The 72,089-nt window shown below is 44.4% G+C and overlaps 1 protein-coding gene across 1 annotated transcript; it reads right to left on the reverse strand.

The window, feature by feature from the left end:
• Positions 1-2,544: 2,544 nt before the first annotated feature.
• On the reverse strand, positions 2,545-26,629 carry PTPN1 (protein tyrosine phosphatase non-receptor type 1). The gene is made up of 9 exons (XM_053453491.1): positions 26,475-26,629; positions 8,185-8,275; positions 7,655-7,755; positions 6,306-6,404; positions 5,737-5,874; positions 5,386-5,595; positions 4,384-4,545; positions 3,646-3,878; positions 2,545-3,074 (listed from the first exon to the last, which is right to left on the reverse strand). The coding sequence occupies exons 1-9, from the start codon at positions 26,535-26,537 to the stop codon at positions 2,873-2,875; spliced, it is 1,299 nt and encodes a 432-aa protein (XP_053309466.1). The 5' UTR covers positions 26,538-26,629; the 3' UTR covers positions 2,545-2,872.
• Between the last annotated feature and the right edge of the window lie 45,460 nt (positions 26,630-72,089).

The following is a 72,089-nucleotide window of genomic DNA, read 5'->3' on the forward strand; positions in this document are numbered from 1 at the left end:
GAACTTCAAGAAGAAAACAAAGAGTTAGAAAATTACGTTTATGATAATGTTTGAAGCTTTCTCTTACCGTGGCGTTCCGTTGGTGAAAACGGTCTACCGATTTACATTATTTCCAGATTTGGAAGCCAAGCCAACGAAACATGGCGCTCCAGGACTGGCGTGACCTTTCGTTTGGCTCGGCATGGAACGATTAGATCCCATAAGGATGTTCTTCGTCTCATGGGGTGTAGCCATGCGGAACAGCCAAGAGAACCTTAAGACCGATACATTGATTGGTTGGAGCCTCGGATAACAAGTCTACAAATGGGAGGGCATTAAAACATTCTTAAAAGTCATATCCAAGGGGTTTATACAACAAGCCGGCTAGAACTTTTCATATCTACAGAAAATTGGGTTTCTGCTCGGCCAGATCAACATTCACAGAACATGTGAGTTTGCCCAAGCTGGGGCTACGCTGATTTTAATAAAAGTGTAATTGCTCTCGGGGTAAACACAATAGACATTTTTCCTTGGGTTAAAGTTTAAGAATCATCATTCTGGAGCAAGGTTATGATCTCCAGTTCTAAGAAGTTCATGAAACTGCAAATGTGGTTGATGTGGAGACCGAGTTCTGGACCTTGGCCAGCGCCAAAGCTTGGTTAGATCATCAAGTCTTGGGAAGGCGCTAGAAGTGCAGAACTTCCAATATATTGCTACAAGCAAATTATAGACAGACAAACGAGGCTTGGAGAACACAAAACCAGAAGATCAAGCCATTGGTATTTTTATTCCAAGAATTCAAGTCATATATACAAAGGGTGATGCACAATTAGCACCAATGCGGAAAAAAAAAAGACTACATGTTCCAGGGATGGTCAAAGGCTATTATTTTGGGTCATCGGCATTGAAGAGGATTGTATAGAACAAAAAAAAGTACATCCAAAAGTCATCTGCAGCCATGGCTATATTTACATTGCACACGGAAATGTTTACGCTCATGTCAAGCCCACCTAAAAGGTACCCTCGCACTATAGCGGAATGCGGTTTCTACCCCCCCATTGATTCAATACTATGGCACTCACATCAGAAGATTTAAGGTGAAACGTCACTGGGGACAAAAATTCCCGGATAAAACGTCTGCTCTTTAACAGCTGGAATGGAATCGGGTAGAATGAAAAACTCAAAGCCAATCCATGGCTTAAAAAACCCCATTTGTAGGATTAAACTTTGAATTATACTCACCTTGTTTTCATTTTCTTTTAGAGATTTAGGCTCTTGTGCTTAGCGCTTCTTTTGTACCATAACTGAACTGATCTCTTCCATAGGTTGTTCATTTTTTTATTTTTAACTCTTGTCTCGTAACTGGAGCGGGACTCTGGAAGTAAAGTCTGTCCAGGCAGAGGGAGCGATGCTTAGCCGCACCCACTTCCCCATCTCAATACAGTTTGGGCCAGCTCCACCCACATGTGGTCACAAAGCCCCTCCCCCCAGGAGAGCACCATGTGGCCTGCGCTGGGAGTCTCCTAGGCACGGCGATTATACAATGAGCTCCGAGGCACGTTGGTTGAAAAAATAATAATTAAAAAAATTCTAATCAGGCAGCGGTTTTTAATATCTATTTTTAATACTATACATTTCAATCTACCCGCCCCAGAACTCATTGAAGTTGCCATATGAAGAGATTCTGACCCCTGAATCCAGTGCCGGCCCCAAAACGAGTTAAAGAAATGCATATGTACATAAAATAAGCAGCCAATGGGGTGGGAAAGAGAGAGCTGAACACCACAGGCATTCAGAGACCCAATCACAATCATCGGATCAATATGCGTGTGGGTGTGGCTAACTGCCACGCCCACTTTCCCTTTAATAACTATTTTTTTCAAGGTGGTTAAAGGAGAAGCTGCAGCACCCACGGCTGGAGGAGACAAACTGATAGCTGCCGCTGGTGGGGCACTGAAGGGTTAAAATGCTGATACAGATGTATTTGCTGCACCAGGACAGAAAGTCCAGTCTATACAATTTAAGAATGTGCAAAGAAAGTAAAAGATTTATATTAAAAAAAAAAATCCCCCCAAATTATATATATAAAGCGCAACCTGAGAAAAAAATGGAAAAAAAATGTATTTTCCTAATTTTGTTTTTAAGAAAATGCATGGGAATAACATAGATGTAACAGTTCTACAGAGATTAAATATCACACAGGCACAGCCTACACCCAAGTCTCTGAAACTCCAAACTTACCAACCCCCCCTCAAAAGTTTCCTTCTAAATACACAATTACAAATTCCCTTTCCTTAGCACCCCCCATCGAAGGAAAAAAAAAAACAATAAAAACCTCAACAAGGACAACAGAAAAAAAATACATTCCTTTTGATATGTTCTCGAGAAGAGAGAGAGAAAAGCGACGGTCGATACAGGAACCACGGATTTCGTTAGAGGGGAGGAAAAAAAAAATAGTCCAAGCGTATAATGCCTGTGACTAAGCTTGGTTTCTTTATTAAAATATAGCAACGTAAATAAAGTTACGATCTCATGTCTTTAAAAAAAATTTAAAAAACAACAATGTGTTGTAATACCACTATTTTATTTGGAAAAAAAAAAAAATATTTGGCATTTTCTCTGCTTGCTCCTGAATTGTTTTAGGCCCTGAGATTTGATTTTCTTCTTGGGACTCCGAGGTGGCTTTAAACCCAAGTTTCACGTTCACTCTCTTAGTAGCCCTAGCAAAGTTCCAACCTTTAAAGCTTAGATCTGCCAAACCGAAGCTCAGCTCGGCTTCTTTTTTTCCTTTAAATTTTGTTCCAATTACGACTGGCTTTTTTTTTTTTTTTCTCATGAACTTTAATTAAACAAATCGGTCACAAAACCGTGGAAACTCTTAGCTGCGTGTCCATTAATGATACCAGACCCTGTAGCACAGGTACGCCCCGGCCGTCAGGACAGTGAACAGGCAGAGGTTTACTACAAAGGACTTCCATTCCGGACTCTGGTCGTTCTCCTCCGCTTTGTCGGGATTCGTCTTGGCTTCTGTGTCGGGCGAGGAGGAGGTTTGATCTCCGGTGGCTCTTTTTCTAATTTCAGTGTCTTGACGGGGGCTGAAATTAAAGAACGGTGGAAGGTAAGCCAAGCGAGAAACTCTTCTGCTCTCCTGTATTAATTATCCTGAAGAAGCCGGCGTGCTGGAGGGCCAGGAGAAGACCATGGCTATTCTGACATCTAGTGTTCGCTTTGGGGTACTGCACTTATTACTAGAAAAACACTTTTATTCCGGTTTTTCGGCATGCAAAGTGGATTGTTAAGGAGGTTTCCCGCCGTATCCAAGGCTTTCTAAAGTAGCATGAAGCATGTTCTGGATTTCTACTTCCTAGATTAAGGAGAACTGGAGATCTTAGTGGCCAATCTGGGTAAAGCCACACAGAGGCAGCCCTGGTTGTAGCGGGGCATCAAGGAACTCAAATATCTTGAGCTTTCTGGTGTTTTCTTCCAAAAATCTCAATCAACCAGCCCTCCAAGATGCAGGAGGTAGAAGCACAGAAGAAGCTACAGCAGCGGGATCAGAAAAGTGCCCATAAAACGACAACTAAACAAGATATTCTCCCTAATAAGAGTATTGCATCGTCTGGATCCGAATAGCAGAACCAGCGCATGCTCAGAGAATGTAAATACCTTTCATGCGGCCGTGGGGGTGGGGCTGGAATTCGGCCGGCGGGTAGGCTCTCTTCCACCTCGCAAACCGCTCTCCTGATCACTTCTTCTACCACCTGCTTTGGGAAGAATTCGTTCTGCTCGTGCATTTTCCCGTTGTGCGTTTCGGTGGTCCGTTTTGGAGGCCGGGGGGGAGGCGGTGTGTGTTCAGGAGGTGGATCCAGGTCTTCATTAGACAGCTCCTTCCACTGCTCCTGAAGCACGGGGAGAAAAAAACAAAACGAGTGTTAAAAGAACATCATGGAGTTTCCAGGGGCAATCGGCTAGAGGACATCTCATAATCCCGAGACAGCAGAATTGCTAATAATTCACAGTTAATTTCCTTACATTCCTACTTATTAATTATTATTTGCCAGATCAGAAATTATTTTGCATTACCAACCGGGCGCGATGATCGTAAAAGGGTGGCGGAGTAATGAGACTCCCTCGAAATCATTCTAACAAAATGTTTATGTCAACGAAAATGGATCTTTGGGAGCCCAGGGGACGGGGTCATCTTGTTATAAAGCCTCAGGTCACGACGTATATTGCATACATATATTACGTACATATCTTACAGACAGCCGTATTTATCCTGGCTTTGCGGGTACAAAGGGTTAAGTTGTCCAGTTTGATAAAGTCCGCCATAACTTTTTACAGTAAGATCACCCAGGAACGCCCGCAGTTATTCCCGGGTATTTCTCTGCTGGATGCACCAACCTGCACCGAAGAGTCCCCCATTATGAACTTTGCCCCTTCGATGACAGCCAGGTAGGAGAAGCGGAGCTGGTCGGCTGTCTGTATGAGGCCCATTCGGTATTTCCGCATTTCCAAGAGCACTTGCTTGATGTCCACCGAGGAAGGATCTTTCCGTTTATCCATCTATGTACCAAAGAAAATGAACGTGATAAGACCACCATGACGTGTGCACTGGCCCTTTACCGTGTTAACCGTGTCCACGTGTGACCCGCCTCTCCGCTGATTGCCGGACCGCCTTTAATCTCAGGGTAGGGTGTGGCTTTTAGCTCCGCCCACTGCTCATCACAGCCCTGCCTTTAATAGACCTCTATTTATTCTCTCCTTAATGGCAACCCCTACCCTGTGCACAGCAACCCATCCCCCCCAATGCCCCCCCCATCTACCATAAAACGACCTGGAGGGGGCGCTCCGGGTTTCCCTGGACTAACAGCATCTCGCAAAACCGTGAAGTCTAAGGAATATGAGTGGACAGAATAAGAGCCCTCAATGCCTTATTACCCCCCCCACCTGTAAACACCGCAAAATACTTCAGCAATTCGATGAGCAACATTTATTCAAACTAAGCCAAATCTGCAAATTGCAGTAGAATATAATATAATTTCTTTTAATTAGAATGGTCATATATATATATATATATATATATATATATATATATATATATATATATATACACACAATAATATAATATATATATATTATATATTACAAAAAAAAGAAGAATGCAAATTAAGGATCACGGTAAACACCTCAGCAAAAAAAAAAATGCCCATCACACAGACCTGAACAAATATGATGTGATCTTTTGGTATGACCCAAATAAATCATGACGGTATACCCAATACCCCTCTGTACTTCCATAGCATTTTAGGGACTTTATAATCATGCCGATTCTACCGAAAACAACCCCCCCCCACAAAAATGTAACACACTGGTTGTCGGGATATAGACGGGATGCATACTTACCAGGAGCAAGCAGGTATCGACCAGACAGAAGGTGCCGGATCGGCCGATGCCAGCGCTGCAGTGCACCACGATGGGCCCGTGCTCTGGGTTCAGCGAGCCCGACTCTCGCACTTTAAACAGGAAGTTTAGGAATGACGCCGGCGACTCCGGGACCCCAAAATCGGGCCAAGTGGTGTAATGAAAGTGCAATATTTCCCTTGTTTCTTGCGTCTGCAAAACAATTTGGTTTAGGTTAATTTATCACAAGCAGACCGAATAATAATAATAAAAAAAAAAACAGAAAAAAAGACGGGAAAAAATGTTATATGCCCTGAAACGAGGATCGATAAAATATGCAGCCAACCTACTTACACTGAGATTCTCCAGCTCCAGCTGCCGGATTGTGTAATACGATTTGATGTCTTCTGATATCACAGTTAACTTTAAGTCTGTATCCTCGAAGACCTTGGAGTTTTCATCTTTCTTTGGCCAGTATTGCGCACACTTGATCTGTGGAAATAGAATATTTTTTTTTTTATTGTGCAGCAGTTTCAATGAACGAGAAGAGATGACCGGCCAGGGTATTTAATGAACATAATATCACCCATTTAAGAAATGCTCATCTAGCGAACCCCTCGATTAATATTAAAGTAACCACCGGGAATATCTATTTATCAAACGGAACTGCAGCTTTAATTAAGGTTTTTCTTAATGAACCCACAAAAACACAATTCATTAGAATCTGCTTCTCAGATGGCGCCTTTAACATGGGTGTGAACTATATGAAGAGCGATTAAGTCCGGCGACATATCTGTACGGCATCCACCTGAGAGACACATTTGGGGCCCTGAAAAGTTATGCGACGTCCATAAGAAGAATCGATCCTCTGAAAGCGAACAGATTCAACGAGCGGGGATTACAGGTCCCCGGCGAACACTTACTGATCCCTTTTCGATGACTCTGTTGAGCATGACGACCCCTCTGCTCTTCTGTTCCCAAACCATTTCCCAGAAATGACCGCAGGTATTCGGCAGGGGTCCCTGTAAAGTAAAAAATACACAATATAGCATTTATCAGCTAAAAATGACAGCAACACATCGAGATACCCCAGTTATAGTACGGGATACGGACCCGAATTGGGGATCAGCTTATTATTTTTAATCACATTTTCTAACAGACAGCCGTTACGGACTCTTCAGCTGAAGTACTCAAAGCGATGGAGGGAGGCGACCCGCCGGGTGCCCGCTATGCCCAACGAAAGCCGATCCTCACACCAGGCTGGAATATTCTAAAAAGAGCCTTAAAATGTTCCGATCGTCGACAGCGGCTTTATTTTTGTTGATTCGGACACTTATTTTTGTACTTTCACGCTAAAATATAGGGTGGCAACCGGTGGAGCCAACTTAACCACGTGTGATCTACACAAAGCCGAGCCGGGTCAGATCAAAGGGCCAACGGAAGTCGCGGCTCATAAAGGCCAACTCCCGGGCAGCGAAGGCGAAGGCATCGCGATTAACGCCTCTCGCATTCATCCTTCTTTTAAAGGCACGCTGCTTTAAAAACGAAGACCTCTGCAGTCGCGTCTCGGAAAACAATCTTTCGAGCCGCCCGGGTTTCAAGCGGTTCAGACAATACTGCTTATTAAACACCGTTTAGTAGACTTGTGCATCGGGAAGCCGAAAACGAGGAGGGACCCCAAACAAAAACGAAGCAGAGAGCTCCGAACTTCGTCCATTTGCTCAAGTCTACTACATAGCCAAGTATGAATAAAATCTGAACAAGAAAAAAAAAAAAAACATCTTGGATCTCCTCGTCAGCTGTTACATTCTGACTCCTTCACATCATGAGTAACTGAATGAGGAGGAATAATCATGTAGCCGTTGCTGCTGCTCTTATAGTATATACAGAAGGTGGGTCTCTGGTACATAAATGTTAAGTGGGTGACGCTCGACATTCTATACACAACACTCCACAGCCTATTCCTGAACGAGCTCTGCGGACGTCGGCCGGATCAGGGGACACAGCCGGCTCTTGCATGTTAACTGGTGGAACCCTACACCTTCACGGAGCTAAAGATGGCAAAGCGAGCGTCAACAGGAGAGGATCTCATCGACATTCTTTGTGTTACTCTTAGAAGTAGCCGTTGGCATCGAGAAGAACGTCGTGGGTTTATTAGAGAACTTGAAAGACCTCTCACGGTTCCCTGAGGAAAACAAGGTCCTTTTAACTACTTAACGGCGCGTTCCTCTCCTCCGGCTCGGCTGTCCGCGCGGGCCTGATCTCCACTAACCTGTGTGAGGATGTAGCTTCTCTGAGCCTCTTCTATCTTGATCAGGCTGGCGTTGATATAGTCATTGTCGTCTCTGTGCAGTTTTATTCGGCTGTGGTCAACTAGACAGGGAAGACTCTGGTCAGTTACAAGTCGATAACGCCAAGATGCTGAGAATGTGACAAAGAAAGCCCTCGCCCAACGATAATCCCTGCCGGACGGGCCTGTTACCTGGCCAATGACCTGGCCTGCACTCCTTCGCCACCACGGAAAATGGGGGACATAACAATAAGCACTATTAAAGATCAAATATAGGGTTTTTTCTTATTTTACTGTGAGGGTGGTGGATAAGTGGAACAGCCTCCCAGCAGTGAGGGGAGTTAAACACGCATGGGATAGACATATGGCTCGGGAATCTAAGACGAGAAGTCTTAACAGCCGGACAGCTTGCAGTCTACATGAGCCAAACGGGTCTGACCCGCCGCCAGATTCTATTTCTTGTAAATAATAATAATAATAAATAATAATAATAATAATAATAAAATACTTACAGGGACTGACGTCTCGGTAGCGGTTGCGGTTTTTGTTATCAGGCAGTCTTGCCACTTTGCATGGAAAGTCGCTGGCTTCATGTCGGATTTCCTGCAAGAGGGAGAAAGGAAGCATTTCAAGTCTCCGGCACCGTCCGGGACGAAGGACAGACCATATAACGCGAGCCAGCCGGCCACCTCCCCCCCCATCCGCCTCGCTCGCTACTTCAAGTGTTTGACTTGGCAACCGTGACTTTATGTTACTGGATCTGCCAGATCGGCTTCGGAAACAATATCAAGAAAAAAAAACTGAAAAAAAAAAAGTTATTTTGAGGAACAAGTCTGTATTTTTTTTTTCCTAGGAGGAAAAAGTTTAAAACTCTCCGGGGTAATATGGATTTTACCAAGTAAGACATTGTAGGAAAGCAGTAATGTATTTCAGGCACATGATTAAAACACACATTTTACTGGATTCTGATGCACAAAAAAAAAAAAAAAAAAAAAGGGGGGGAAACCGAAACATTAAAGATGAGGTCGTGGTATTAGTTGGTGATGATGTAACGAAACGCAAACTTCCTGTGTTAATCCTCGCAGACAGAACTATCTTCCCAATTCCTCTTTTTTACTCTAAATCTGCATTTTTATTATAATTTTTTTTGTAACGTTGCCGCCTGTGTTTTCACCCAACCCTGACCAATCCCTGGGGGATGAAATTTGTGCAGAAATTGGTAATTTAGATGTTGGAGACCTCCAAAGCGGGGGGGTTTGACAGCATAAGACAAGAGGGGGGGGGCGGTCCTACAGGCTCTCTCGCACCTCAGCCACGCAGTCCTGTTTTCCGTTGCCTGCATTTTTTCACAGAATCTGATCCGTTTCTACCATTCGGGCCAATATTTATACAGAAAAAGCAAGTTGTCAGAGCTGAAGAGTTCATCCACAGCAGCTTCGGGGCAAAGGAGTTTTGGGGAAACGCAGCGAGGGCTTTCCTCTTGGGGGGGGGGGCTTCATGGTCATTAATGCAAATTGTTACTGCTATGGAATAGTTTCTGAGATTAACGTGTTGGAGACGCTGAATTATAATTATATACACGGTCCGGGAAAACATCACTAAGGTCTACGATTCAGAGAGAAAGCGCTAGGTGCCCAACCCAGTGCCATGAAGGCTCATCAATGATCTGGTGGACGAATACAAACGCCCTGCACAACACAAGGCAAAATATCCAAGCGCCTATTTTCTACATAACGGCTCCTTTCAGCCGTCCGTTCAAACCTTCATACACTAAACGTTCTGATACGCAGCGCTGTACCGAACGGGCTGTGAGACAGGAGCCGGCAGGCGAGTCGCAACCTGCACTGGAAACAATGTCTGGAAGGAGAGGAATGTAAGGGATGCAATCACAACAACAACAGGTACGAGAGCGCGAGCGAGAGAGTGAGAGTGAGTATGGTGGAAGACGGATCTCAAAGCAGAAGACACCAAGATTAACCCATAAATATCTATACAACCCCAGAGCGATTTAGTAGGTATGAGAGGGATTGGAAGTGTCTGTCACGCATGTATTTTGATCTGTACACACAGAAGCAGGCATTCCGTGAAGCACAATGTATTCCGCCGTTTTCCAGAGCAGCATTTTAGGGGCGCAACCTAAGCCCAGCCAACATTTTTGTTTATGGGGCAGCGGTGTTTGGGACTAGGTGTGCCTAGAAAATACATCCGATCCCATGTATAGCTGCTGAAAGTCAGCCTGGCACAATGTATAGATCAAACCGGCAGGTGGAATATGCCCGACAGGGTACTGTCAGATTCTGAGCGCTTCTTAGCATAGTTTTGGTATAGGCCAGCGCATTCTCTCTTTCTGTAACGTTCCTTGTGACTACAGTCGTGAGTTCTAGTCCAAGAGAGTTCTAGGTATTCAACGGGCCGCTCTGCATCACCAAACCGACTCCAAGACCCAACTCAGAAGCTCAACATGAGAAAGACTCACTGAAACCAACTTGGACTTCTGATCTAGAATAACGAGGCAGCGGGAAATTGGGAAACTATTCGCATCGGCAATTAGCAACCCCAGGTCAGGCAGGACCGCTGCCAGGACACAGATGCAGCATTTTATCGAGATCCTTTCCCGCGAATGGTCTGCAGGAGAGCAAACCCGCCGTGATATGGCACTTAGAAGACAGCTGGACGCTGTAAAGTAAGAACCTCGATTTGCGTGGCAGAGCTTTCCAGGAAACAGAAATAGAATAAATTCCTCGGCAGCGGTGACCGCGTCCACACAGGTTTATTTATAATACAAACATTAACTTTAGCCCTCGCAAACTCGCCCCTTTCACGGTAAAGATTAGCGGGACCTGCTATATAACAGCGTGTTCTCACAGAGCATAACAGAGAACATTCTGCTAGTTAAATTACAAATTAACCTCACGCTGGTGAATCCATTACTGGGGTTTAACCTGAAATCTACGCACATTCGCGGGGTTATGGAACACAGGACACTATTTCTTGAACAGTTTGAAGGACTATGGACAATACGCTGCTATACTTTGCAACTTGGAGACTCACAGAACCTCGTAGGCCGTCTCTGATAACTGGGAGGACTGAGTTAGGCTCCACCCACCTGATTCTTTCCCCACCAATCAGGGGATAGTACTGCCCATAAGTAGAGGGGGGGCTAAACAGTCGAAGCAGATGATTTTTTACTGTGGCAGCTTACAAAAAGATGCAAAATCCAATAAACTTTCCAGACCTTGGAGGTAATATAATATAAAATATAAAATAAAATATATAATATATTATAATATAATATATAATATTATTCGACAGACAGAAAAAGGGGGAAAATAGTGGTCCTCAGCTCCATGGACCATGACCAAGGAGGCAAAAAGCAGGATCGCAAAGGGAAAAATAAAATATAAAATAAAGATTAAAATAAATAAAGAGATATTACATCGCACACTTTTAAAAAGGAAAAAAAAAGTAATAAACAATAATGATATTAATGGTGGTTTCCCTTCGAGTCATCTCAGTGAGCAGTTACTGGAAATTGGCACTAAACCACAATAAGAATATTTCTCAGTATTATATAAAGAAGGCGAAGAACGATTATTTTACAATTCCAGGAAAGAAGATCTAGCGCCTAGATTAGCATCTATAAAAAGGACGCTCTTATCACAGCCTGTTCTTACAGATGCACTTTGTGAAGTCAGCACAACAAAACATGATCTATACATATATATATATATATATATATATTTATCGGTCTATATCTATCTATCTATCTATATATATCAAGGATGGCTGAAGAGGACCTTGCGATACAGCAAACAATTCTAAGGACACTTATAAGACCTTGTAAAAAGACAAGTCTTAAGGTCCGGAAATCTTTAATATTCATACAAAAGAGGAAATATACGGGATTTCTTAGAAAAATAGCGGGAAAGAGAAAGGAAAAAAAATACACTGATATTTAAAAGGAAAGCTGGATTCTCATTGGCTTGGTATTGTATCCAATAGGATAAAAATAAAATAAAAATTCTTATGGTCGCCGACCAGGGTACACATATTAATAAAATAATGGAGGAAAACCACAACGTATTCTTGTAATTTTGAGCTATTTAAATTGTTTCTCTCCTTGATTGGGGTGGGATAATTATGCCTATTCTAAAGTACATGAAGCTGAAAGGGACAGCCCAAGGTTGCCTATTCCAACAGAAAAAGTGCATATTGAAGTACTTTTAGGAGAAGCTGCAGCTCCAGAGACGCAGTGGAACGTCCCTCTCTGTGGTTCTGTTGTGTGTGCACCACTGATTGGTTCCTTTAAGCAGCCAATCGGTAGAAGGAAAGGGAACCCAAAAGAAATAAATGGGATCACTTAGAGCATAGGAAACCCTGGCAACTCACATTCAGAACTCGAGGATAATCTACATATTCTCTTTAATCGCTCAAAACATTAAAGACGAACCAAAGCCTTCCGTGTAGAGGATGCCGGGGACGCCTTCTAATAAAGACCGGCTGCATCTAACGGGTAAGAATTAAGCGTTTAGTGCCAGCGGCGACCGTTATTACAGAAAAGTCTTGCAAATGGCAATTTAATTTGGAAGAGAATTTCCATGGAAATCGTGCGTATTCGCTTTTAGCAAGAGAATATTACGCATCAGACACAACCCACTGAAAGGAAAGGAGAAATGGTGGTGTGTGTCTGCGTTGGTGTGTGTGTCTGCGTTGGTGTGTGTGTGTCTGCGTTGGTGTGTGTGTCAGTGTCTGCGTTGGTGTGTGTGTCAGTGTCTGCGTTGGTGTGTCAGTGTCTGCGTTGGTGTGTGTCTGTGTTGGTGTGTGTGTCGGTGTGTCTGTGTGTCTGTGTATGTTTACTTCACATTCTTTAGCGTGTAGCGCACACACTCTCCGGCTACAGGGAACATCATACGAGCTCAAACCAGCTTTTCTCATATCGGACGATCCCCGGCGTTTGTGAGTTTTTGGCTTAAAGGTGAATTCAAAGCACCTTGCAGCAGGAGCGAGCCTGCCAACCCCCGCCAACCGCTGCCAACCACCGCCAACCAACGCGTTCACAAAAGAAGCAGTGGTAATGGACTTTATTTGCGTCAGCGTCATGTATGTGTGGATTAACGGTACGACAGATACAACAGGCTGAGCGTTGCCGACAGGGCAGGGCCCTCATCGAGCGGGAACACCTACTAGCCACGGTCGGGCGATCTTAAGGTTAATCATTTAAAGGGACAGAGATCGTCCCACGCTGCGCAGACCCCACGGCCGTTCCTTCACGCGAAGCTACGGCTTCCCTTTAGTGCACGTTAAGAGCGAGAAGGAGGGGGCATTTAAATAAATTGCTTCCATTGCAAGTGGAATTATACGGTTAAAAGACAAAGGGGGGGTAAAAAGGGGCAGAGAACGCCGGTATTTAAACGAGAGCGCGGCATTTGTTTCAGAGAAAAGGTAAAGCAAACAGGTGCGGCCTTTATGGACTAAACGGGTCTCTGCGTGTAAAGACGCAACAAGAGAGACCTTTAAAAGAAACGGAACGAGCAGCTAGCGAGAACGTATTTAACCCCACGCGGGACATGAAAAGGAAAACTTTCCCTTTAATTAGCGAGCGGGGGTGGAATTCACGGCGTTAAAGAAATCGTACATTACGGTAGCGGGACTGAGAACCGCTGTACGGTGACCGGCCGAGCAGAGAACGTTCCAGTAACATTAAAAATAGAGATTTAACGACAAATGCGTAGTAAAGAAGTTTTATCTGCTAAAGGTATTTAAGAGGTTAAAGCTAAACCCAGCATTAGAAGCACCGGTCCCAGCGCAGATCGATTGCCCAAATTCACCCCAGAAACCGGTCTTCTGAAACTAGTATTGAAGTTATAAAGTATATACCGTATTGGCCCGAATATAGGCCGCACTTTTTTCCCCCCACTTTAAGTCTTTAAAGTGGGGGTGCGGCCTATATTCGGGGTCTAGCGCCCGACGCTCGGGACATGCAGTCCCGGGCGCCGGGCAGGCAGCGGGGTTAGGATACAGATCCCCCGCAGCGGTGCAGGGGACCTGCATCCTACTCCCCGATACGCTCAGACAGCCACCCCTGCCGGCACTTCCCACGGGGGGGGGGGGAGTACCGGCACGGGAGGTTGTCTAAGCGCATCGCACGGACGTTCACCGGCAGCGGCGATGCACCGTTGCCGGTGAACATCCGCACGATGCATTTTAAGCCCCCCGACTTACCAGAGCAGACTCCCGGGTGTCTTGCAGGGCCGGCGGAAGACATCTACGCAATACAACTTCCGGTGCCGGCACTTCCGCTGAGTGCCGGCACCGGGAGTTGTATACACGATGTGCATAGATGTCCCCCTCTGGCCCCTTAAGACACCCGGGAGTCTACTCTGGTAAGTTGGGGGGGGGGGAGGACAGAGTGGCAGCATATCGAGGGGGAGGACAGAGTGGCAGCATATCGAGGGGGGGAGAGGACAGAGTGGCAGCATATCTCGGGGGGGGGCAGAGTGGCAGCATATCTCGGGGGGGGGCAGAGTGGCAGCATATCTCGGGGGAGGAGAGGACAGAGTGGCAGCATATCTCGGGGGGGGCAGAGTTGCAGCATATCTCGGGGAGGGAGGACAGTGGCAGCATATCTCGGCGGGGGGGGACAGAGTGGCAGCATATCTCGGGGGAGAAGAGGACAGAGTGGCAGCATATCTCGGGGGGGGCAGAGTTGCAGCATATCTCGGGGAGGGAGGACAGTGGCAGCATATCTCGGGGAGGGAGGACAGTGGCAGCATATCTCGGGGAGGGAGGACAGTGGCAGCATATCTCGGGCGGGGGGAGGACAGAGTGGCAGCATATCTCGGCGGGGGGGGACAGAGTGGCAGCATGTTTTTTTGGTGCTTTTTTAAAGAAAAAAACTTTTTCTCTAAAAAAGCACCAAACTTTTAGGGTGCGGCCTATATACGGGGGCGGCCTATATCCGAGCCAATACGGTACATACAGACACTGTTTATAAATATAGAAAAATAATAAACAATAATATTTCACACACGTTTTATTATTATTATTTATTTAAATTTTGAAGAATGATGCTCATTGAAGGACTTCCCGGAGGTAGAAGCTGCAGCCCTGCAGCCACCCTGCCAGAGACGTGTAGAGCTTGGTTTGACATGTTTGTTTCTTTTGCTGAAAGCTTTAGGACCCCCAGTGCCCCCCCCCCCGACACCCCAAAGCTGCACCCATAAGTATGAAGTCAGCTTGGCCCAGGTCTGAAAGCCACAACGGTCTCCCTTAAAGACATACAAAGCCCCGCTCTGAATAATCCAGCCAAGAAGAGGGAATAACCGCCATGCAGCCAGCGCTTTGCGACTCGTACAAACGATCGGTTACATCAAAGGGTTAATTTCCAAATTCAGGAGCTGAAATTTTAAAAAGGAGAATATATACTCCCCAGCGCTGTACGCAGCAATATATGATATGTAATATGTCAAGTCATGTGACATTTTGGGTGAGTTTCCTGGCTCACCACACTGAGCAGATGCTTTATGGCAATGCTAATGAAGTCCGTTCCTCCATAGACTTTCGTTAGTCAGAGAGTCCGGCTGCTCAGGTTTCGGGTTGGATCCTGCCGGCAATCTTAGGGCCGGGGTCACATAAAAGTAACAGGATTTGGGACAATATGATGGATCAGCGAGCATGCGCCACCAGGAACCTCGTGTGTGGACCCCCGGACTCGTCGCTAGACATTTTATCACTCGCCACCGGGAATGCAGATTTACAGGGGTCTGACTCAGTTCCTTGCCCGGGTAGGAGACATTAGGCGGCCCTCGGGGGGTCTGTTTATAGCCATTGCCCTAGCTGGGCAGACAGCCGCGATTTGGGGCCGGCGAGGTCACATTTATATCCTGAGGAAACGGGTGGAGGGACGCGGTCCTGCGGAGGAAGGGAGATGCGTCTGGGAAACCGGGACTAGGGCTGGGAACTCGGGGAAGAGCACAGACATCTGATGAAGTGTACTTTATCAGGTCTTACAGAGCGTGTGTGATACATATACATATTACATACACATATTACATACACATTACATACATGTTACATATCACCGACCGCAGGGCTAGGGCCTGTTACAGAAGCCGGGAACACACAAAGCCCATAAGACATGAACCCAAAGCAGCACCATCTTTAATGATAAAGGAGGTCCGGAGCAAGATCCCCCCAGGGGGTCCGCTACATACAGCCCGGCTGTGACTCTCCATCGAGCATGCTGCGCATGCACAAGACAACGTCCCACGGGTAGAAGAGGGCCCGGGGGCTAAGTACTTGGCACTGCGGCGGTCGCGATGGGTCCTTAAGGAAAGTCCGATGCCTCGGCCAGCAGCCCCTTTTTCCCCGGTGCGAATGACCGCCCAGGGTGACTGCTGGTCACGATTATCGGTAACGCATGCCGGGAAAATACAGATGTAAGCTTGACCTCAGATGGCTCCGCGTGGCACAGAAGGGGTTAAGGATATCCCACATATGCACTCAGACCTGCACGTGACTTCTATTTGCCCAGCCAGCCTTATGACACGGAGGGACTGTATAGGAAACTCGGGAAAGCGAGCAATTACAAGTTACAAGTAAGTAGGGCTGCAACTAACGATTATTTTAATAATCGATTAATCGGCCGATTATTTTTTCGATTAATCGATTAATCGGATAAAAAAAACAATATGCAAATTTTTCGTTTATTTAAAAGAATTTAATGAACTGGATGTTAAAAAACAACTTAAAATTTACATTAACATTCTTATTTTGTTATGATGTAATAAAAAACAATATTTTCAAAGTACAAGAACCCAAACACAATATTTATGAAACAAAATAACCCCAAACATTCTGAAAAGAGGTGGACTATTACTGTTCAAGAAACTTTGCCCCAGCACTTTGCACTTTGCACCCAGCACTTTGCACCCAGCACTTTGCACCCAGCCCTGGCACTTTGCACCCAGCACTTTGCCCCCAGCACTTTGCCCCAGCCCTGGCACTTTGCATCCAGCACTTTGCACCCAGCATTCAGCACTTTGCACCAGCACTTTGCACCCAGCCCTGGCACTTTGCACCCAGCACTTTGTACCCAGCACTCAGCACCCAGCACTTTGCCCCAGCCCTGGCACTTTGCATCCAGCACTTTGCACCCAGCACTTTGCACCCAGCACTTTGCACTTTGCACCCAGCACTCAGCACTTTGCGCCCAGCACTTTGCCCCAGCCCTGGCACTTTGCACCCAGCACTTTGCACCCAGCACTGGCACTTTGCACCCAGCACTTTGCACTGTGCCCCTGCACCCAGTCTCCAACTCTGCCCTGCACCCAGCCCTGCCCCCACATTCTGCCCTGCCCCCACACTCACACTCTGCCCTGCACCCACTCTGCCCTGCACCCACTCTGCCCTGCACCCACACTCACACCCTGCCCTGCATCCCCACCCCCACTCTGCCCTGCACCCAGTCTCCCACTCTGCTCTGCACCCACACTCACACCCTGCATCCCCACCCCCACTCTGCCCTGCACCCAGTCTCCTGCCCTGCACCCCCCACCCCCACTCTGCCCTGCACCCCCACCCCCACTCTGCCCTGCACCCCCACCCCCACTCTGCCCTGCACCCACACTCACACCCTGCCCTGCATCCCCTGAAACCCCACTCCCACCCCGCCGTGGACCCCCACCCCCGCGAATCGCTCTGTGCGAATGGAGCCACTCGCACAGAGCGAACCGGAACGCGTCACATCCGTCACGTAGCTAGAAGAAGGCGGAGACTGCAGAGCGTGTAGCAGAAGCGGGGAACGCTCGCGGAGGTAAGTAAAAGGAGCCGAGTGCTCCAACAACGAATTGATCACTCGATTAATCGATAACGGAAATCGTTATCGATGATTTCCGTTATCGATTATTATCGATTTTATCGATTCGTTGTTTCAGCTCTACAAGTAAGTAGAGAGTAATTCACCGGTCTGGGCTTCTTACTACACACCGGCTCGTAATCCCCCCCCCCCCCCCGACTTCCCACAGATTGTGTTACGAGCCACACGGCTTCCCAAACACTCAATACACGGAGAGCGACACGCGGTTTATTACTTGATCACGACGGGCCAAGGTGGGCCGGTGTCCCCCGGGCAGGGGCCGAGCAGAGACAGATTTAATCGTATTGATTTATCAAAGCGTCGCACAGGGCGGACGTCTTGCAGGAGAGACTCGGCGGGATTTCATCAGGCAGTTACAGGGACAGGCGAGTGGGGGATCGCTGTGACCTTCTCGCGCACCATAGGAGACTAAATGTTTCCTCTCACCTGCGGACAGCTGGAAAGCGTTATGTCTCCAGGAATAACCCTGTCCTGGGGTAGCTTCCAGCTGCCTTACAAAGAAAGCACGTTGGGGCGAAACAAACAGCTGTGCTTCATTAACACTTTGAGCACCAGGTGGCCGGCACACCGCCTGCCAACGCATCGGCCACCAATCGGCTATCATATTGTTACAGCGTGAAAGCAGAACCCTTTAGTTCCCTCATCGCTCCCTGCTGTAAAGTCTCAGACCTTAATCAGTTGCATGTTTAATCCCCTCGCTCTACCACTTCTGCTGGGATGCTGCTTCACATATCTACTACTTTCTCAGTAAAGTAAACCGTCCTTACATTCCATCTAAGCCTCCGACGCTCTAGTTTTAGATCACGGCCCCTCGTCCTAACCTTTCATCCTTCTTGTTAGCGTCCCTCTTCTCCCCTTCCAGTTAAGATTATTTAGCCCCCCCCCAGTGTTACGAGGCGGGGGCGAAGCTTTTCCACGAACAGCCTGCAGGCCCCAGGAGCGACCCCGCCGTGACGCCGCGCTGGAAGCACAGGCGGCGAGGGGGCACTGCCAGATTCCGAAAAGGGCAAGCGGATTCTTAGAAACGGCTTTCGGGGAAACGGCAGCAGCTCGGATTCGCGCTAAAATTATCAAGGGCACTAAAAAGCGAGGTGTTAGCGGGATCACAGGAGAGCAGGGAGCTATTAACACGGACGAGCAAACACAAAGCCAGGAGCGGCCGAGGGCAGCCAGTCACTTGGTTACCCGGCCATTTAAATTTATTTATTATTATTATTAGTCATCACATGCATTCTAGCTGGGTCCAATGCACTAAGCTCTTTTCATATAGCCTTTGGTAAACAATAGAATGGCTCAGTCGCGATCACCCAGAGGGACTTTCTGACTAATGCAAGTCAATGGAGGAAAGGACTTCGTTAGGTGAAACAGGACTTTGTAGGACTTGCCCCAGTGTGGTGTTTGAGCGGGCAAAGTCCCCCAAAATACCCCACAGCTGCCGGCCTGCAGCGGCGACCCACCGGACGCCAATCAAAATGAAATGCTAAATGGCGTTAAAGTACAGAGAATCGTATTTACCGCTCACCCAAACGCGGCAATCGCTCGGGACTTCCCCTCGGAGGAGGAAGTAGACGTCTTGTGCAAGCATCCCAAAAAACGGAAGCGACGAATACATTTACTGCAGGGACCCCCGAACTCTGCTTCACAACCTAACGGGGTCCGAGACGAACCCACTACAGGGGCAGCCGTACTATCTCCAATATATATACACACACACACACTGTTATATTGGGGAATCCAGAGCTGTACACTGGAGGCCCACATGAGATCCCACACCAGGGCATTTCCTGAGAGAGTAGTAGATACATGGAGTGGACCACCACCAAAGTGGTAGAGGGTAATACAGTGAGGGGATTAAACATGCATGGGATAGGCATACGGCTCCTGAATCTAAGACGGGACCAACGACTGATTAAGGTTTGAGTCTTTACAGGAAAACGGGCGACTAGACGGGTGGAGCGGTTCTTCTCCGGCCCGTTTCTGTATTAAGTAACCGGGAACTTATTTCCAGTGAGAGTTTTCTGTATTGTACTGTTTGCTTGGTGGGTTAAGGACGTTTTTATTGTACATGTTACAGGGTAGCTCCGCTGTCGGTTAGAGCAGCGCCGGGGCTCGGGAAATGGACCGCGTCCAAGCGGCCAGCGCCAGAGCCGAGCGGCGGATTCCGCACACGTTTGGTTTTAGCAAGTTCAATTCTCCTCGGGGAGAAAAAAAATAAATAAATCAGGCAGCGAGATCGGGGTAATTTGATCTTCACTCGGTTGGAGAACGCGGCGCGGCGGCCAGAAGGGAAACCAAGAGCTGCTTCTGAGAAACGGGTTATTTGCCTTAAAAAAAAAAAAACACAGCAGTGCATGATGTGACATCTTCGAGTGTTAAATCAGGGGCCGGGAGGGCCGGCTCTCAGACAGGGCCCGGGGCGTCACTTAAGAAATGCAGGTACCTACCAACACGGCGGTCGGGGGCCCAAACTCTACCGGGGTTGGGCCAGCCCCGCGACTACCTTCCGCGCAGGCACAGAGGAACACAGTCACAGCTTTGCCTCTGGTTTCCTCCCGGCCGGGGGATGAGGCAAGGTGATGCCCGCCGCCGGGACAGGTTAATGCGTACGGGCAGCGCAGGAGCGCACGTCCTCCGTCTTACGGCCCTTTAAACAGGACGCCTCTTGATGGTTTATTACGGACGGCCTGCGCTTCCGGCGGTTTGTTTCGGGAGTCGCTGTGCCACCGAAAAGCTTCCTACGGGGTAACGGCGCAGGAGATATATATTCCGAGGACGCCAAGAAAACGCGCAGATACTGAAAGAGGAGAGGAGCAGACAACAAAAAGTTAAAGGTCCGGTTGCTATGTTGTTAACCCACGGGATGCCAGCCGAGTGCATAACAACGCGTCCCATTTGTCAGCAAACGCCATGCTGCGTCCCACCGCCATCTTCTGCTGGTATCCTACCCCCTCTCCGCGGCCCTTTGCACCCCCTCTCTGCGGCCCTTTACCCCCTCCCCGCGGCCCTTGACTTCTGTAACCGGCTCTTAAAAAAGAATCAATCTGCCGTTTCCTTCTCTATTCCCCGGAACGTCCTTCGCTGACTCGCAAAGTACTCGGAAGGCTCCGTACCAACGAGACCTCGACCCCGCGAGCGCTCCAGCTGCACCAAGTTTGGAGAATAAAAACTCTACATAATACATAGAATCTACTGGGGTGGAAAAAGAAAAATGACCACCAAACGCGATCAGTGAAAGGAACCTCCCCGGGAAATCGTTCCCAAGCCGATGACCCCCCCACTTTTTTTTTTTGGAGCAAAGTTCAGATTCTTTTCTCAAGTACGATGAGAAGCCCCCTCCCCAGAGAACAGATGGTTCCTTCCTGCAAACACATTATTATTTAAATAGCGCCATCATATTCCGTAGTGCTGTACAATCCCGCAGAATCCCACCGGTTTTTTTTTTTTACCCACCCCAGCTCCTAGGCCTGTAGATGTAATCATCCCTAAAACAGCTCTAGCCGTCTTGCCCATGTCAGTCCGGCTCGTTTAGGGGGTTCCTGGGCGTCTGAGACCCCCATTCCCACCACTGATCGCCTGCCTCAAGCAGCCAGCCAAGGGAATGAAGCTGCAGCTTCACCTAAAGCAAGTCACTTTTTTTTTTTAAAGGGTTAAAGAATGCTTTTTAAAGCATTAGAAATCCGTATTCGCCGTCGGCCAGGCTGCCGGGACACAGAAGTAACCCTTTAATTCCGGCTACTTTATTACGTAACCGCGGCTTCTTCGGAATTTTTTTTTTCATTTAGCGGCTCTCAGGCATTTTCGCCTCCGGCAGAGAGACGGAGTTATTATTCGCAACATTTCTGAGGACGGAACGCACTTCGGTGCCCCGGGACACCTGACAGAGCCGACACGAGATCGTGAATTTCCACCCCGACGCAGACGAAGCCCCCGCGTTCCATTTAAAACACGCAGAACTTTAGAACGCTGCGGGAACACGCGACGAGATCATTTATAAACGAATCAAACATAGAAATAAATCTAATTATCCCTCCGTGACCCACACGGGCCTTAAAATCCAAAGTTAGAGATATTTTAGGGTTTTTTCTCCCCGTGGTACAGGAAACGACGAGCGGCGGCCGCCCACCGGATAAACGCCGCGCATCTTCTTCTCTGGCGTATTGTATACCCCGTCAGTAATTGCTTCCTCTTCAGAGTGCAGAAGTGAAACCGAATGTGGGAAGTGGTACAAAAACGGAATAAAATACATAAAAAAGAAGCCCTGCGATGGCTGCACAACACAAAAGGATTAAAAAAATACATTATTAGATAAGGGGAAGCAAAAAAAATGAAGAATATTTATAAAAAGTACAAGAAAAGACACGGCGGTCAATGAAAACAGCCCAGACTCACAAGACACAGAGGGGGCGAAAGCGGGTGCTGGCTGTGCATTCTGGGAGTTGTAGTCCAACCATGGCAGAGGTTATTCTAGCCAACCTGACGCATAGAAATTGCACCCCTTTAAATAGAACGTCAGTGCGGTAAACAGGGCACTGCGGTTTTCATTTCAATTTGGGGCTTATTTACTAAAGTGTGCGTTTCGGTGGGATCAGGTGACAACAAACACTACAGCAACTTTGCCCCCTATCAGACTGGCTACTAACCTCTACATACATTAGCCCGGCCGAGCATTTAACTATAAGAGAGTCACAGGGTTTGGCCCTTCCCCATGTATAGTTAATGCAGGAAGAGGGGATACACAAAACCGTATACCATTGGTAATAGAGGGATTTGTATGGCACTACCCTATTCCATAGCCATGTACAACGAAAGCATAAAACAGTAGAGGAACAGACCTTTAATGCGTCCCTGTAATATGAAATGGATTAACCCATTGTACAGTGCTGCAGAATATGACGGCGCTATATATTAAACAATAATAATAATGCCTTGGAATAAAGAATAAAACATGGACTGCGATGAATCGCTCTATGTATTTATATTACAGGGCTGGAGGGCCCCTTTAACAGCATGCGCGATGCTTAGGGCCGCTGCAGAGCATCTCAAAGGCTTATCTCCATAAGCAATCAGGCCGATGCTACATATTAGGGTGAGCCAGACCACAAGGTTACCCGACACATTCCGCTAGCGACGGCAAAAGGGTTAAAAAAAGCTTTTCCGCTGCAAAATGTGAATTCCGGACTGAATAATTATTGAGTTCCGCCTTCGGAGAAACGGCCAGATCTCGTTAATCCATATATTCCGCGCAGGAAAAGCGTAAGCAGGTCTTAAACGGCACAGGGGCCGCACGAGCTTCTCCCCTCTTAAATAGCTTCCCGTGGTGCGGACGGTTTGAAGACGAGGCGATTGCTCGCAGCGGCACCAGCCGGTTAAACACTTTGGGTTCGTTTTCATGGCGTTAGAGTCCAGGAATGATTGTTTGATGTGTATATTAAAAGGCAAATGACTGGAACTGCCCCCCGACGCTGTACCATACAGAAGAGATTCCAGATGAGGATTACTGGGTGCATAAAAGCCTTGGGGGCTCGTCAAATAAATAGATTTGGACCGACCACTTCCCCCCGGCAATCAGCCGGACACGTTACTGGAACACGGCGACGGGATGACGTTCCCAGAATCCTAATGAACCAAAAGCCGTCATCTCCCACCAACAGAACCCTTCGGCCGGAGACGGACCGCCGTTAGAGCACCAAACACACGGGCTACCCGCGAGAATAAGTGGTTTCCGGATCATACCCCGGAACCGGTTCAAACGGCAGCCATGCAGAGCGCTCCCAGAGCGCCAGCTCTTCATCCAAGAACACAAAGCATAGATCCCTGCGCTGTATCCGGCTCCAGACACGAGCGCCGATCATTCGATGCCAAGAGACTGGCGAGAAAACACTCAAGGGAGCGCTCTCTGCATCCACATGGGGGGGGGGTTCAGAGACCCCACTCTTATATACACCGGCCGGGGGTACGTGTGATACAGAGCAGGAGATGCAAACAGCTGGGAGGGGAAACCTATAGAGCAGGGGTGTCCAAGCTGTGGCCCTCCAGCTGCTGCAGGACTACATCTCCCATCCTCCTCAGCCAGCCCCTTAGCTGAAAGAGCATTGTGGGAGATGTAGTCCTGCAGCAGCTGGGGGGCCGCAGCTTGGACACTCCTGCTATAGAGTATTGTGATAAATCCCTCTGTGCTTTTGCATGCCAAAGAAACATTAACCAAATAGAGACACTCAAGTATCTGAAGCGTTATCCCGATTATGACAGCCCATCCGTCCCACTCACGAGCCGCTTTTTGGGACAGAGGTAGAGCTCAGGTGGGTGCGGCCCCCAAACTGCATACGGCGCACGCACAGCAGAGTAGTCCGAGCGAGGCACAAGTTGGGAGGCAGGGCACGGTGGCAATTTTATCTATAGATTGCTTATGTAAATTCTACCTGCCTGGCACCGCAGGAGCTCCACACGCGGCGCGATGCAAGCCCCCCCCCAACGCAGCGCTCTGGATTCCCCCCGTCGGAAAGCAAAGCAAGCTGCCGGGAATTTACAGCAAAAGAATCGATTTCCCAGAGGACTACCTCGTAAGCCGGGAGGCAGATCAATGCCAGAAGCCCGACTTCCAATCCCCAGCACGATAGCCGCACGTTGTAAACGCATTCGGTACGGAAGCGCTCGCCGGTGCGGAAAAAGAAAGTTACTTCTAAGGGGTAAAAGATGCCGATTATTCCATTCGCGGGACGGCGGCCGCTCTCCAAGCTTTGGGATTTCACGCTTAATTCAGAAAACAAGAGCCCATGTAAGGTGCAAAGAACTGCCGACCGTGTATTCTGGCGGATCTGGTGGGCATTGAAGGAACAGTGAGAACTGTTTTCTTTACCGAGAGGGTAGTAGATAAGTGGAACAGACTCCCAGCAGAGGTATTAGAGATTAATACAGTGAATGAATGTAAAACATGCATGGGATACAGCTCCTAAATCTAAGATGAGAACCAACAGACTAGACGGGGGCCGAAAGGATCTGATCGGCATATTCTCTATCATTGCTGAAGAGGGGATCCTTCAACCAAAGAAGGTGGTAACTGTTCACCTGTATCTTTAATAAATACAAAAAAAACAAACAAACAATGGGAAGACGTCATCACTGCAGTGAAAATGTATAAATATAAATATTATTCTGACACAGAGAACGAGGGGGGGCGAAGACACGTGAACAGCGAGGAGCTTCGAGGAAACCCCAGAAGACGTTCAGACCCCGGAGAGCGCGATGAATGGAGACCTACGACCAGCGGATGATAAAATGCCAGAACAACAACACGGGGGGCCCTGGCGCGTCACACGGGGGGCCCTGGCGCGTCACACGGGGGGCCCTGGCGCGTCACACGGGGGGCCCTGGCGCGTCACAGAATAATAGACACTAGCCGCGTCCACAAAGTTTGCTCTCGTGGTGTAAAAGTCCATTCTATTTTGACTTTTTGTTCGATCTGTTGGCCCGGTCTTGGTGGCGTCTCATAACACCCCGGACCACGTCCTCACACCCTATGTCCCACTGCGTCTCGCCAACCTCCGGCACCGGGGGACTGTCAGCCGCACACCAAGGTACGCAGTAAGTAAAGGTGCTTTTACGTTGACGCGGGGGCCATGGTTGGGTACCGGCTTCCAGGACTCCGACCAGCTAGAGGACCTCTGAGGTTCTTCTAACGCCCAACTCCATGCATAAAATACCCAGAGGCTTCATTGCACATACATGTAGCACGGTGACAAACATCTGCCTACACAGTAAAATAACGCACTATATAGACTGCCAATAACCGGCACGTCTCTGACGCCACCGCTTAACACTTCCGACACCTCCGGGTTGATTGTAAGCTCACGAGAACAGGTCCCACCTCAACCGATTGTAACACTGCTGCTCCCTGTATATAATGCGAATGCGTATTGATATATGTGAGCTGCATATTATTTTATGCACGGTACAGGTCTGATGGGTGCCATGGAGTAGTTCTATATAAAGCGACTCCGGATTCATATAAAAACGTGACCGCTCTAGAACAGAGACACAGGAAGCGCGTCTTTTTGGCACATACCAGCTGTGAAACATACATGTGCTATCGCAGGCCTGTGCGCATACAACACGTCCAAACACAGACGGAACGTATAGATCGCACACGGCTTTAAACACCTCGGCAGCGAAATAATCGGAAAGTATTAAAGCTTTCTCCGAACACACAGAAAACAGGACCGGCTCCTCCGGCAGCGCTTAACGTGTTCCCGGTGCCGCTCGCACATAATGCCCGTACCGAGAACAAGACTTCTCACCGCCGGCACACAGCTAATAACAGCTAATAACGCATAGATAATACATTCCTTCCCATAACCGCCCGTCCTCAACGCTTATTTATTACTTCCAGGAACATTTTATATAATGGATACATTATAAATGGAGACATTAACACAGCGGCATCCTAAAAACAGACAGACTGAATAAGAATATGCAACAACATCACTAAATATAATATATATATATATATATATATATATATAAATAAAACAACACACACTATATGCATAACACACACATATATATGTGTGTGTGTGTTATGCATATAGTGTGTGTTTATGTATGTAAATAATGTAGAGAGACTACACACACACACTATATACATAAATATAAACACATTATATACGAGATATATATATATACATACACACATACAGACACAGCATTACTTACTGACAGCTGCCCCCATTACAGTGACAGCCCGGTGACCGAGCTCTGTGCAGCGAGACCGGCAGCTTTTACAGGGTTAGACCGTTATGGAAGCAGACAATTCATTACGAGATGTGCCCTGAGATGCAGTCCAGGAGGGCCCTCATTTGCCATGTGACAGGAGCTCTGGGTGAATGAACACAGCGCGGGGTCCCAGTGCTCCCGGCGGGGCCCGCTTACCTGATAGATGGAGCCCCAGCTGTTGTTCCTGTCCGCCTCCTGAAACTCCTTCTCGATATCCATGGCTGTCCAGCTTTCTCTCCGGGTCTCCGGCCTCTTCCAGCAACTCTACCCCCTCCCGCTGCCTGACACAACTGCACGCAGCCGGAAGCGCGCACTCCCACCTCCTTCCCTCAGCTGGGAGGTCAGCGTCATTTCCTCTCCGCCTCGGAGCCAATCAGAAACTAGCAGCCAGGGGAGGCGCACACACGGAAGTGGCTTCTTCACATTCTGCTTGATGTTGGCAGCTGAGCTGGAGTTTCACCTAACTGTACAGCACATTATATATACATTTACATATACATATACATATATATATATATATATATATATATATATACATATATATACATACATGCACTACATACCGTATATTCAGTATATATATATATATACTGAATATACGGTATGTAGTGCATGTATGTATATATATATATATATATATATATAAATATATACACACATGTATATACGTCCTTTTACTGTAATTCATAGCATCTAATGTTTTATTTTGTGACTCCAAGGTTATGGTTTCATGTTTTATATAAATACAGGTTTAGCACTGGTGCTAAAAGGTTATATATACTGTATATATATATATATATATATATATATATAATATTTATTGAAGTATATAGCGCCATCATATTCTGCAGCGCATCACATTTTCATTTACACAAGCAAAAAGTCTCTCTCCTTTGAGCTGAATTGACTCTTCGATTTATTGTTCATTTTACAATCACCGCTCTTTATAATAACATAATAATAGATTACTGAAAAGGTTTGCATTTCCACATACAAACACCCAGCCAGCTAAGTAGATAAATGGAACAGCCTTCCAGCAGAAGTGGTAGAGGGTAATACAGTGAGGATATTAAACATGCATGGGATAGACATCCGGCTCCTGAATCTAAGACGAGACCAACGACTGATTAAGGTCTGAGTCTTTACAGCAAGAAAAAAACGGGCGACTAGATGGGGGCCGAATGGGGCCGAACTGCCGGCAGATTCAATATTTCTAGATGACCCAAACAATGTGATATTTAGCTTTTTAAGGTTCCCGTGGCACTGAAAGTGTTGTTTTTGGTTCAGTCGCTTTGGTTTTCTTGCGATAAAAGCAAATTCTGGCCTTTTTTGTTCTCTCTAATGCAGTAAGAAGTCAGCGGTTTGTACAAAGGAAATCAACTCAAGGAAACCGACAGCTCTTATTTCTGCTATAAGAGAGTCACCGTGTTTCCTCCCCGGCAATATTCCACCATCAGGGTGGCAGTTTGTGATTGCAGAAGCTGCTGTGGCCTTGCTCCATAGTCGTCGGCTGTCCTGAAATAATTGGGACTGCCTTGCTTGTGTCCTTGATAAAAAGCCACGTGGGCTCCAGAAGCTGAAGGTGAATTCCGTACATAGGTTTGATAAGATAAGACCCAAAGATTGTTAGCTGAGTACATTTAGCTCCAACAAAATGTCCCTGTGTAAAGCCTTAGAGGCCAGGTCTAGGACCACAAACACAGACATCGGGTCCTTCAGGGCCAGCTTTGTAGGTTGAGCAGCTACAGAGACCTTTATCCCTCCCATCACTCCTGTGTTCCAATGGCCCTTTATCACTCCCATCACTCCTGTGTTCCAGTGGCCCTTTATCACTCCCATCACTCCTGGGTTCCAGTGGCCCTTTATCACTCCCATCACTCCTGTGTTCCAATGGCCCTTTATCACTCCCATCACTCCTGTGTTCCAATGGCCCTTTATCCCTCCCATCACTCCTGTGTTCCAATGGCCCTTCATCCCTCCCATCACTCCTGTGTTCCAATGGCCCTTCATCACTCCCATCACTCCTGTGTTCCAATGGCCCTTTATCACTCCCATCACTCCTGTGTTCCAATGGCCCTTCATCCCTCCCATCACTCCTGTGTTCCAATGGCCCTTTATCACTCCCATCACTCCTGTGTTCCCACGGCCCTTTATCACTCCCATCACTCCTGCGTTCCAATGGCCCTTTATCACTCCCATCACTCCCATCTGTGTTCCAATGGCACGTTGTGTTCACTGAGGCCAATGATGGTTAGAAAACCCTTTTTGCAATTATGTTACAGCCAGAAATGTCCTTGTTTTCCATGAAAACAGCTCAGTGACCCCAAACCTTTGAACGGTAGGTTGTGTCTTAACGTGCTTTCATTAAAATAATTATACAAACAGTATTAACTCATTTAAATCCAGATTTATAGAGCTAATAATGAAGAAACAAAATATTGAGAAATGCACGAATATTGCGTGAAAAAAGGTTAAATAATTTTCTATTTTCTGCAGAAAAGTTTGGCAGTGAATGGGTTACTCATATTAGACCAGTTTGCTCTGCTTTCCTCTGTTTTTAATGCACACAGGAAGCCTTCTCACAGATAATATCCCGACACCCACGCAGAAGCATCTGCTTTCAGCCATAGGATCTCACAGTGTTTGCAAACAAAGCCATCTATTCACTAAAAGTTGGCCCAAGAAAGGTCCCTAGATGATCATCTTCACCTTACGATATTCACTCAAAGTGTTTGAAGGTCCTGCCCAGCGCATGCAAACCGAGGGCTCACCCTGGGGGGGGGGGGCTCCTACAGTCTCGGAGCCCACTGGTTTTCATAAAAAAATCTGCAGTTTCCACGAGTTATTAATCATGTAGAAAACCCCGATTCCATAAATCGCCCTTCCGAGACAATTAATCATGCATGGGATCGGCACACGGCTCCTGAATCTGAGATGAGACCAATCTGAGACGGACCTTGTGTGATGTAGGTAGGTGCTGACATGCCCCATACGCAGGAAGTCTCCATTGTTGGAGGGGAAGCGGGCGAGGAGTGGGGCATGCCGCTCCCACGACCCAAAGTTTCCCCAGTGGTGACCCAAAGAAGAGGCCCTTCCGGTTTCTTCTTTTTTTCCCTTTCTTTCTCTGTTCTCAAGAACAGAAGGACTCGTAAAATAGTTTATCTCAGGGCCAGACCTATGGGTCGGCGATGACGAGGCCACCCTGGCGCTGTGTTTTTTTGTTCTACTGTAACAGGCCGCCGGGCATATCCAGGCATTTGCTTGGTGTGCCAGATGGCCAGTCCGGCCCTGATTCATCTACAATATCATATCAGGGTGAACAGTGAAAAATGTTAGGTGACCTCCTAAATTCTACACCTACGCGCCACATTCTTCAACCTGCCCCTTCTCCAAGTTCTCAGGAAACCGCATCTCAAATCCTGTGACTGACATCCTTAAAAACAGCGCAGTTCCTCATTCTGTGGATCCCAAAAGACGCGCAACGGGGGGGGGGAACCGGTTCTATCGACTTTCTTATGTAAAAAGCGACGGACATTCGTTTGTCTTGTATCAGGATGACGCAGCCGTCCGGAGGAAGGATGGCAGGAAGGACAGAGACGTGGTCTGTGCTCCAGAGGGTGTTGATTGTACAAAGCATGTCAGTTATACCAAAAACCTGGAGTCAACCCTGAAAACTTACAGAGAAGAAACATGGAGCCTGAAGAGGAACTCGTGTCAACACCAGGGGTCAAAAATCTCAGAGAAGATGTTACATTGACGGCACCTGTGTTTGTTTACTCAACACCCCAAATTCCCGTTAGCATTTCTATGAATGGAGTCATTGTTTGGCGTGCGGTGGTGACGGGAATAGCGTGATCTGCTTCTCCACCAAAGGTTTGGTAAATAAGCACGGTGTCGACCAAAATCCAGTTCGCTCCAGCTCTGGTTAGTATTCAAGGCCAACATGTCATTTTGCGTTAGACCTTTACACGATCTTATCATATAACTGATATATTTTAAGAAAGCAAGGCCGTAAACTCACAGCCAGTCCTGGAAAAGATGTTTTTATTTTAGACAATTAATAGAAGAAGACCTTGGCTATAACCTCCGTTGGCTTCAAGATTGACCATCCTACGTTGAGATGCATTTTTCGCGTGTCGGTTCCTACCACCGTCTGAATTCCTCATCATCCATAAACACTTCATCTAAATGTCTAACTCTTGGTTAAGATTCTTAACCACATTAGAATCCAGAAAGGTTCTAGGTTTTTGAAGACGTTAAATATTTAGAGGGCCCTCATCTGTACGTCAAGTGCTAAAAAAATAATGAAATGTAAAGAAAGAAAACCAATAATTATGGCTCGAAGCTTGTTAAAAGGGACAGCCTAGTATACCAGCCAGTCTCGCCAATACAGGTGGGGTCTTATTATACCTTCTAGAACTCTCGACAAGTCAGCGCTGGAGCTATCTCCTTGGCTGGAGGGCAGGGAAAGAGGCCATTTGGGGGAGATTCCGCAGAATCCCACCATGCATTTACAAGAAGGACCACACAAAAGTTTAAAGGGACCCAAGTATTTATGATGGCTACGGTGTATAACTTGAAGATAATGTGTCTCCCCTCTACTAAATCATATGACGGCTCCTATAGACCAATGGTGGCCCTAGGTAGCTGCTCAACGTGCCTACATGGTAGCACCATCTCTGTTTGAATCCATTGTGGAAGAATCTTCTCCTACATGGTATGGGGGCATATGGTGGCTCAAGGTTTTAGGACTCTCATAAAATGATGCCCAGGGGCATCACTCGTCTTTTTCATCGCAATCCAATCTCTTGTCTATCGTCGATTAGAATTCCACTGGAGCCATTGGGATGGAACCCAATTGGGATTTGATCTTTGGTGATCAAATCAAAGCTAAATCTTATTTATTTACCTATTTCCTTATTGATTCTGCTTTTAAAAATGTCTGTATTTGTTAACGGTAAAAGCTGCTGAACTCTGAAGGGAATTTGAGGTTTAACAGATTTTTATTGGAAAAAGGAAAAGAAACCGTACATTTTATAGCAAATGAAAAAGACGCAAAATGCAGAAAATATTAAGAATTGAAAAGTGGTTCATTTAATTGAGTATTTCCCATGCGAGTTTGGCTTTGTGGTCTCAAACATATGCAGTCCTCTGGGAAAATGTTTCTTTTTTTGTCTTAATTACATTTTCCATGTCTTCTTTGGAATTTTTTTTTATTCTGTATTTGCATTCTGCCTGCTACAGTCTACCAATACATTGTCAAAAATGTCTTAGTATGCTGAATTGGATATACCGAGGCATTTTGGACGATGTTCTGCTTTCAGCTTTGGGAAGATCCTTTTCTAGTCCAGCATGACTGCGCCCAACGCACAACGCAAGCTCCGTAAAGACATGGTTGGATGAGTTTGGGGTGGAAGAACTTGACCGGCTGCACAGAGCCCTGACCTCAACCCCATCAAACACCTTTGGGATGAACTGGAATGGAGATTGTGAGCCGGGCTTCTCGTCCGACATCAGTGCCTGACCTCACAAACGCTCTACTGGATGAATGGGAAAAAATCCCACAGAAACTCCCCAAAATCTTGTGGAAAGCCTTCCCAGAAGAGCGGAAGCCGTTATAGCTGCAAAGGGGGGCCAACTACATACTAATGTCTCTGTATTAAGAATGCGATGTCATCAAAGTCTCTGTTGGTGTAATGGTCCGGTGTCCCAATACTTTTGTCCATTTTGTGTTTCTTTTCACAAAAGTGTGACCTTAGTGCTATTTGAGGACAAAAAGATGGAAAGCGGAGATTGTGCCAAGCGTGTGTGTGGCCACTAGATGTCAGTAAAAGATCATGTGAGGGGAAATGTCATACTAGCGCTAACCCTGAGCCTTACGTGTAACATACAATGACAACGGTCATTCTTATAATGCCCCTTGGCCAGCTGATCACCTACACAAAGCCACACCACGGAACAGAAGAATGTAGTCCTGTACTTCTGGACTCTCTCATCTATTTCACCCCCTATCCGTTGGGTTCTGGAATGTCATTTACCCCGGAAGCTAGGAATGAGTTGCAACCAGGGCCAGATTCAAGTTGTAAGAGCCCTTAGGGACTGATAGTGATGACGTCTTACCATGATCTGGTTATTCATGTTTTTTGAATGACTTGGTAGCTGGGGTAACAATTAGCCCGATAATATCGTGTGACCGAGGGCTTTTTCAATTCCACCCCTAGTTCAGAGGTTGGATCCAGACCAACAAGAGCGTTGACCTATTTAAGCAATCAATATCTCCCGTGCCAGGAAATTACTTTAATATTTAACCTCACTTAAAAAAAAAGAGAAGGACGGGAAGCTTAAAACTATGTATGGCTCAAGGTTTTTTTGCGACGAGCCTGTTACACGGTGGAGAACATGGCCAACAGAACGATTTAAGTTCTAAGCCAAGCCAACGTCTAAAAAAAGAAACCCGTGAGCAAATCGAGTCGATGCTCCGTTTCCTCGTGCTTATTATTCTTGGACATCGTCAACCTAGAAGTAGCCCAACCGGGCCAGGATAAACCTGGAACCATATTTATCCTCGTTTGTTGTGTCTGTCTGGGTCCGGTCATGTCCTCCCCTTTCTCTCTTCTCCTTTTGGCTTCACCTACATGTTTTTGGTTGTCTTTATTTTCTTTCACCCCCCCCCACCGTTAACCTGTGTCCCAGTGCCAGTACACTATGTTCTGAGTGTAGCCTGTGACGTCTGACGGAATCTGGCCTGGGTTCAAGGAATGTTCCTCAGAACCAGCCATGAATGAATGGACGGCCGCCGCAACGCACTGTAACCAGTAGGGGGCAGTAGGCGCCAGATCTTGGAAAAAGCCGTGTTTACATTTTTCTTCGCGCACTGAATAGTAGACGGGAGGGACCGGATTTCGCAACTCACTGCCATCAATGGGAGCTGAACTTACATGTTTGTGACCTGATTCTTAGCCCCCAGTTTCTTCTTCTCCATCCTCCTTACCAGAGGAGGGCTGCCATGCTCTGACCGGGGTGGGGGCATGTAAAGCCAAGGCCCCCCCACCACTATAACATCTACACACACACAATCATATACAAACACACACTTACACACATACTAAGACACACGTCCTCTTACACACACTTTCACTTAGCTTTGGAGCTGCTACTATCGGGTCACATGTTGCAGTAACCCCAATAAGCCCTGCATTTGCCAACAGACCAGCCATAATTGGGCCTCGGGCTGGCCGTGTTTGGAGAATTAGGACCGGTATGGGGTATATAGTTATGATGTTGGACAATAGCCCTGCCGCAGCTTTAGAAATATTTATAAAGACTATGCGTGTCCTTTTGCATACTATTGTAGTATTTATGCATTATAGATCGTTGATAGCACCATAATCATTGATAGCACCTAAAGCCTGATCTACAAAGGAGGTTGCCATAAAAAATCCTGTACCCAAACCACTCTGCCCATTTTCCCTCCCCTGATACCTCTCTTTTCTAGGAGGTCAGAATGTTTGCTGGGTATGAGGGTATCACAGGGTTCTACAGCCCTAAAACCCCCAATAATGTTCATGTTTTAGATAACTTACCCCCCATGGAGGTACTGTTGGGGCAGACCTGGCCATCTGGCACACCAGGCACGTGCCCAGCTGGATATGCCTGGCGACACACTTTATGGGCAGAAAAAAGTAGCGTGCAGCCACACACATCAGAGGACCAAGCTATTTTTTTTATCTTCCATCAAATTTTACAATCTATTAGATTTATGGACCATTAATGCCTTTTTTCCCTAAATAAAAGGGTAATTGTCCCTTTAATGGACTCTTACATTTCCAGCCTTGAAGGACGCGCGAGGAGCGGCTTCTGTCCTCCCGTCAGAATGTCCGCAAGTAGGACAGAGTGCCTTGCCCCGAGTCCAGCGGGTCGCTGTTTAAAGCCACACTCCTTGGAGAGAATCCCGAGAGTCCGTCCGGAACAGCAGAGTTGAACCTTTGGATCTTTGCATCCGCTCGCCAAACCCTATCATTGCCAGGTTGACAATATCATTATTATTACATCACAAACCGTTGCTATAGTAATTGCAATTTATGATTATGTCAGCATTAAAAAAAATGCACTTCGGACTCATAAGGTCTCTTTAATCTCTTTGTTACTAAGCGTTCTTCCAGTAATGAAAGAGTCAAGCAGCATACCAACCTCTATGCCAAGTAGCCAGCGCCAATATTTGTTCCTCTACCCCCCCCCGTCTGCCGTGGCTTGTTTCATACCCACGCTAGTAAACACTAATGTGGATTCCTAAAATACTTCTTCACGGGCTGCCTTCCCAGACGTTTTATTTTCTCGGACCGTGCTGCGCATGCAGCCACGTCTGCTCATCCTCACGTCTCCTGCAGCCATTGTCTTACGGTGATCCTTGAATTAAGGGCGCCGTTCCACTTAGACTTTAATTATGGTCTCTAGTGTGTCAAGACGATCAGCTGTCTCGGATCGGTCATTTAAGCTTTCCTGATGGTTAAATCACTTGAAACAACGAAGAAACCTTCTGTGGCAACAGCCTATCAGTGTCTGCTTTTGTGTCACATGGCAATTTAGCGTTCCCGACCAAAAATAGGATTGAGGGACATTTTAAGCTGAAGAATTTCGTTGGGGTGTTTCATGGTGCTGGCAATGACGTTTCCTGTGCAGTTATGAAAGTGTTAAGTTGGGACAGAATTTGTATGATTTTTGGTGAAAACTGATTGGCTCTTAGAGGGGGTGTGGTTAGACAAGGAAAGTATATAATACCTCCCAACAGTCCCGGACAGATTTTAAAGAACTAAAGAACTGTTATGGGTACTTTTTTCATGGCAGTAGATCCTCTGACCTCCCCTGATTGACCCAGGGGGCTGTAAAGTCAGTGTTGCTGCACAGATCACCACTGTAGCCCCTACATGGCCACCACCTGACGCTGTGCACACCAAGCTGGCTATTTGGCTAAGGTGGACAACATCCACGCTTCTAGCTCCACCCGCTTCAACCGTGGCCCCACCCACTTCAAGCTATTAATTTGGAATTTCATCTACTGTGGCCAACGTATAGGTCTACAGTTATTAAAATGTCAAAGGATCTGATCTGTTATCCCCGATTTCACAATCGATACGTGAAAATGGACTTCATAAGTATGGGTCTGCAGGACGTAAAGTCCCGTACTTCTCCTCCCTGAAGAAACACCATCCTTCTGGCCACAAAAATCTCATCGTTTCTACGAATTTCCATGGTGATAAAATAAATTAAAAACCACAGATCGAGGTACATTACAAAGTTATTTCGATTTTGACAATAAATTAATTTAAAAAAAAACGAGTGCTGACTTTTTTTCTTAAAAACGTAGTTTCTTTTGTAAAATCAAATATTTTATTTTCTTCACTGTTGCGTCCATTATTTTGAGTAGAAACCTATAAGGATCAGAATGATTCACACTTTATGTTGTGTCGTTTTTAACAGCTAGTTAAAAAACAACAAAAAGAACACAAGGATTTTGTTTCTTTGAAACTCTGTCCAAGTTCCATAAAGTTCCCTGGCCCACGTTGGTCTCACGCGTGCCGTATCCATCTGCCGAGCTGGGCTTAGATGATTCCCAACTTTTCCTCGTTACATCTGCAATCTGTTTAACAAACGACAACTTTCTTCTCTGGGAGAAGAAAGCAACAGAACCATGACGCTGGTTGACCAATAATACCAAACGTGAGTCCAACGTGGGTCAAAAATGACAAAAACTAGACTCCAAAATATTGAGCTAAGAATATGTCCCTGTATCCCGGAGCCTGGGGATGTAGTGTTGGACCAGGGCTTTCTCGGCATCTGTTGGCGTAGATCTCCAATAGGCATTCAGGAGACGTCGTTATGAGATCGCCAGATGTTCTCAAATTTTGGACCACATCAAATCTCCAATGAAATTAAGGAGACAGATTTTTTAGTCAAATCCATAAATCAAATAAGTGAAGTTTTTCTCAGCAGGAAGTTTAGCTCTCTGAGAGTCAGGAGGTGCGTAAACCATGATAACCGCACTGAGGGGACGTCACGCGCTGAAGACGTTAACCACCGAGTCCTCACAGCTGATGATCTCCCTTTTTTGTCGGATTCAAAAATGCAGAACAGATTCGATTTGAGGTTTTGTAGTTGATTCTAAATTGGAAAGTTCACAGCGCTCCGGTTATAACGTTAAGCCATTGCCTGAATGTGTAGTAATGGGTTAACGGAGATGTCTATGCTGACCAGCGGTGGTCATGGTGGACTTTAGAACACGTGGCTTCACCGGCATTCATTCTGGATAGAATGGAACGGTATTTACAAAATATTAAGAAGCGGTTTGATTATCACGTGGTTTAAATATTGTGATTCCCGCCTCTGGGGCTGAAAGGGTTACTCAGCTCCTATTATAGACGCCTTCACGGTCATCCGCTGCCAGGGCTGTTTCAAGTATCCGGCCGTGAAACTCAATAGGCCACTCAAATAAAACCATTTGGGCCTTACGGGCAGAGCGCGTTTGCGCGTTATCCCGCTATGAACAGGACCACGGATTCCTGAAAACCAGTAACCCCTACCAGTACAGATAACCCTTTCATCACCATACAGTACACGATACAGAGCAATGCTAAGCCCCATCAACACTCAAAGGACCCTGCAAAGATGCAGAAGACACACACTTGTGTTGCAATACAAACCTCCATTGTAGCTCCCATGCAGCCACCTTGTGGTAGCCCTTCAGGTAAGGTGGACAGGTGGTCACACCTGTGACAAAAGGAGGGTATTACTGGTATATTTTTGGAGCCGGGCAGGTAGAGTGAGCTAAGCTTAAGTCAACCTTGAGCCCAAACACAAGTCCGCCACAGCTTGTGGAATGGCACAGGTCTTGCTACTTTATGACCGTTGACCTCCTTCCATGCATTTTACTGGATAATACCACAAAAAATGCCTAAAAAATGCCAGATAATGTGAAAACATACAATCCCACAGGACCTATCAGCGCATGTGGGAACAATTTAGTTTAGTTATGTTTCTTATCAACATTCTACCGGAAATGGTGGAATTACGGACGTCAGAACGTTTGCTTCTATTGGAGCGTCCTCTGCACAACTCCAAAGAACAATGCACGATCTGTCAGAAGAATAACTAAATGACTCTAGAACGTGATGTTCTATCTCACCATGAGCCGTCTAGTTTTCCTGGTCTGATAATTAAATGTTTTTCATCCCATGTAGTTTGTGTCTCCACAACAGGGGAACGAAGTAGACAGGAGAACAAATATATTTTAATGGATTAATGGCTGGTGAAACAGACTATATGGTAAAGGAATAAAACAAACCTTCTTGGCTTTCTTCTTGGCCTTCTTCTTGGCCTTCTTCTTAGAAGGCATGTAGTCAGCCGCGTCTGTCTGGAGATATCTTTTAGCGGGAAGGACTTTTCCCGTTTTCCCGTTTTCAGCCACTTTTCCCGTTTTCATTATTTGCCAGGCCTGGAAGTTCGTCACAGGATCCAGAGCTGCTAGAAACGCAGGATCTCCCAGGATCTTTTCTTACAGACCTTCACATTCATTCTAAGTACACACTGTTCATTTCACCCACTTACACATCCATGCTCACACACACAATTACACATCCATGCTCACATACACAATTACACATCCATGCTCACATACACACACACAATTACACATATTTACACATATACATACATCCCGTCTGCCACCGCTTACCTCTCATTGGTCCAGCAGCTTCGTCTCCGGCGGCTCGCACAGTGCCCCCGTTTCAGCATAGGGTCACGCGACGTCACATTACTCCGATGCACTCCTTTCTCCCCGTGTCGGTTCAAAATAGTTTAAAAAGGGCCCTTTAGAAAGCTCAGCCATAGGCAAACATGGGTTTTTCATGGGCGCTGCCATAGGTACAGGCATGTGTAGGGTAATTGTGCTGGTTGGGGAGATCAGACGTCCTTTTAACTGCCCTCACCGTGCACTAAGGAGCCTGATTGGGTTATCTGCCCCTGGTTACCCTCCTCTAAGCACAGCCCTAGGCCAAACTGTGACACCAGCGTACATATAGAGAGTTCACACTGATTCCCATCTTTTAACATTCACTTTTATTATTGCAATCAAGTACATCTTAGCCAGACTATGTAAAGAAAAATAATTTCTCACGCAAAACACAGTTAATGTCCAAAAGAAAAATAATGAAAAAAAACTCTAAAAAGAGGGCTTCTTAAATGAATAGAAATATATTTCTTTGGGATTTTTACATTAAAAAAATTACCCTTTATCTAGTATTTAGCTTTACTGGGTGAAGTTTGTCTTATCTTGATATCATGCCCACAACATTTTAGGTGTTTTAGGTGCACAAAAGTGGTCATCTTCATCGGACAGCATGCAAAAATCAGGACTGTCCCGTAAACACCAGGACTGTTGGGACTCAGGGAGTGTGGGTATCTCACAGATCAATACTTGGGTTCTTCTCTGTCTTGATCTGCCGCTGCGTGTCTTCAGATGCTGTGCCCTTTTTTAACTGTCGCCTGCAAACGTCAGTTGAAGAACGTCTTTTTGGCTGGTGAAGCCGTTATAAATATGAAATTTAAAAGAAACCCCAGAATATATGGCCAAGCATCCCGTGAGTAGACTTCTTCAAACCGCATATAAATGTATAAAGAGAACAAACCCAAGTTACATTTACAGACAGGAGTTTCCATCCCATATAATCATAAGAGAGACCAACTTAGATTTTTAAACAATATTTTATTAGCTGATTCGCACAAACACTGCGAGTCTATTTAATGTCCTTGGCCTTCTTCTTGGCCGTCTTTTTGGTCTTCTTGGCCTTCTTCTTGGCCTTCTTCTTAGGAGGCATGCAGTCAGCCGCGTCTGTCTGGAGATATCTTTTAGCGGGAAGGACTTCAGCCACTTTTCCCGTTTTCATTATTTGCCAGGCCTGGAAGGTCGTCACAGGATCCAGAGCTGCTAGAAACGCAGGATCTCCCAGGATCTGTTCTTCTTGGCCCTCTGCGATCTCCGGTGTGCCGATGGGAAATGGGGCATTAGTAATGTAAAAGTCTCCGCAGGTCATGCATTGTTCAAATGAACCGGTGATAATACGCAACTCTTCCGTCTGCTCCACACCATTAACAGTTACGGGCAGTTGTTGATCGTCGTTCTCTCTTGATTTTTTGCTGTGCGTCTTCAAGTGAGCGTTTAAAATCCACAGCTTTTTGAAGCGCCGCCAGCAGACGTGACATTGGTGGGGGAAGAACTCCCCGTGGTCACAGGGATCCAATGGCTGGAAAACCTCCATATTGGATATTAAGGTAAGAAAAGAAAATATACACAAATTTCTTCAGCTTTCTACTGAGAATGAGAATAAAGCTCTACACTTTCAGGCAACCGAGTGTCGAGTGACTTCTCCAGTGCAACCTGGGCTTATGACATCAGAGCTATTATGATGACACTGGAAGTTTGTTGCCTTGGGATGTACCGATAAAGATGTGCTATACAAATTGTGATAAATGCGTACTAATAAAGATATAAATATTGTATAGTAAAAGGTACAGTGTTTTTATTTAATATATTTCAGTAGGTATATTTACGGATGCACAATATCAATGTTATGACATTATTTTAACTCAAAATCACGCGGCTGAAGACCAAGAAACAACAGTCAGTCGTCGCTATTAATGGTGAGCAGCAGGCGTGAGAGGACAAGATCACCAGCAGTCCTTATGAACAATGTATCAACTGTGAACAATTTTACCCCTTTGGTGTCTCATCTTCCATCAGCGCACCAGGGACGGCGATGATGAATGTCCCGCATCAACCTCATCTACCTGAGGGCCACAAGATGAAGATCCTAAAAGCAACTTCATGGGGGGGGGGTTCAATTTGAACCTTCTTTTGGTGAAAAGATCCTGGAAAGGCCTCCTACTCCCAGCTCTGGATCCTTTATCAACATGTTAGTGAACCCTAGTGAAGTTATGTATTGTTCATTGAGAGGGTCGTAGCTATGAAGAACAGACTCCTGGCAAAACAGTGGAGATGGTCAATTTGACGGTGGCTGAGCAGGTACGTCATACCTGGATCACTTTTTATTTTACGGGCAAAGCGTCGCCAAACGGATTATCCTTCCAGAGCGTGTTTATGAACACTAGGCGTCCTGTCTCCCTCGGAGAAAGGAGTCTCCCGGCACGGAACATGTCAAACCAAAGCTTGTTGTTACTCCTATCAACAGACAAAATCAGAGCAACCTATGTTGACCTAAGTAACACAAATAGATGGTATAGCGGCGGTTGTACATTCTGTTCCTTTAGACTCTGTTTGCATTACCTGATATCACGACGATCAGTACAGGTTGAAGAACACGTTCTCTGTTGTGGTCGGTGAGTTTGGAGATGCACCTCCGAGCAGGCCCGGAGCAAACCTCTCCCAAATCACGGCGAGTTGGATAAACTAAAGCGGTGTTAGCGGTTATTACGCTACAGTAAGAGCTGCGATTGGTGGCGATCGACATCTCTTATTTCAAGTGGTTAACAATAAGACTTTTCGTGGGAACTAATTAAAGTAGAGGCTTATAGCGGTCAGTATAGGCGGGGCTTACCATGCATGGGGTGGTGCTAAACCTGCGCGGAGGCGTGGCTAGCACTAGACACAGAAAAAGAAAGAAATGACCCAGAGACTCTGGGAAGAGGTGCTTCACCCGGAGACTCCTGGTCAAACCAGAAGAGTTCCTAAGTATGCATTAATATTTATGCTATTTTTCGCAAGTGTTTTGCTATGTTTATTGGTGTTATACTTTTTTTTTCTCCTTACGACTAATTGCTGAGGCATAGATCCTTACGTTACTCCGTCCTCCGTTGCACTTGCTGGCAGGGTAGGAATCTATTCTTCGACAGGTTAGCTGTCATGGTGATTCATGATTTTTTTTTTTTTTTTTTGGTACGTTCCCGTAACTGTCGAGTCTGTGGGGCCAGCTGACTTTCGGTACAAATGTGCTGTCTCATGGAAAGATGTAGGATAAAACCGAAAACAAAACTGTAGACTATAAAAGCAAAAAAAAAATAAAAATAATAATAATAAAAAAAAAATATATATATAATAAAAAACTGTGTCTGCTTCAGCGTCAAGGTTAGTTTCAGTACACATCAGAATTAAATTAAATTAAATTCATCCCTGATTCAGTGGGAAATAAGGATTATTCTAATGAAGCAAGAAGAAGAACTTCAGGACGGGAAATTGTTTAGATTAAATAGTCCTTTCCGCGTATTGCCCCAGGGAAAACATTGGGGATTATTTTAAATTAAAGGGAAATTCTGATGCAAATTTTAAAAAAAGTGAATTTATCACCACGGCAACCACTGGAGTGTCCTTGACAGTAGCGTATTTCTTTACTACCCAACCACTCACTCTCCGACAGGTCGCTGAGATATGATGTCACAGCCTACAAATAAGTTTTAATCAATAAATTTAAAACGCTAAACTTAAATAAATATGAAATATTATTATTATTTAAATAAATTTAAACCTAAAACCAAAAGCATACTTTTTTTTTTTCTTGCCAAACAGCCGTCACTTGGTGTTCTTCTTTATCGATTATGTCTATGTTGGAATAAGAAAAAAAACATGTTTGCTCAAAAAGTTGATCGAATCAGCGCTGATTGAGACCACATTGACATCAAAGCATCAAAGTAAATGTTCTTCTTCAAGGAGGACGGGACACGGGTCCAGCAGATACGACACGGATAACAAATGTAGGTCTGATGTCACGTGGTCCGCCACACAGAACCTTGGAAGGTAGACCTTTTTGTGTTTCCGTTAGCGCCGGGTACATCGGCGTACGCGCTGTCATTAACACGAACAAAACACACGACGCTCGACACCAACCAGTGTGAAATTAGAACAGAGGAAGGAAGCTATTCTTGACATTGGTGAAAAGTCTATGACCGTCCAAAAGATCCGGTGGTTAACTGAATCGCGTAGGCTGGTGAAACATTGGTTTGCGTTTCACAAAAGACACGCACAGTCACCCCCCCCCTGATGCGGGGAGAACTGTTGACATGTTGTTTTTTCTTATTATTTTCACTTTGAGTTTTGCGACGGAAGCAGATTGTGGCAAATTTGAAAGAACAGAGGATGCTATTTGTTTTTTTTAACACGTCATAGCTGATAAGCAAACATATCACATACATGCTTTTAGGGTGGCAAGGCAGTGACTAAGTATTGGGACACCTGACCATTACACCAAGAGGGACTTTGATGACATCACATTCTAAATGCATAATCACTCATATAAGTTGGTCCCTCCTTTGCTGCTATAACAGCCTCCTCTCTTCTGGGAAGGTTTCCACAAGATTTTGGGGCGTTTCCACACCCGCCACTCCATTTTTTGTAGTTATAAATGATAAAAATAATAACAATGCAAAAGTGCGTTGATTCCGTTCCGCAGGTTCCACGGTTCTAGGAGACACAAGCTGCTTCTAAATATTTTTTATTGAAATACAGAAAAGAACCACAAGGTGGCGCACCTCTCGGCCTCCCCGCAGAGCCCCCCCGTCCTGGAGAGCGTCGGGGAAGAGGGAGATGATGCAATTCTGCTTCAAGAATTGTTAATCTCTGTTTTGCATCGATGACTCTTTCACGGGGGATAAAAAAAGAAAATCACGGCGTGATTGGAAGGGTTAAAGCACCGCAGACGGGTTGGGAAAAACCCAAAACACTTACTTTTAGGAGAAGCTGCAGCTCCAGAGGAACGCCTCGCCTGTGTCCTGAAGTTTTAGCCCATGGATAGGGCAGGATGGGGAAAGGGGTAAATGCATATGGGTGGGGGGAGGGGGGATCCTATAGAATCCATGCTGCAGCAGCTGATCACCTGATCCGGTGAGTCCGAGTGTCAGGAACCACTTTTTGCTGCCTGAACCATGGCTTTTTCATACCTGTGCAGTTTACATCTGCTACCACTAGTGGCCACCATCCGCCCTCTGGAGCACTCAGAACTCAGGTGTGCCTTGTTACCTGGGTTGAGCTCTAGTGAATACATCCAGCTGGGCCTTGTTACCTGGATTGCCCTGCCTTTATGAACCTGCCCTGCCCTTCAGTCAGGGCCTTTGTATTGAAGTCTATGGACCTTCCTGCTGTGGCTCTGCACCTGTACTGTTCCTGGTTCCCTGCTTTTGTGTCCTTCCAAGTGGACTCCCTGCTATTGTGTCCTTCCAAGTGGACTCCCTGCTATTGTGTCCTTCCAAGTGGACTCCCTGCTATTGTGTCCTTCCAAGTGGACTCCCTGCTATTGTGTCCTTCCAAGTGGACTCCCTGCTATTGTGTCCTTCCAAGTGGACTCCCTGCTATTGTGTCCTTCCAAGTGGCTGTGTGCCTTTCGTACCCTTCCAAGCGGGCTGTGTGCCTTTCGTACCCTTCCAAGCGGGCTGTGTGCCTTTCGTGCCCTTCCAAGTGGGCTCCCTGCCAAAAGACTTATTACCGGTATTTATTTTGCCATACGTCCGGTTACTTGCTTAGACTATATTACCATTATTTTCTGGTCCTGTTATATACATAAAACACACTGCATTACCTGGATTTCTGCTTGTGGTGTCTTTGTTTGCATAATCATGCACCGTGGGTTACATACTGAACCCCAAGTATCCCCTGCGCATGGGCTCCTACCCGACCTGATCACCCGAGTCCTGACAGAATACAAAGGCCATTACAAGGAGTCTGCGGGGTTACTTTCAGTCATCAAAGTGATAGGAGAATGTTTGCTTGAACTGTGCAAATCATTAATGCAAATCTGGGACTCCAACTCCAATCACTCTCATGAAGACCATTCACCTACACCTGCTAAATCACCTGAGAAATCCAACGAGCCTGTTACCAGTATTAAAAAGGAATCTCCTAGGAAATCTAGGAAACGTGAACCCCTTACCGCAACCGAATTGCAGCAAAGGCGTGATGAGGAATCTTGCTTTTACTGTGGCAAAAAGGGACACTGGATCACCCAATGTCCTCTGAAACCTCCTAAACCCTCTGTACCGGTTGAACAGTCTACGTCACAATTACAGAGCTCTCCTAAAAGGGGAAGTAGCTTTATTCCCCAGGACAGTGAACCTATGGAGTATATACCAACCCCTGTGATTCCTAATGCTTATCAAACTCCAGTGGATGTCCAGCTGAAGCCTGATGATGATTGTTCTGTGATGGAATGCAGCGGCTGTGATCCTACAGTCTGTGGCAGTGTGGGTTGCTCCCATATGGATGAACGTCCTATTGCTTTCTGTTCAGCTGTGATTGCAACTCCTATCACTGCTACCTCAGCAAAGTGTGATACACCAGAGACTACCATAGCCCCTAGTATCGCCTCTGGACTGGTAACAAAGATGCATGACCCTATTCCATCTCTGGGTAAGAAGGGGCCTTCCATCAATGCTTCCCATACTGAACTGCCCTTAGTGGTACCCTGGGTACAGGGCAGCTATGTGACCCCTGGTACATGGAAAGAGACAGCCCTGAATCATACCTTCTCCTCAACCTCTTCAGCATCCAGTCATAATTTGACCTACGATTCCTTTGATTGTGTTATTAACTCTAATGGCAATATAATCAGAAAGGAAGACCTGGAGATCGGTGAACAAGCTTTACCGAAAAAGAAGAAGAAGAAGAAGAAGAAATCACATTAAGTACACCCTTCTGCTCAGTTTATTAAAGTTGTACAGATTTTGTTCAGACTGTTCGCGTTCAGTGACCGCTCCTTGGGGAGGGGGTACTGTCAGGAACCACTTTTTGCTGCCTGAACCATGGCTTTTTCATACCTGTGCAGTTTACATCTGCTACCACTAGTGGCCACCATCCGCCCTCTGGAGCACTCAGAACTCAGGTGTGCCTTGTTACCTGGGTTGAGCTCTAGTGAATACATCCAGCTGGGCCTTGTTACCTGGATTGCCCTGCCTTTATGAACCTGCCCTGCCCTTCAGTCAGGGCCTTTGTATTGAAGTCTATGGACCTTCCTGCTGTGGCTCTGCACCTGTACTGTTCCTGGTTCCCTGCTTTTGTGTCCTTCCAAGTGGACTCCCTGCTATTGTGTCCTTCCAAGTGGACTCCCTGCTATTGTGTCCTTCCAAGTGGACTCCCTGCTATTGTGTCCTTCCAAGTGGACTCCCTGCTATTGTGTCCTTCCAAGTGGACTCCCTGCTATTGTGTCCTTCCAAGTGGACTCCCTGCTATTGTGTCCTTCCAAGTGGCTGTGTGCCTTTCGTACCCTTCCAAGCGGGCTGTGTGCCTTTCGTACCCTTCCAAGCGGGCTGTGTGCCTTTCGTGCCCTTCCAAGTGGGCTCCCTGCCAAAAGACTTATTACCGGTATTTATTTTGCCATACGTCCGGTTACTTGCTTAGACTATATTACCATTATTTTCTGGTCCTGTTATATACATAAAACACACTGCATTACCTGGATTTCTGCTTGTGGTGTCTTTGTTTGCATAATCATGCACCGTGGGTTACATACTGAACCCCAAGTATCCCCTGCGCATGGGCTCCTACCCGACCTGATCACCCGAGTCCTGACACCGAGCCTGAATTACGGGGATTTATTTATCGGTCAGTAGAAATTGCAAATAAAAACAATCATATATGTAATATTTCCCTTTTTTGGTACTTGCTTCAAGCTAATTTTGACATGATCATTTTTCATAAAAAGTTTTCAAATATTTCAAGTTAGGGCATTTTGGTTCCCACCTACAGCTAAAGTAACTGCATTCCATATCGTTAACGTAATGCAACCTTTTCATCTCGTTTTGTGTTTTAATGCAAATAACGGAAAATATACTTATTATCTAAAAAAAAAAATAAAGTGTTGTAGATAATGTAAAGGGAAACTAGTTAAGTTTGATCTGGAAGACTTTCCACGTACTTGAAGGATCTTTCAAAACATTATCATTCAGCAAAAGGTGATAGTCTTACACATAACGATAAACGAAGAGAAAGAATATTCCGAGACATATTTTGGAAGAAAACATTCAGCTTTTATAAAAGGTTCTCCATGATGGACATTCAAAGGGATCCAACTGGAAAACCAAGGTTGAGAGCCATTTTTTTGTAAAAAAATTTGTTAAAAATACATTTGGCAGCTAAATTATATTATTTAATAATATAATAATAATAAATAATATAATAATAATAATATTATTTAATAATATTTATATTATATATATACATATTTTATTATTTTTTTTACCTTTATTTTACCATTATTTGTTTTTTTATTAAGATAATTCACAATACTTTTTGTCTTTAATTAACATATATGTAGGTTGGGGGTGTAGTAATGCAATGGCATTGATTTTTACTTCCTAGGACCATAAATATGAAAACTGGAGTGCGACACATGGCCCTTGGGCCCTCGGTTGTCTGGCATCGGTCTAAGTAATGGAAAGATTCCGATCGCAGTGTCCTAGGAGTTACGTTTGATTAAATATATTGATGTTACCGCTATCTTATTGTCCAAAATCTAAACCGGTGCATTGGAAACGCTTCCCCGTCCTTCCGATGATCAATCATTAACTAAAGATAAGATGATTTGCCGTCTCATGCCATCTGATCTATCGTTGCGCAAAGTAAACTGGTTAAAAGTCAAGTCAACACGGAATGCGGACAGTTCGAGACAATGAACAGTAACTCTTGATGTTTGGGGAACGTTACACGAGGCTCGACATAATGGCGGAATATATTTTTCTTGTTCCCGGAGTGCAGAGGAGACCAGCGATTGGCGAAACCTTATCTCCAAAATTCACGTGGAATGTTTCTTTTTTCGATACAGGTGCTTGATAAGATATGGGACATCGCCTGCCAAAACCAACAATACGAGATGTTTGAAGGCCTTATCTGCGCGTGAATTGAAACCCCGTGACAGCGTCCTGACCACCAGCGATATTTGGCGCAGACCCTAGAAAACGTTGGCCTTCGAAGAGACGTCATCAACGGACCGCTTCTTCCAGAACGCGATGGGACCAGGACTTTTTGAAGATCAAAAGCCAGTAGACTGGCGTACGTTAAGAAATACTTAGCCAAATCAATAAAAATAAATAATTGGCTGTCTCCCTAGTGACATCATAAAAAAACCCAATTGATCTTTGAATGACCGGAGGTAAGCGCATAGTCCAATCCGGGAGTAGTCCAGACGCAGCACTCAGTTAGAACATACTTACCTACGACAGCGAGCTCAGTTTGGGCAATTAAGAGGGCGCCATGTTTTTAGAAGCACCCCAGGAAACAGAAGAGGTGGGGCTAAATTGTAACCCTGCCTGCTTTCTCTAAGCTCCACCCACATGGCCAATCCCAGCTTACTTCCTGGTCATTTTCTGCTCATGATTCACCTATTTTATATTTATGTTCCTACAAAATACAAAATATTTTTTTATCTATATATATTTTTTTTTAAGGTGCTGTGCCACTTAGAGAAAAGATTTATTGCACGCTGCGGTGTGTTTAGCGAATAAACCTTACAGATCTGTGGCTTTCTCCTTTCCTCTGGAGGTTTAATCACATAAGACAGCAGAAAAAGGGTTTTTTAAGCGCTGGGGCAACAACCAATCAGTGTCTGCTTTTGTGTCACATGGCAAATACATATTTCTGCCAGAAATGTGGGATTCTTCCCAGAATTATTTCCGGGAAGGGCTTTGGCATTCAGCAGAGGGGTTTTAAATCGTACTGATTCCTGTAAAGCGAGATCTCTCATGATTACTAAATAGACAGAGGAATATCGGAAAGATTTCACAGAAGCATAGCATCTGCCGGCAGATCGGCCCCATTCGGCCCATTTTTCCAGCTAAGATAGAAGTCAATAGTTCAGGTGGGAACTCTTTCAAGGCTGGCAGCGAGTAAGTGAATTATCTCCGGATAAACCCGGCGAGCTATTGCTTCTGACACACAGGCTTCCAGAAGTTGGACCATGACACCAGTCGCCGTCGGCCGATGGTTAGCCGGCTGTAGCCGGTGGGAGTCGTAGTCCAGAAAGAGATAGAAACCCGTCGCTCTGTTTAGGTCTTTTCTAGGTCAAGGCTGGAGACGGGAAGTGTGTAGGTGTTTTGTACGACAGAAAAGAGCTTATGGTGTTATAAACCCTCCTGTGATTCACAGAGATAACAAGGAAACATCTAGTGATAAACACACTTTCCCTGTTTCCTTATGGAATGCATCCAACCGAACATAAGGTTGACGTATTTAACCTTTTCTTTGCCATAGTGTTTGTTTTAACCCATAAACACAGCTCCACAGGCTGCAAAATGTAGGTCTAAAAGAGAGGCGACAATTTAATCATCTGTTCTTTGTCCAAGATAAATTAGTTCCAAATGGGAACCATGGATAGGATCCACTTTGAAGACACTTCTGTAGCAGCTTATGTACTATTTATACCTAGAATGTAGGCTATGATTGTAAATAAAATATGGTTCCGCAATGAAACATACCTATATCCTGGCTGCTGGATAGTGTTGTGTGCAGGAAGAAGAGGGGCTGCCAGATAGTGTTTTGTGCAGAGAGAAGATGGGCTGCTGGATAGTGTTATGTACATGGAGAGGAAAGGGTGCTGTATGGTGTTATGTGCAGGAGAAGAGGACTGCTGGATAGCGTTATGTACAGCAAGAGGCAGGTTTTCCAGTTAGTGTTACGTGCAGGGAGAAAGGAGGCTGCCAGGTAGTGTTATGTGCAAGTAGAAGAGGGAACCCGGATAGTGTTGGATGTGATGTGGATAAGGGGCTGCTGGATACCCTTTTAAAGAAGAAGAGAAGAAGAACAGAGAGAGAGAGGAGAGAAAAGGAAAAAGTGAGAGAAGAGACAAGAGGAAAAAGTGAGAGAGGAGAGAAGAGGTAGACGAGAGAGGGGCACATGAGACACACACAAGCTAGTATCTGTAATTGGAACAGAAATATCATTGGTAACTGGAGTGCGGAAGTTTCTTCTTCTTGGAAACATTTCTTTGGTTTCGTTTTGATAAATCAAGAAATCTGCTGCGAATCTTAACTTTCACAGTCCTGTGGTTGTCTTATTTTTAATTCACTTTGTTAGGTGAGAATATGCCTTCTAGGGCATCTCTGGAAATGGTGGGGTGGGGGGGCACGGTCAAAGGAGGCATATATGGGTGAAGAGCTTGGCGTGACCCACATTTAATCAGATCCATTTGGCCGAAGCTCAATAGGGCAGAGTCCGTAGAAAATGCAGGCAGGTGAAAATAAAATAATTAAATACAATTAAAAGAATTACAAACAATGAGAAAGTAAAGACATACTTAATTGTTTTTGCTCACGTTACATTCTTAGACGTGTGACGCGACTCTCTATTTTAGAATGGAACCACATAGCACAATCATTACAAACGTTGTGAGAAGTTGTAATTAAAGTATAAGGAAGGTAAAAGCACAGATACAATGGGAAAAAAGGGTGGAGCCTCCACGTACACCCTCTTCTCCGATTGGAGGAACGGGGGAGAGGCCGTCCCTGTGGTGCTTGCCGTGGGTCCGCCATTTTGCGCAACTACTCCAAGAGACCAAAATAATACAGACTGATCCACGAAGAAAGAGAAGCGTTTCTGCACCTCTCTTTCTTTTCTTTTTTTAGGTTGAATTTAAGGCACATGTTTTGCGGACATGGTACTTCCTGTTCCGGAAGGGTGCTGTGTTCATCACTCTTGAAGCGCGTAGAGGAACTACCAATTTCTTACACAATTTAATACTTGGAAACCATAAAGTTCAAAACCCAATTCAGAGTATCTCCTTGCAACAGGCAGAGAAACGGGAATCGAGCGAGGGGAAAGGCATGTAATACGTGTGGGTTTTTTTTTTTGCAATTCCCTTTTTTCATGAAAATATACATTATTGAAAAAAAAGTCGGTTCATCATTACAAAGCTTTGTGTAAACTAAATAAAATCAGAAAAAAACAGTGATGGTACCATAGAAACGGCTAGTAAGTAACATAGACCACTTTCTTCTGGATCAACAGCAAGGATGATCTTGATGGACTTGGGCCTTTTTCTTGCCTAAATTATTGTTACAATGTTCCTTCTTATCCGATTTCTTTCACAGCAGAAGGATAATGCAACGTCAAGGAGAAATCCCGGAATTTAGAGGGTGATGTGGAGTGAAATATTAGGCGTCTCCATGCCCGTTGGAAGGATAAGGAGCTTGGTCAATGGTTTGGTGAAAAGGTTATGTATGTAGCAGAATGTGGTCAATGTTCCCACCTCGGTGAGCTGTCCAGTACTGAAATCTGGGAAATATTTCTCTATAAAACCAGACCCTGCATTGGGACAATAAGTATTCCACTCAATGTCTTCCAAAAGTAGTCTTCCATTACCCATTTCCATACAAATGGTTGGACACAAACCACCATAACCAACAACAATCATGGGATCTCCTGGTTGAGCTACTGTTGGCCTTTACTGGGCTTTAAATTCACTTTAGAACATTACAATATTCTGTTTTTTAAACACATTTAGCATGGATTTCTCAGCGCAGAAGGGTTAATACGCATATTAATTTCAGTAATCCAGAAGGTGTGGTTTCCCATCAAGCCCTGGGTGGTCACAAATTACTGAAATAATATGAGGAAATGAGCCTTGCGCTTTTTTTTTTGCTTAATCAGACGTCCTGAGTTTGAAGAACCGCAGTTTAACCGAAGAGTTGAAAAGAGATAATTCCAAGAAGAATGCGGAATTCTGTAGGACCGTCGCGTGTTTGAGACGTGACGCTCCTTTTGTGAATAATGATGGAGAAATCACTTGGCTGATCATTGTAGAACTTGGTTGGAAATTCCATTTTTCCGAGTTTAATGACCTCATTTTTCAAACGTGATTTGATGAATAACGCTCATTCCTTGAAGAGCGAGATTATAGATATAGATTTGAAATTTGGGCAGAACATGGCGCTTTCCACGCCTTATAAATATGACAAAATTCATCAAATTGCTTTTTTTTTTGTTGTTTCTTAAAAGTTCCATGGACCTTTCTGAATTAAAAAAGTCAAACATGGAGGTTTTTTAAATAATAAAATAGTAATATTACCATTTATAAAAAAAATAATAAAATAGTAATATAATAAAAAAAATTCCAAAAGAAAGAAAAAAAATACTCAGGTCAAGGAATGTAAAAGATTTATGGAAAACATTTTTGGACTTTCATAACTTGGTTTTCTTGTATCCAAAATATTTTTTTTCCCAGAATGCACCTGTGTCTGTGTTGGCGGTTTACTCGAAATACGCCAGGGGGGTTTAGGTCCGGCCCTTACTGGCCCCAGGATAATTCTTATGACTGAAATCTGTTGGTTCTAATAGATTCTCTGCCACTTAATGATATGCAAACATGTGATTTAACACAATATGATGTCATAAGAATTAAAGTGCCATTTTATTAACCATTTCAGGTGGAAATTGGTAGAAGGAATAAAAAAAAATCAAGTTTTAAGTCCCCTATTTTCTGCTAAACGTTACTGTCTCTGTACCTCTGGACCGATCTGTTTATTTTTTAGGCGATATTTTCTGTTTAAACAAATATTTGAGTTTCGAAACACGAACTTAAGAAGGAAAATGATTTAAACCAGAGCGGCTTACCACAACAGAGAAATTGAATTGTGCTAATTCACCGCGTTCCGTCGTCAGATTTGCTTTGTCTTGTGGAGTTTGGCGTTTTGCGGTGTAAGAACTTGGCAAGGTGCGCGCGGAATCCTCGTTCCAAAACTAAGGTAGGAGTAATTCCAGCCCCCCCCCAAAAAAATCAGGGTGCTCTTATCATGCAGAATAACCGACCTCCCAATAGTCCATCTTCAGGAGATATTCTCTGTGCTACCATCTACTGATCTGGTTGGCTACAAGGTCTACTTCCCAAGTGTCCCTCAACTGGAGACACAGTCCCTTTTCAAAACCCAAATCCCTCTGTCCCTCTTTGCTATATTGATGTCCTTCTTCTCAAAGCTCAGGGTGTTTTTTGAGTATATATCTCCCAAGTGTCCCAATTTAAGTGCGACAGCCATGATTTTCCAGCACAGCACCGCTGTACCACCAAGCTGCCCCACCGTCCCATGATAATCATGGTGGGTTGGGGAGATCAGACTCATGTGGTTGTGCTCTACAGCCTTCATTCAGCTATCAAACGGGCCACAAAACCACACAAAAAAGATTGGATAAAGCTAGACCCCCTCTAACCATACCCCTTATAAACAAGAATGGCCCAAGAGTAAAGAAAAACAATAAGAAATATTTAAATGTTTTGGAGGCAAGAAGGCGATGGAGAACATCCCAGAAAATAACTTTCCAAACCTAAAAATAATACTCAAGAAAATAGAAATACGATTCGCAAAACGCCTAAAAATAGAACTGTTAGATACACATCTTTTTGTGCCCGGAGTATGACATCATTCCTTGTTTATTTTTTATGCACAAATAGTTTTTGTTCGGATCAGGAAGGAGCACAATGGGGATAAATGTCACGGCCAATATCTCTGCAGGTATAAAAACACAATAAAAAAAAGCCTACGGTGACACTTCCTCGTAGTGCGGTCTCTGCGGCAGGGAAGTGCGTTCTCATCGAGTTGGGTAACGATCGTCTTTCCAAAACAGAACGGTTGTGTGAACTTTTTTTTTTAATCGCGTTTACCGAAGTGGAAACCCTTCAATGGTTGTGTTATAATCCCGATAACAAACACGAATCTGATCTCCGTTTTTGTTTGACTTCTTAATCTGGTTTACAGACGGTTCCGCCATTATCATTTAAACCAAAGCCTTGTAGAAGGGACAGGCTTATTAAAGGGGAACTTCTACCCCTTTTTCATGTAAGTCTCATATTTGTATTGTCAGTAGGTGCCTAGTAATGTCTGCTAAGCAGGGTTTTGTTACTTGAAGCAGAAGAGCGGGAAAAGGGGCATAAGGTTTTGTTGGGTGTCCTTCTACGTTCAGTAGATCCATTGATCTCAATGGCAGAGGAGAACTAACCTGAGCTGACATCAGTAGAGCCGTACACTTTGCTATCTCTACGACAATATGTGTCTTGTGTAAGCAACATAACTATTTGAGCAACTATGACGCACTCAGCGTTATGTGTAACACAATCGTGGTGGCCATGCTCCGATCTTCAAGAGGCTTCCAAGTCCCTAGAACCAACTTCTCAAAAGCAGAGGGTCATTAGTAGGTGAGAACCTGCGTGAAGTATAGATAGGAATGATAAAGTTACTACTTATGGGACTTTTGGCACCAAATATCACTTACATATTCCCTTTGGACATGGGACAATAACAAGGATATAAAACTATGGTGGAAGATCCCTTTCGTGAGGCTATTATTGGGTTGACTCTTACTCAATAGCCTATTAATAGGCACAAGAAAAGTAGGAGGAGAGGTCACGGTTTTTAAAAGCTTTAGAAAAGTGTCATGGAAGCCGAATTATGTTCATTGCTACAACCCCCACGGGGCTTCCCCTCCAAGAAGGCCTAGTTTGGGTCTATGTAATGCTGGTTACGTTGCCAAGATTTCTTCAAGGTCCCTTCTTTTGGATTAAATGGGGCCCTTCCTCCAGAAGAAGCTCTCCAGGGTTGCGGAGTACGGAAGGCTCCGTTGCTCAACAAAGTTAAAATAGGAACATGATGTAATTATTATTAAATACATTTACAAATTGAGAAATATTTCCTACTGTTCTACTATTCATAAACCGCCATTGTCACAAAGTCTTAATTCCGTCTCCTTCTATGTGGGCATAAAGCGGGCATAAAGTCTTAAAGTCTTAAAGTCTTTACAGAGGCCTAACAATTGCCAAGATAATAATTTGATTCTGACAATGCCGCCATTTTAACCCCTTAATGACAAAGCCCGTACATGTACAGGCGCAAAATGCATTGTTTTCAATGGGTTTAGGGACCGCCCATTGTCCTTAAGGGGTTAAAAAAAATATCATTAATAAAAGTTTGCACTTTGGTGAAGCCACAAATCATATCCAATTTGGGTAACTTTTTGCCACATTTAAGCTTATGACCAAAACCCACAACATTAAAGACTATCCCATGCCCAGCAAAAAACCAAAATGGAAGCTTTGCGGGAGGAGCATATACAGGAAGGGGTGGGGCTAAAGCCATTTGCGGAAATAGGGCAAATGATAAACTCTTAACAAAGCAAGAATTCAGTAACTAATAAACCTTTGTCACCCATATTAAAGACTATTCTGCTCCAGCCTCCTACCATTCCATGCCCCCAATCTAGATCCAAATCCAAATTAAAATTCTACATTATCCAAACACTCGGAATTCTCTCTCTCTGATGAATTTGTGCTATTGTCTTCTGTCTTTTTTTTCTCTCTATTTTTTTCCAGAATAGTAGCACAAATAATTACTAATATGTTTGTAACCCTGAGGGTACGCAGGCGGCTTATACGAAGAAAGAAATTGTTGGGAAGTCGGAAGAAATTAGCCCCGGTAAAAAGCTCAATGAGATCATTGTTCATTCAGTCTAGAAGTGAATGAATGTTCAAAACAAAGCAAGCAGTACGAGAGGCTTTAATGACATCGGTACATTATACACAGTAAAAGGTTCTAAGCAGAAAAAAGTGGTTCTGGTGAATCTCATCTCCATAGCAACCAAATGAATGATAGATCCAGCTGTTGGGTGCACTTAACACCATCAGGCGACTCCGTGCCCCCCACTGAAAACGATTGGAAATATATATATAACAACCAATCAGTCCACCGATTATCATCCATCTACACTGATAACGTCAGTTTCCGATACAACGATCATGAAATCCAGCTTGAAGGGTGAAGACGCCATAGATCAGGGGTGTCCAACCTGCGGCCCTCCGGCTGCTGCAGGACTACATCTCCCATAATGCTCTTTCAGCTAAGAGGGTGGCTGAGGAGTATGGAAGATCTAGTCCTGCAGCAGCTGGAGGGCCGCAGGTCGGACACCCCTGCCATAGACGAACCACTGATATGCAGACAACCTGGTATCTCTTTTCTGGTGAACCATAAGGTATTTCATACTCTAATTCCTAGGGCGTTCCTCCCCGGTGAGGAATGTGGACACATTCATTTTAATTTGAGGGCAGGTTATATTTAGCACATTTCTGTTAAAGTAAACAAAAAAGCCTCAGATTTTTCCACATAATGGTAATGATGAGTTTTAATCACAGACGGGAAGTAAAACGGAGATGCAAAAAAAAAGTGCTTTGAAGTGAAAACTGGTTCTTAATGATCATTATTGACAAAAGAAGTATATATTATCTATCCTTAATATTTATGGAAGAGAATAAAATATTGACAAAACTCATATAGTTCTTGAGAAAGTTATCGGCTTGCCGAGCCTTCTTCCATGGAAAGTTATAAGAAAAGAATATTCTAACTGTAGTACGTGAATATTATTTATTAGGAAAAAGGTAAAATTGTTGTTACATTTCAATGGCGCTATTAGAAAAGCTTTGCTCATAATCCCCCCCCCCCAAAAGTGGAGAAGGTACGTTCAATTACGGTCAATTGTGATTGATATCAGTGGAAAGTCTCGGGGGGTGTCCATAGGTGGTCTTCCCGTTCTTTTATACTGGCCCACCAGCAAAATAGAGTATCTGAACCCAAGAGCACAAGTTTTCTGTTTCTTCTCACATGAGCCCAGGTCCAAGTGGTGGCAGCCCCTCTTGGTTGTGAAGACCCCCATATATATCATTATATCAGTAAGAAGGGGGCTTTGGTGCGCTGCCCAGGGTCAGGCCAATGATAAATACGCCACTGGTTTTTAGTACGAGTACATGCTAATAAAAACGTTCTCTCTCCAGATCAAAGCGCCATACGTGCTGTGATGGGGAGGGAGTGGTAGACCATGGCTGATAGCGTAATATTTACTTGTTGTGTCTCTCGTCCTAGTTAACAGAAAGATAGCAAATAATAATTAAGTGCAATTATCTTTTTTTTTTTTTTCCTACTGTGTCCTAAATAACTCCGTGGTTTCAAATCGTCATTCTTCTAAACAGTGATTTCATTGGGCCCGAAAATAAAAGAACGCAGGCGTAGCTAAGCATTATTTGTCCGCTAACAATGACACGATGTTCATGGGTAAGAAAGATGGGGAATGCCAAAGATTTGGAGTAGGTCAGGTGGGGCTCATTTCCCATCCATCCCAATGGGAGGGGTCTAAGACCAGGTGGTCGTTTTGAGAAGGTGGTCCGTGAGTTGGGTACTCTGTTCTTCAAAGAGCCCAAGTAAATAGGCACAAAGGCTTTGAAGAACACCTTCTCGCGACGTTGCCACCGCGTTCTGATACAATTAATCGGCACAGAGAAGCTTGTGTTACCGAAGCGCCTTGCTATCACACATGCTGGCAACGCGACTAATCGATAGAAAGCCTGGGCGTAACCTGAAATATCTCATTGTAGACACATTGTATAAATTAGCCTCAACTCAATGTATATCTAGGTTTCTGAGGCCTTACTCAAAAAGATTTAACCCCCCAAAAATAAAAAGTAGGCTTGCTGAATAATAATGATTCTGTGGAATGTAAGATGTATCTCCATCCCCTGGTAGGGCCAGAAGATCTGCCAATATTTTCACCCAACCAGAGAGAGTTAAGAATAAAATATGTATTTTTGTCAACTTTGTAACTAGTTTTTCTTAATAAATGTATTCCATACTATGCCCGTTGCCATGCCTTTAATTCACGGCTCTCACCATCAATGTGCAATACTTAAGGTCCCTCAAACTTCGTGACCACCGAGACGTTAGGGCCCTCTTATTCTCAAGGTCATTTTTTTTTGGACAGTTTCGTCCTAAGGTCGGCTGCCGAGTAGCGACTTGATATTTCAGACAAAAAAAAAATGAACCGTAAGACGGGACAGCATTAAAATCATGACTACTCTGGGCGTTTCCGTCGACTAAATAAGGCTGCGCCGCTTGCCAAGTCGACAGCGACAAAATATTGCGCAACGTGTTCTGCTGAGAAAATTGAGTTCAGTCACGGCATCTCGAAAAAAACTTGGCACATGCCTGGTAACCTCTGCAGCGCTAGAGGGATCGGTAATTCATTAAAGCTCACGGTGGCAAAGAAGTTAAGTACATGCGAGATTTCAAAAGTAGGGAGACAATTAGAATTTAAAACAGAATTTAAATGATATCCTGTTGATATTTTGTAACGTTTAGCACGTTTGAGTATTATATCAGTTCCAGTGGCAGACTGCCCATTAGGACGCACGTCGATAGCCTCTCATACTGTGGTTCAATATGGCCGCCTACGAGCTTTTTCTATAAGGTACGTGGCTGGTCCCCTTACCAATATTATAATGGATGGTGCATGACGGAGGCGTCTCTCGTTTGCCGTCCCTGGCGTAGCTTCTTCTGCGTGGTTCATCCATTCCTCACCTGGTTGATCCCTAGCCAAGCCTAGGGCCTCTTTGTTGACTACTCCATTTGGTTGGTGAATCTAGAAAACAGATTTAAATGTGTATTTAAATCATAAGAATAACAAAAGAGCAAGACAGCCAAAGGACTACCCAACGACTGTTGGACATCTTAGGTACCCAAGACCAGCCTTCAGAAGCCACCTTCATGCCAAGCTTCCAAGATCTCAGTTGAGCGATGGTGGCCACATTGGGGTTTTGGTCTTTCCTAAAAGGTAAATATGGGGTCCAAGGAAGGGATCCTGAAAGCATGTACATGTAACAGAGAGCCATAGTTGGATTTGAGTACAGAATTGAAGGAAGAAGGAGTTAACACCAACGGCCCCTAAATTACCCTATAGAATAATCCTATAGAATAATCTACGTTCTACAGAAACGTATCTCACTGGAATAGAAATGTAATTTATTCTGACGCATTGACTTGATTTCCAGAAAATGGCTTGAAACCCTCACGGAATATTCAATTTGTTGGACTCCATGACATCACTGAAATAATATATAAGAAAGGAAGTGAATTCCTTCTAGAAATGATGTTACTCCTGACAGCTCGCTTGTCCTGTCTTTCCTAGGGAAGATTCTCAGACTAATGACATTAAACATTCGCCGCGGGATTGGGGTCATTCTGTAAACACTGAGCACTCGTTCTCAATTAGTAATATTTTTCTTAGGAATTAAAGGTAGGTGGAGAGTGAAAATTAATGAGAATGAGGGCAGCTGTTTTGGGCTCTTGTGCTGCTTAAGACGATGGTGTAAAAAGTTATGATGTCACTGTGACCCCATGCATCTCGATAAGGTAGCATTTATTTATTTGTTATTATTAATTTATTTTTATTATTATTATTATTTTAGGTCTAGCTTTTGATCGTGACGATAACCACAGAATCCAGCAAAAAAACATGGCGTCTATTTTTAAGTCGTTTGTTATCCATATACGTGTTGTCGCCTTTGTTTTTGCCACACCAAGTTGACTAATAATTCTTCTGTCAATTACAACGTAAATAAAATGTAGGCTGCGATGTGCAAGCGCCTCCCGCTCTGCCAACTAATTAAATCTTGTGATGGATAAAGTGCTGGCGTCCATACAGCTCCCGTCTGCTGGGTACGGAGCCATTCATAAATAATCTGAACGACGGGTCGCGGCCAACGTTCCGTTGACTCCAGGGATCTAGAGAGTGAAGATGACTTCTGCACTCTGGGGGTCTCATAGAACCATTATGTTTGATAACGTTATGTAATATAGACCCGAGAATAATTTTTTCCCACCAGTTTATATTGAAATTCAGATTTCATTTCATTTAGGGGGCCTCTAAAAAATAAAATAAAAAAAGCTACGCATGCCACCAATAACATAATGGGTTCAAGGCGAAGGTTCTTCATGCGTTTTACGAGGCGCGTTCTAAGCGTGCAGGGGGGTTAAGTACAAAAACCTGGTTTTATCTCTCGGTATGTTTGCATTCCAATCCAAAGCAGCGTCGAGCACCTTATAATTTAACTCAGCTTCGATCCTTTTAAGTTGGAGAACAGCAAAGTTCTTTCCAACATTTGGAAAACCCAGTGTGGTAAAAAAAAAAAAAGAAAAAAAGTGAAGCATAACCCTGGCCTCAAGTATCAGAGGAATGCCATTAACGTCAAGTCGAGTCCGATCAAAAGAAGGCTGCAGCCGCTCCGTCATGTCAGTTGAGATGTTTTTGCCAACGTTCACACAATGACTTTTATGTATGAAATAATCCGGGCTGCTCAAATGGGGCAGAAGCCCACACACCGCAGACATCATATCTCCAAAACTTCCATATAAATCAAGGAATTGTTACGTTGGTCTTATATTAACCAAAGGTCTGTAGGGGGGGGGTTGGACATAGAGTACCGTTAGAAGTGTCTACTGCGACATGCCCTGAATTAGCCTAGTCTAATCTGGACTGTAGAGTTAAGATGGTCCAAGTTCCCCAAGAGAAGAAGCCACCAACCATAATGAGATGGAAGTGTAGGTCAAAGTGATACATCTGAAGAAGGTCCAAGTTCCCCAAGAGAAGAAGCCACCAAACATAATGAGATGGAAGTGTAGGTCAAAGTGATACATCTGAAGAAGGTCCAAGTTCCCCTAGAGAAGAAGCCACCAACCATAATGAGATGTATCCTTAAAACATTAGCTACTGGTTTCAACTCCCTCGCTTCACTCTTCTTTGTGAAGGATCAACGCTGGTAGGTTTCTCCAGCAAGAAGGGCTGAGCTGGCCCAATTTAATGTATAAATCAATGTGCATGGAGACTTCTCACTGATTTATCTATACATTATACAGGGCTGACCAAGCTCTTCTTGCAGAAGAAGCTCACTGGGGTTGAGCCTTCATAATGTATGGAGACGTCAAGGAGCCGAAACGCAACTCTCCAGTCAACTTCGGTGAGTAGACCTCGTTGTGAGCTTTTAATGGGCAACTTCAGGATAAATCACAAGCAAAACAAAGCAAGAATGGTGAATTGGATGAGTTGCACCTACAGAGTTACACATCTAAGATAACTCAACACCTAAAGCTTGGATTTTGGGGGAAATGAGCAACCCTATGTCCTCCATCCAACCCATATGCAGCAAAAATATTAGGGATCCCATCACACTATATGGCCATATATTGCTTCGCCCGCAACGCTACATTGAAGTACCCCAAGTCTGGCGACTCCTATCTCATTTTTCATGGCTGTATCGCTTACCAAGGAGCTGAATCGGTGGGACCGCTTTGCATTTTAACCCAATGAGACTCTCAAGCAATTTGAAGCCCTCTCTGGACACCATTAATGAGGCTCCTGCGTGGCACGAAGGGGGCTGCTCAGCCCTAAGGTTTGGTCAGAACCGGCAAACAGGCACCAAAAATATACAACAAATAGGAGAGCACACAGCGTGAAAAAGCATCATAATCACAGATTAGACCAAAAAAAATTTGGAAACCTTGAATTTTTATAAATAAATAGGCAAAAAACAAGGCCCCAGTAACTTGGATGCATGGAAATGTTATCTTGGAAAGTTCAAAGCGATGAGAGTGCAGAACATTCCAAAACACACACGATGAAACAAATAAAACACATTCCAGATGATAAATCCCCAAAAGAATGTCTTCGGACTAGAAATGCACTTCATTGTCACTCTTTAATAAACTCTTATATAGCGTTCTCTGCTTTTATATTTGGAGCAGCAGTTGAGCGACGTATTCATAATTAAGAAAGAAAAAAAATAGGCACATTTCTATACAATGTCTAAACTAAAATAAAATAAAAATACTATTTAAATGGACATTTTAGGAGATTAAGCCTAAAACAATCTGAATAAAGTAAATTAAGGATTTATTTATTTCTATCCTGTAAAAAAAGATGACGTGGGTCATAATCTAAAACTACGTTTTCGATGTAATGTAATTTTTCCTTGAGAGGGTGATAGATAAGTGGAACAGCCTCCCAGCAGAAGTGGTAGAGGGGTATTAAACATGCATGGGATAGGCATACGGCTCCCGAATCTAAGACAGGACCAACGACTGATTAAGGAAAAATGGGTGACTTAACGGGGGGGCCGTATGGGGCCGATCTGCCGGCAAATGTAATAAACTATTTGGCCCGGCTGCCGGTGGCTTGCGATGATCTCAGTGAAAGTTTGACGACATAATTGCGATTTGCATATAATGGAGCGAGCCGCTCGCAGGCATTCGGATTGAGAAATAGAGACGGTGTTTTTGCCAAAAGTAACTATGTAAATCTTGGAAACTTGATTGCCGTTTAATCAGAACTCTGAAAGCTTTCTCCAAAACAAACACAAATCGCAGATAATCGACACCCACTGAGCTTTATAAATAGGGTTTGCTATTTTTAAAGAATCAAATATTAGTTTTCACGACAATTTAGAACTTAGAATATGTTCTGTCTACCAAGCGCTTGCTCCTCCTGCTCTCCTTATCCTGAAATAGGAGAAATCCCTGGGTCTTATTCACTAAACAGTGAGTTGTAGGTGAGACGAGATACGTCCCTGAGCTTCACGAGGGGGGCGCAGCGATTCATGCGTAGGAGCGAGGCTAGCTGACCGTGTAGTCAGGGGTAACTTCGTATAGGGGCATATCTACTAAGTGATTCAGTGAGGTCCGAAGAGTATTTATCCGACTTGGACACTTTAATTATTAAGAAACGTACATTCTAGACCATAAATATTTTCCTCTAAGAGTTAGGAAACATAAAAGTACTTACTATAGGCTGTGCCACATTAGCAATGATGAGCTTCTGCCGTGGCAGACATCCCTTACATGTTTTTATTTGTTGTTATTAGGTGTTTTGGACGTGGAATCGGCCCTCAATGGACAATGATGACGAGATACGCCTGAGGAGTAGGAGGAGCGGCTTGTGAACGCGACCAATTCATTTTCGGTTCCTCATTTAATGGAAAAGATCGGATTTTCAGTGTTATTGGCGCAGAACTAACCGAAGGTTTCAGAACCGGTCCATCTGGATACTCTGCGTCTTTATGGGTCTTTAAAGTGGAAAACCTCCACGTGGAAGCTGGCGCCGGGTAATATGAATGAATAAAAAGCCGGGGGAGGGGAGGAATGAAAGTTGGGAGTATGTGAAATAATAATAAAAAAGGGCGCTTGTATATTTTTTTATTACTTTAATTAAAATGCGACATTGTTTTACTTTGATTATTGTATTTTTTAAAGCAGTTGTTTGTTTTTTTGGGCAGAATAGACCAAAACATTGATCATGAGGAGGCTTAGATGGAATGTAAGGAAGTTTTACTTTACTGGAAAGGTGATAGATAAGTGGAACAGCCTCCCATCAGACGTGGTAGAGCGAGGACATTTAAACACACATGGGATCGGCATACGGCTCCTGAATCAAAGACGAGACCAACGACTGATTAAGGTCTGAGTCTTTACAGCAGGAGAAACGGGCAGGCTAGACGGGGGCCGGATGGGGCCGATCTGCCGGCAGATTCTCTGTTTCCAGATTATATTCAGATACAGGTTTTTAAAACTAAAACGTACAGGGTTATAAAATCCATCATTAAAAAGTGTCTTCTACTTTTAGACTAAGTGGTCCAATTAGTTGTAAGTTGTAATTATGACCTCGTGTTCTAACATTTCCCCTCCTTTGAATCAAGCGTCCCTCCTGCACGTAACGTATTTAAATGTTTCTATATGGCTGGCGATGGTAAAAGCCGTGTATTTCATTGGCTCTCCCCGGCACTGAAGTGGTTAACCCGGTTACGCAGTGACCTGCTGTTCACATCGTATTCTCTTGAGTCACCGACTTCCTGCTCTTGCTGTCAATCCGATCCTCATGCGCAGTTGGCTGCTCTCGGCGGCGTCCTCGGTCCTATTGCTGACTTAACGTGACGAATGCTCTGCGAGTCTCCAAAATGCTGTGTCACTTTTTCATTATTAATGCCCCCCCCCCGTTCCTCCCAGACCACATGGTGGAGAATTCTGGGAAGCTGGTGGGAGATTCCCAGAAGGTCTATTACATGCGATAAACATAATGCTTGAACCCAGGCCAGGCCGATTCCCAAAATCTGTTCTGTGGCAAATCCCTTCAAGTCTCGTTTAAACCCGTTTACGTCAGAATTCCCACGAGATCCCATTCCTGATGTCCTCTTTTACACCGATCATTAAAAGAAGCCTTCTCCTGAACACAAAGTATCAAGTAAATCAGAAGCAGGAAGGTGTTTGTTACTCTGTAGCGGACGTGTGCCGCCTGCATGCGCTGCTGTTGTTTATTTCGCTCCTACATAAACTCACTAGGGGCTTTCAGCTGTTTTCATGATTCTTGCACCAGATTCTGTCCTGTAGCAACCCTTTTAGGAGACACGTAACAATCCTCCTTTTATTTCCCTGATTCCTGCACCAGTTACAAAGGATCAGTTGGTGGGGAGGTACAGGTTTCAAAATATTAAGCATTAGCCAGGCGGGAAAGAACACTAACTAATTTGGGTTGCCCTGACGGATGGAGGACTTAGGGTTGCTCATTTCCCCAAAATCCAACCTTTAGGCGTTGAGTTATCTTAGATTTGTAACTCTGTAGGTGCAACTCATCCAATTCACCATTCATTAGGCCTCAGCCTAGATGACTTCCCATCTACGAGTATGTTGGTCTCTTGTAGAACATGTCACCAACGCTCCTGGAACCATAAAGCTTTGTAAGGAACATAGTTGGGATCCATGGACCCCAATGGTTGCCCGGCGAGAGCCTACATGAGTTTGTGTTTGAGAAGGTTGGAGATTACCTTTTATGACTTGGTATCTAAAAGTGGGTGAACTTGGTCTTGTCATTGAGGTCATATGTATAGAACCCACAACTCACTCTGGTTGAGCCAGTCCCCTAAAATGATGACCACTCAGTTAAATGTCTATGTTGTGATGACCCATCTTTATGTCTAGACACAAAGATGGGTCATCTAGGTGGGTCCTAGAAGACTCCTACTCAATATCTTTTTGTATAAGGAAACCAGGGCACTGTCCCTGTAGACTCGCCATCCATAGGTGAACTCCAGAGACCCTGGGGGAGAAAACATAAAAGTCCCCGACTACACCACCTCAGCGTCAGTGTGCTGCAAGAAAGTCCTACAACACGTGCGTGTGTGATTTTGGTTTTTAGACACATGCTCGTGTTTTCCACCCACCTTTAAAACCCCAGACTTAATTTAGTACTTCTATTCTGCACTCAAAATAGAACTCTATCTTCCTAAGAACCTCACAGTTCCTTAATCTTATTGGCTTATGGGACTGCCCCAGAAAGTGGAACTGCGGATTCCGTAAAAAAAAAAAAAAGTACGTTTACGATATCAGTAAACCCTCCAAAAAACAGTAAAAAAATTATTGGGTCCTAACAGTTTGGCCATAGGCTGGCACATAAGCTTTCAGGACCCCAGAGGTCTCTTCCTCAAATACGATTTATATTTTATCTGAAGTAGAGGCCAATAAGAAGTCTCCACTTTGATTATCTTCTCCTGGCTTAAAACGCTCATCTGACTGGTGATATTCTACATTATTGGAGCGCTTGCTGGATTCCAACTGGATTTATTATGTGTTATAGCTTGCGTGACAGAAGCAAAGGGTTAATTCGGGGTCCATGTCAACATTTGTTTACAAAGAGGATCAGAACGCAAGCAAATCGGGTCTGGGCCAGTGATAGTAACCCAACGCCAGGAACAGCCGGATCCGATCTCCAGTTACCGAAAGCCCGGGGTTGGAAGCAGTTCATGCGCGTTGGGTTTAGCATGTGTGAGTGAACAACCGTGAAGATGAAAGCATTCCCTGCGCTGGGAGCAGAAACATTTGTTTGGATGTTTAAGAGATATTAACAGGGCTGCCTAAAAAAACCTCTATTAAAGCCCTGCCACGAAAACTCATATGGCAGCTACTAGCCGTCCTGGGAGGTTAACGGCCCCGATGACGCTCAGCCAGATGCTGATGGGCCCAGGAGATGTGTATATGTAAACAGTCGGAGATTGCATAGGGTCAGTTATAACCTACCACATACATTGAGACTTCCAAGCCAGTCATAAGAAGCCACAGGTCGCCAAGGTTCATCATTAATGGGCCGGACTGGGGATGACTAAGAGGCGCTGGCACTTTAAGGCCAGCAGACGCCAAACAAGGTACGCGTGGCCGCCGTCAGAATACACACGGTGGCACGTTATGTTTCCACGCTCACTGAAGAACAGAAAGGTAAGTATGGGTTGCCAATGGCTCGAGGCCCGGTGGGCACTTGCCTGCCCTTACAAAAAAATTACTGCATTTTCTCTGAAGTAATACTGCAGTTTTTTGGACATAAAAAAAACTGCAATACTGCACTTTTACTGCAGTTTTACTGCATTTGTACTTCACTTTACTGCAGTATTACTGCACATTTGCTGCACTTTTTTTTATATTGCAAACCTACAGTTGTACTTCAATGTACTGCAGCTTTATTGCTTTTGTACTTCCGTACAAAAACAACTGCAGTAAAACTGCAGTAAATGTGCAGTAATACTGCAGTAAAAGTGCAGTATTGCAGTTTTTTCATGTCCAAAAAACTGCAGTATTACTTCAGAAAAAATGCAGTAATTTTTTCGTAAGGGTGGTGTGCCAAATGGCCAGTCGAGGCCCGTTAGTGGGTAAACGAGGAGTCATTGAAGCTCAGTGGCGTTATAGTAGTGCTGTTTATTAGCACAGGGTAGGTTTCTAGATGAATAAAGTAACTGCCCCCCAGTTTACGAGTGCATTGTATAATACCCCACGTAGGCAACTACTTTATACGACGTGTCCAACACAGACACATACTGAACAAATCAACTCGCGACATGGCGAGGGCCGAATGTTTTTGCATAGATCAGGAATAATACCTTTTCTTTGCTGAATATATATATAGTCATTGACCTCAGTAAAAACAAGTTTTCCTAGAAAAAGAGGGGGAAAACTGCCCTCCTTGTATCCAAAAATATACATGAACTTTTTTTTCGGTTCCCATTTCGAGGAGGCCACGGTCCACACGCGTCGTCAAAAACTGGAAATGAAATTGGTACAAGTCAGCTAGAAGACGTTTCTCCAATTTTTGCCTTGAATTTACTTTTTTGTTTAGAGCTTCAATATCTGTCATTATCTCTAAAACTCCTAATTGCGTTTCAATAATGGCCTCTTTGGCCATTTCGGGGCAGATGACCGCCATTTCGGGGCAGATGACCGGTATCCTTCTGCGGGATTTAAGGTAACTTAAAATGAATATTTCAAGTCCCCCCCCCAAAAAAAAATAAACAAGAAATTATTATATATATGCTAAAAGTTACATTTTTAAATATGACGGAGAAAACTTGGGTGCTCATCGACGAGTGTTTGGGTCACAAGACCCAAACCTGGTTTAAGAGCAAAGATTCTAGAATAAGGCGAGGAACAAAATCATAAGAGGGGTCTTAAAATCTATTATTCAAACAATTTTAACATATATGTATTTTTTTATTATATTTTAATACTTTTATCATCTAATTTCTGATCTTGGTTATTATGTAACGTATCAAAGAACCGCAACAAAAGTATCACGTTGTATGACCCAGATACACAATGTTTGCGTGTATAACATACGCTCTACTACTTAATAAACATCAGCCAACGTGGTAAGATATGGAAACACAACATCTCGGCCAACGTGCAAAGAGATTCCAGGTGTAGAATGACAGGATCCTTCCCGTAGAGACATCTGGAACCGAGTACGCCTCATGTTCTCCGCATGGAATGAAGATGAATTTATGGAGAGCAGCTTGTTTCAATACAACGTCCAACGAACATTTCATGGTCGGCCATCGATGTATTAACAAAATACTCAATATTTATTATTCGGGAAAAGTTCTGATATGAGATTCACTGTAAGAGTATTTTTAGATGCTGTTCGTCAGCTGGGAGAAGATAGTTGGGTGGCTGATAGACCTGAAATCCCTCTAGACAAAGGTGAAACTTATACTGGAATAGAAGAATGGTCCAGGAGACAACCAGAGTTACTTCTAGGACCGTGAACACTGATAAAATGAATGACAAACTGGGTGAATTCCTCATTTAGGATCAGATATGACGGAGAACCCCAAATTCTACTCTGGTAAGAGCTGCAAAGAACAAGGGTTCTTTGTCAATAAGAGAGCCACTTTCCCTGTGGATCTGTCAGTTCTTTAAGTGTTTGCAGGTCTTGAACTTTAAGTGGCAGCTATTAAGTTCTATTGAACTTCCCAGAAGTTCAATTGCATAATTTTACTTAAACCTAGCCTGTTACTAGGTTTACTACATTCAACCAAACCTGACACCATACATACATTCAACCAAAACCTGAGCTTTTATTAATTGTCTTTAAATGACAAATTCCCTACTCCCCAGGGTAAAAACTTTTAGGGACAAAAGTGACACTTCTACCCATCTCATGTCTCACAATTTTTCCTACTTCTTACCACTTTTAGGTTCCTGTAGCAGATGAGGTCTCAGATCTACCTTTTCTTTCTGCAAGTCCAAATAGGATGTCCTGGTTGTCATGTCCTCTGCGGCGCTGCGGAATACAATTAAATAATAATAAATGAAATGAAAATCGGAATTCGAATCATCTAATTTATATGTTTTTAATGCAATGTTGCAAACAAATGCAGAATATATTTTATATATTATTGTGAATTGTATTCTGCATAAAGGGTTAAGTAGCACTGCTCTTTGTTTGCACAGATTAGTAAATATTATCCTGTATGATTCATTCACATGAACACATTCCACGATGTCCTCTGCCACGGATTGACTCTTCTACTACGCAGATAACGGCAGATCGGAACGCAATGTAACACCGCAGCTTAGGTTCGGTCCAAGAACATACTTTGACCTCCTCTGTCAGTCTGGAGATCACCCGGCGTAGAATTAATGACCGTCCCAGACCAGTCCCAGTTTCCATGGGAAGACAATTCATTAAGTCAAACTAGACAGCAGATCACACAACCCAAGACACACAATAGAGACAAATAGACATAGAGCTCATCAGGGACAGTTAGACACAACTGCCGGAAGGCGATGGCACAAAAATGGAAATGCTTGCAACTCAACGCAATAAGAACGGGTTTCTAATGTTAATAAATACGTGTATTTACTTAGTTATCGGGTTGATAAAGAATTTCAAGATTGGAAATCCAAATAATTCACTTGTTTAGTGAAACAAAACCGCTACATGGCCGAAATGGAATAAACTAATGAGGTCAATAAGTGAAAGGAGGCATTAATGAAACCAATGTAATAAGCGAAATGCCTCTCTTGAAGAAAGAAGAAGGTGTCCTGAAGACCTAGTAGGCATCGCTACTCAGAGCACCAGAAAGTTCCCTAGTATGTGGATCAGATGGGTTGAGGAACGTTACTGCAAAGGTATGGATATATGAAGAAAAACCTATACACTGGTTCATAAAAGTCTTATTTTACCCCTACAGTGCAAGTTTTGGTTATGTTGGGCATGATGGGTGGAATGGGCCTACTAGGACATGTCCTCCTTGAACACCTGCGGCTGACCAGTAGCACCAGGAACCAGACCCTGGCTCCATCACATATAATTTACAGTTTCCCAAATAGTATATTAAAAGATCATGGATTGTATCAGGGATTCTAGAATTCTAAAAGAAATAACAGCTCTTTCATCAACACAGAACGGTCATTAGGAGAATTTTGCGATCTCTGGGATATTTCTGGAGAACATGGAACTAAACAGGAAAATATTCTGGATAAAAGCAGAATGTTTATGTTCATATCTAAAGCACCTATCATTTTTTTTAATAAGTTGCTCAATAAAATGTTAATAAAGCAAACATATGGTATGCGGCGACTTCACTAGAATGTTGAGTATTTCCCGTGACACGTCATTATCGAGAGCAACGGATGATACCAAACTTCCTGGAGGTAGTCAACGTCTTGGTTCTGATTAAGTGTATTTTTAATGTTTTGAGTGTTTCTGTCTCACTTACATTAAGAACACACAATATCCAATAGCGAGTGAGAATACATTAACGCATATGGCTCTCCCCCGTAAGGATCATCTGAGAGAAGGTAGCCAAAAAGCCTACCACTCCTCCCTCACCAGAAAATAAACCTTTAGGGTACCGGGTTCCACCGTGGCCATTTTCAGTTATTAAAACGTAAATATAGTTGTTTTTTTTAGTTGAAGCCCAAAGTTCAGAGGTTCCACTGTGAAAAAAACCCCAAAAAGGTGAACAGTGCCAGTCATGCCAGAAGGCCACGGTGGACACTGGGTCTTCTTCTTTGTTTCTTCAGGGATAGGAGGGCCGGATCTTCTTGCCCGTTCCTCACAAAGGTAAGGGCCACTGAAATCTTGTCTTGAAGGGTGGGGGGGGCACTCATAAGAGTCGGGACCTTTTTCGGTGTCAGTCTGTCGCATCTCACTTGATCTTAGCCACCCAGCCAAGAAGCTCTGCAGTCAACGCAGGTGAAGAACATAGCAAAGACAACCAGATAATGAAAGCAGTGGACTAGCATGTTCTTCATTTTCAATTTAGGGGTAATTTACAGCAAAAATAAGCCAATTTTCGTAAATTTGATTGTATAGGAATATAAGATTCCACCGGCGCAGTTTGGTTGGTGGAACCAGGAAGATCCCTGCTATCTCCCAGGTAGAACATGTGGTAATTCATCGTGGTTACAAAACGAACATAAAAGTCCACCCCAGAGAAACTTCCCTAATATGCAAATTGGAGGAACTTTGGAGAAACATTGACATGAAGTTTAAAGAGGAAGAGGGCGCAGGAGGTGAAATACACAGATAGTCCAGAAATCGTTGTTACTGTAAGATCGTAACCACATCCTTAACTTTGGCAACAAACGTTTTTTTGTTAGGGTTTTGATGTTCAGAAGCTTAGTGAGACCTTCCAGTAGACCTTTTACTCCTGTGTAGATTGTGTGAACTCATAAAGATGGAAATATTACATTTATTTTAAAGATTTTATCATCTTCTGTTTTTGTAAGGAAGGGTTTGGATGAAGGTCTGTTTGGAAATAAGGCAAATGTGCTTTCCATGTAACATGATGGATTCACTTAAGCTTCCAGGACCTCATCTTCTATGATGACCCAATAAAAGGCATCAGGTTTGGTTAAGGATTCTATTGTCTTCTGCAGTCCTGCAGAGGCCACTTAAGTTTTTGAAAGCAAGAGAACACCGAGAACAGCCTCCGACAAGTGTCTCAAGTCATCCTCCGACGAGTGTCTCAACGCATTCTACTCTATTTCTTAAGAATATCATCTTATGTAATCATTACAACGCATGTGATGTAACAGGAACCAGAAGTCGCCTAGAAACACATTTTCTTTCAGCAAAAAGTTCTGCGGGTCGTAGAACCTCTGCTACTTTCCACCACAGGCACATGTTTTTTGGGTTCGACTAGATGAGATGAGATTCCATCCGCCAAATCAATTATAGAGCGGTTATCATTTATACCAGGGCCCCCCTCACTGGCCCATGGTGGTGGACGTCAAGGGTCCCGGTTCACTGTGTGGTCTTCAGAAAACCTCAATGTGCTTAAAAAGGGCTGCAAATGGTAGTGGCCCCCCCAGACAAATGGTCACTTTGTCCCGAAGGGTAGAAGAGCACCATGTGCACACCACCCCAACATTTCAGGTGTCCAGATCCAAGGATCTACCCAACAGCTCATGAATCCCTCACGAAGCCTGACAGTGGGGCACAGTGCTTAAAAATTGGGACTCTCCCATGAAATCCGGGACTGTTGGGAGGTACGCTCATGTTAAGTAGATGTGTGACTATGTTATAGTCCAAAAAATAGTCCACCCCTAGAAACATCTTCTAAATGGAAATCACGTCGCACTTGTCTTCATTCGATCCACCGATGCGGAAATAATGAAGTCAGTGCGGCTCGTGTCTGTTCTGTTAGCCGTGGGGTTCGCACTCTAATCATATAGCCTTGCGTACGGATGGGGTTTATGGGAGTGTCAGTAAGGACTGGGAATCGGCTCAGAGACATGTGATACCGGTTACAAGAAGCCCGGCCCCGCACGGCGTAGGGAATTCCCCAGAAAAAGCCAAAACCTGCCTTTTTGTATTATATACTCCCTCTCTTCCTGAATACATGACTTGTTACATCATACGCAATGACGAGCCTTCTTATAGCGTTCAGACTTACTTAACCATCTAAGGGCGCTATATATATAATCCTTATATATATATAATCCTATTAATGCTTCGTAATGCTGACGTAACTTAAATAACTTTTTAAAAGGACCCTGAAAAGGGACATTTCTAAAAAAAAGTAAAGAAAATAATGTTTTTTTTTTTTTTTTTATAGAATATAGGTTATAAACATTGAGTTAATGTTACGAGCACAGGATCATGTGACCTCACATTCGTTATTAGCGCTATATGAGAGTTCTAGGCTACCTTTCCTTTATACAGAAGAATACAAGCTGCTTTTCGGTAAATTTGTAACAGAGAACCAAATCTTACAGGCTGACCGGAAATTATCGCCATCCCGCAGGAATGTGAGTTTGAGTCTTCGTCCCAAAATCAGTCTGATCATTCTATTTTTTTTTATTTTCCCCCACTTGCGAAATTGTGATGACGTAAATATTTATCTGTGGTTTTTTTCGGCAGATGGTGATTCATTTTTGACAGCACCTGAATACACAGTAACAGCAGGCTTTAAGAAAAAAAAAAGCAAATGCACATGTATCGTACGGGCAGGGGCGTAGCTAGAGTATTTGGCACCCCCCCCACAAAAAAAAAAAAATTACCTTGGCAAGAATATTGATTTCACACATTTGTAAAGTGTATGGAAAAAAACTAAAAATCTGAAAAAATAACCTTTACTAAACAGATAACAGCATAACTCCCATCACTCTGCG

The sequence above is a fragment of the Spea bombifrons genome, chromosome 13, assembly GCF_027358695.1.
Source record: "Spea bombifrons isolate aSpeBom1 chromosome 13, aSpeBom1.2.pri, whole genome shotgun sequence".
NCBI classification, from domain to species: domain Eukaryota; kingdom Metazoa; phylum Chordata; class Amphibia; order Anura; family Pelobatidae; genus Spea; species Spea bombifrons.

Excerpts from the sequence above, each read along its gene's own strand:
- PTPN1 (XM_053453491.1), bottom strand. The coding sequence starts at position 26,537 with ATGGATATCGAGAAGGAGTTTCAGGAGGCGGACAGGAACAACAGCTGG. Across the intron at positions 8,276-26,474 it reads GCTGGGGCTCCATCTATCAG|GAAATCCGACATGAAGCCAG; the intron begins GTAAGCGGGCCC and ends TCCCTCTTGCAG. Across the intron at positions 5,596-5,736 it reads TGGAGCTGGAGAATCTCAGT|ACGCAAGAAACAAGGGAAAT; the intron begins GTAAGTAGGTTG and ends ATTGTTTTGCAG.